Raw genomic sequence first — 72089 nt, 5'->3', positions numbered from 1 at the left:
TTCTGCGTATGCCGTTGATGGTCCATAGCGCTTTCAAAACGCATCCAAAACTCCACTAACGCACCGACTTCGCTCAAACTTCTTAAAAAAACTATTAATGCTCTCGATCTCCGGGTTGTCCTCATTACACCACCCATGTTCAAGTCCCTGCAATGCGCCATCACCCATTGGCTCCTTTTATCGTACGCTTCTGTAAACCACTCTTCGTTCACAAGACCATGCGCTTCCATTATTTCTGCCCGCCTAGCTTCAAAGTCGTCTGCTTCTAGGTTGTCGTCCCATATAATGTTGTTCAATTTCTGAAGGAACTCCTTATAATCCTCCCTTGTCACCCCGAACTTCGATGGCACCTTGTTCATTATATGCCACATGCAAAATCGGTGGCGTGCAGTCTTGAAGGCAAGGGGTATGGCCTTAATAATGCCCGCATCCCGATCGTGATAATGTACTTGGGTTCCTTTCCACCCATAGCATTCAAAAACCTGTTGAAAACCCACTGGAAGGATTCATGGTCTTCATGGGCAATCAATGCCCCACAGAATGTTACCGATCGCTTATGGTGATCTATGCCAGTGAATGGCGTGAAAATCATATCGTACTTGTTTGTTGAGTATGTTGGTCGTAAACGACACTGCATCTCCAAAACGGAGTAGTTCCTTCTAGCGGTTCTGCATGATTGCCCTTGAAGGCTATTATCCTTGTCAACTTCATAATCAAAATAAAACCCCTGCCTATTTTGTGCCATATTCTTGAACCGGTCTATGAACAATTGACCGTCCCGTTTATGGATGAAGCATTTCACATCTCGGTGGAAGTTCTTAAAATCAGTTAAGGATGCACCAATGTTCTCGAACCCGTTTATGAGTTCCTTAGACATGTTGTACGTCCTAGTTGCTCCTATCCTCAACTGCAGTGGACAACAAATCCTGATCAGTGCTGATTAATAATCAAGAATTCCTCAACTATAACTCTTACACCCTTTCATATAACTTCATGAAACATATGTATAACTCCATTGATTGATTGTGCAACTTATTATTATTTATAAATCTTACATCTGAAAGTATAACCTTCACTGCGAATATGTATAACTCTAACAACTTTCTATATAACTCTAAGGTTGTTATAAATTATTCTAGAATTTTAAAAAATATTTAGAAGTTTCACAATCAATTACTCGAGGTTTACATAACTCTAAGATCTCGGTGTATAACTTTAGAAGTTTGCCATTCAATTAGTGGAGGTTTGATTAATAGTAAACTAACCCTTGAGTTATACATTATCAAGTACTTGTGAAAATCTTCTATGTTCCGCGACATCTTTTGAAACTGACGATCCTCACTAGATACAAGCTCGTGATTATGCCCCATGTGGAATCGGTCAATTACTAATACTCCATTCTTCATAAATAGCCTGACATGTGCTTTACACCCTACCCTCTTGACTGTATATTTCCTCTGTTTTGCAGTTGTTAATGCCCATTGCATTTCTTCTTCCCTAATCCCGGTCTCATTTTTTTTAATTACTGCCTCGCCTTTTGGGACATATGTGAATCCCTCTTTGTTGCAAACCAGCAACTTTGACTTGATTTCACCGTCGCGCCATTTTTTCGTCGTATACTTCCGAACATCAAACCCGGACGCCAATGCATAAATTTATAGAATGTCACTGCCTCGTCGATTTCAAAAAATTGTTGTCCTACACAAGGTGTAAACTCCGCTGCCAAATGCTTACAATATTCAGTTTCCGCTTCCTTACGACCATCTGAATAGAATCAAACATCCATGAAATGATTAAGAAATATATAACTCCAAGCTACTTAGCATTTACCCTGTAACACCAAGCATAGAATGTATAATTCTAGGCACAGACTTTATAACTCTAGGCATATACTGTATAACTCTAGGGCGCAGACCGTATAACTCTAGGCATATACTGTATAACTCTAAACACAGACTGTATAACTCTAGACATATAATGTATAACTCTGTGTCTAGAGTTATACATTTGTTTATATATTTTCATTATATGCTAAGAGTTGTACATTATATGCCTAGAGTTATAAATTGTAGACTATATTACTTTAGTTTTCAGAATGTATAACTCTAGTCATACAATGTATAACTCTAGACAAAGACTGTATAACTCTAGGCATATAATGTATAACTCTTAGCATATAATGTATAGCTCTAGACACAGTCTGTATAACTCTAGTCATACAATGTATAACTCTAGGCACAGACTGTATAACTCTATGCATATAATGTATAACTCTTAACATATAATGTATAACTCTAGACACGGTCTGTATAACTCTAGATACAGACTGTATAACTCTAGGCATATAATGTATAACTCTAGTCATAAAATGTATAACTCTAGGCACAGACTGTATAACTCTAGGCATATAATGTATAACTCTGTGTCTAGAGTTATACATTATATGCTTATATATTTTCATTATATGCTAAGAGTTATACATTATATGCCTAGAGTTACACGTTGTTGACTGTATTACTTTATTTTTCAGAATGTATAACTCTAGTCATACAATGTATAACTCTTAGCATATAATGAAGAACTCTACAACCTATAATGTACAACTCTAGACACAGACTGTATAACTCTAATCATATAATGTACAACTAAGTAGAGAATGTATAACCCTCCACATCCTATAACTTCACTTAATGAATGTATAACTTAAGCTATAACATGAATAACTATATCAAAATTGGTTGTTTAGTAATATTTTTTAGACAAAATTTAGGGTTAGAATTACAGGAGTTATGTACTCTGTTACCTGAAGCTGCAGGAAATTGTCAAAGAGTTATACAAAAAACCAGTGGAGTTATAACACGATAAATATAAGAAATACATGAGTAGACAAACTGTATTATTGAAGTTAAAGAGTTTTACTTAAACCCACTGAAGTTATAATTCGTTCTTTATCAAGCTTTTAAATTTCCATCATTTTTTGCCATGAACAACAAGCTACCAAAATAAAAGAACAAATCTAATGAACACCATGAAAGTACAACACCATTAAGAATAATGAACAAATGAAATAACAACAAGCTACAACAAGCTACAATAATGAACATCAATCAAAAATTACATATAGCACTTTATTCTTGAACATCAAGCTACAACAATAACCAAGACACAAATAAGAAAGCAAATAACTCACCATCGACGACAACTTCAATCTGCATATGATCCATTTCACAAACACTGACTGTCATTTTGAGCGTCTTTCTCTGATGAACAATGACAATTTATTTATTTTCAACAAAGCGAATGAAATTTAACGGCAACATGAAGTAGTTATACAGTTGGAATGAAATTTCTCTTTTTTTTTTTGATGATTTATAATGCATTTTACAGGATTTAGGATGGTTTGTATGGTGATTTTTATGGGTTTTGCTTGTTAAGAGGTTTTGAATGGTGAATGAAGAGGGAAAGCATGCAAAATGAATTATTAGTGTTTGTTTATTCCTTTTGTCCGCGGTATTGTACTGGAAGAAGTACACAAACAGTGATATGTGGACCCTCTCTCATACAACCAGCATTTTTTTTTTTTTTTTTGCTCTAAAAAAATAATAGTGAAATTCAAAGTGCACTATCTCTTCAAATTTCAAACGACAGCAATTAAAACCGTCATTCCACAAAATAATTTGAATTTCACTATTATTTTTGAAATGACGGTTTTAATTTAGGCGCCCTCTCTCCATATCTCATCCATTGAATCCCTTCATCCAAGGGTTCTTATAAAGACTTAGGGCCTTATATGATATAATGGACTTATAAGAACCCTTTAAGTGTATTCTTAATTATTACTCGTATCATTTAATTAATGTTTATGCGAGAGGTTGATTATCTAATTCAGCTGATTTGTGTGTGATTTGTATAATAGTCTCCTAAAGCACCAGACGACAAACAATGCGCCTTTTATGTTTGCCAGTCCATGTGGGAGGTTATCAACAGAAAACTATCTACCATTACGATACGGGTTAGTGTGATTTAAAAACTATTTCAGACGTAAATTGAGTTCAATTCTGTATACTTCCATGTATTATATCTATTTTGATTATGTATATTTTGAATTGTAGTTTCCACTAATACCCAACAAAGCCCCAGAATATTCGCCATTAGACATCAACCAGATGAGAAATATGTGGGCCAGTTATGTTGTTTCATTAGCGGAGTCTCAATAGTTTTCTCATGCTTTATGTACGAGTGTGTATATATAGATCCATTGTGTATTGGTTTCTTTTGTTTTCTCAATAGCAGTTGTGTTTTGGCTGTTGATCATCCTGTTTGTACTATTTTTAAATTGCGTTTAATTAATTGTGGGGTGTAATATTTTGATACAAGATTGAATTTTTGCACTGCACAACTGCTGGAATGCTATTTTTCAGCAGCAGCTGAAAAAATAGCATTTCAGCAGCTGCTAGAATAGGCTAAAATCATTTTCTAAAATAAAAAAATAAAAACGATAACGGTTAAAAACAACATGTTGCCAACAATTATTTGACAACGGTTTTATTTAGATAAATAACCGTTGACATATTTTCCCTCGCATTCAAATCGCCAAAAATATAAGATAACGAACGAGAACCGTTGTCGAGTTCAAAACTTTTACAACGGTTTATTTAAGCAAAATCGTTGTCAAAATTTCATCAATAAAATATATAACGGTTACATACCGTTGTCAACAGATGAATATAACAACGGTTTTGCACGCAATAAAGCCGTTGTTAAATTTTGACATTCAATTAAATAAGATAACAAAATGAGACGTTATCATATATAATCTTTAACAACGGTTTTGGAACGATAAGACGTTGTCAATAGTAAACTACGACAATGGATTTGAACCGTTCGTAAGATTTAATAACGGTTTCTTAAAAGATTTTATAATGGTTCTTGATGTTATATAACGGCCGCGTGTTATTTGTACAACTGTGGTATATATTTAACAAGTGTCGTTGTAATAACGGTCCCGTGTTTCTATTGAAAAACGGTAATTGCATTATTTGACCGTTATTGAAGGTCTTATTTAGCGTAGTGATCACGGCCAGTCTAGGGCTTTTTCTGGAGGGTCTGGGTATGCGGGGGGATCCCGAGCTTGGGGAAGAGGCGGCAGTCGGAGTAACGGTGATAACTCCAACCTGGCATGCTTCAACTGTGGCGGAGTGAGTCACAAGAGGCATGAGTGCACCAAGGCTAGAGGAGGAGGCTTTCCGGGGACTTATCAAGGGAACTTTTCTCAGGCTCCAAGCCAAAGTTTTGCTAGCAACAGGCTATCTGGGTCATAGGGTAATCATGGAGGGCAGAATAACAACAATGGCGGCTTCAACCGCTGCAATGGAGAATCCTATCAGCGCCTGAACAACAGTGTGACTCAGAACTCGGCAGCTAAGCTGACTACTTCGACTACCACGGTTCAAGGTGGAGGTCATAAAAGTAGTGGGAAGCTCTTTATGATGGGCAAGCAGGAGGCAGAGAATGATGCTCATGTGGTTACCGATACCTTTCTTGTTCATAATACACCATATTTCGTTCTGTTTGATTCGGGGGTAAAAGATAGTGTGTTTATACCTTCAGGGAAGTCAGTGTCTTGTTCTAAGCTGTATTGAGATGTGTCCATGTTGGTGGGGGAGGTAGACTTACCAGTCAACTTGTTAGAGTTTCTTATGGATGGGTTTGAGGTCATCGTCGGGATGGATTGGTTCGGCAAGTATGATGCTAAGATGGATTACAAACAAAAGAGAGTGTCTTTAAAGGGTACTAAGGGAGTCAAGGTAGCATATAGGGAGTTTGTGGTGAAACCAAAGTGTAAGTTTATCGCAGTGATGACTTTAAAGTCATGTTTGAGAAAGAAGTGTCCCTTGATTCTTTGCCAAGTGAGGGATATGCGTGTGGAGGAGCCATCAGCGTCAGATATACATGTGGTTGGGGAGTTTCGTGATGTTTTTCCAGATGAGATACCGGACTTACCACCTAAGAGAGATATCGACTTCAATGTTGAGCTCAAACCGGGGACGGGACCTATATCTAAAGCATTGTACCGTATGGAGCCTACAGAGTTGGAAGAGTTGAAGAATCAACTGAATGACCTGTTAGACAAAGGGTATATTCAGCCTAGTGTATCACTGTGGGGAGCACCAGTGTTGTTTGTGAAAAAGAAAGATGGGAGTATGAGGCTATGCATCAACTATAGAGAGCTGAATCATGTCACGATGAAGAACAGGTATCCTTTGCCAAGGATTGATGATATTTTTGACCAGCTGAGGGGCGCGTTAGTGTTTTCTAAGATCGACTTGAGATCGGGTTATCACCAGTTGAGGATAGTAGATGAGGATATTCCTAAGATAGCTTTTCGGTCACGATATGGTCACTATGAGTATGTAGTGATGCCTTTTGGGTTGACGAATGCACCAACAGTTTTCATGGATTTGATGAACCGTATTTTTAGCCCGGCTTTGGACAGGTTTGTGTTCGTCTTCAATGATGACATCTTGGTCTACTCTAAGACTAAGGAGGAGCATGAGGATCATCTGAGGTTAGTTTTGCAGACTTTGCGAGATAATCAACTATATGACAAGCTATCTAAATGCGCGTTTTGGTTAGAGAAAGTGGCTTTTCTAGGCCATGTGATATCTATGGAGGGTGTGTCGGTGGATCCTAGCAAGATTGAGGTAGTGACTAAGTGGGAATCACCAAAGAATGTTGCTGAGATTCGGAGTTTCTTGGGTTTAGCTGGATACTACAAGAGGTTCGTGAAAGTCGTTTCTAAGGTTGCGAGACCTATGACAGCGTTGATGCAGAAAGAGACTAGATTTCGCTGGGATGAGAGTTGTGAGACGGTGTTCCAAACCTTAAAGGAGTGTTTGACCACAACTTCTATTCTAGCTCTACCTGAGGGAAGTGAGAACTTTGAAGTATATACCGATGCTTCAAAGAATGGTTTAGGTTGTGTTCTAATGCAGAATGGGAGAGTTATAGCTTATGCGTCGAGGCAGCTGAAGTCGTATAAGGAGAACTATCCTACTCATGATTTGGAGCTGGGTGTAGTTATTTTTTCTCTTAAAATTTGGAGGCACTACCTTTATGGGACAACCTTTAAGGTGTTTTCAGATCATAAGAGTATGAAGTATATCTACGCACAGAAAGAGCTGAACATGAGACATAGGCGATGGATGAAGTTGATTGGGAACTATGACATGAAGATCATCTATCATGAGGGTAAGGCCAATGTTGTAGCAGATGCTTTGATTAGGAAGAGTGTACATTTGTTATGTGCAGCTATGTCTTTGTTAAAGCTGAGGGATGAGATGTCCAAGATGGGGATTCATATGATTCGAAAGGGGATGACATCGGGGAATTGATGATCGAGCCGGACTTGTATGATGACATAAAGAGGAAACAAGAGCTTGATCCAAAGATTCAAGAGTGGAAGTCAAGGGTAAAGAGTGGTACGATTTCAAGGTTTTCTATCCACACATATGGTAGTGTTCGCTTTGATGGGAGTTGGTGTATTCCTGGTGATGCGGATTTGAAAAGGTTGGTCATGACGGAGGCTCGTTGCATTCCTTATTCAGTTCACCCGGAGGTGACAAGCTTTATAGGGACCTAAATAAAACGTTTTGGTGGCCTAATATGAAGAAGGATGTGGCCGAGTTTGTGGCCAAGTGTCTAACTTGCCAGAGAGTAAAGGGTGAGCAACGTAGACCACAAGGTTAGATTCAGTCACTTGAGGTGCCAGAGTGGAAGTGGGAGTCGATCTCTATGGACTTTACCGTGGGGTTGCCAAGGACTAAGCAAGGTAACAATATGTTTTGGGTGATCGTCAACCGTTTAACAAAGTCAGCTCACTTTATTCCGATGAAGAATACTTGGACCACGATATAGCTAGCTTTGGGTTATAGGAAACACGTGGTTCGGTTACATGGTGTGCCAACGGACATAGTGTCAGATCGAGATGCGAGGTTTATATCACGATTTTTGTAAGAGTTACAGGATTTGATGGGAACGACCCTAAAGATGAGTACAACTTTTCATCTTGCCACAGATGGTCACACTGAGAGGACTATCAAGACCTTGGAGGTCATGTTGAGTGCTTGTGCCATGAAGCTTGGTGGAAGTTGGGGGGATAGGCTGGACTTGATTGAGTTTTCATACAACAACAGCTATCACACTAGCATTGGGATAGCACCATTTGAGGCTTTGTATGGCAGGAAGTATAGGAGTCCAGTTTGTTGGGAAGACAGTGCAGAGACAGTGGTTTTAGGACCACGGATGGTCCAGGATATGATTAAGCAGGTTCGCATGATTCGTCAAAAGATGAGAGCAGCTCAAGATCGCCAAAAGAGTTATGCAGATTTGCACTGCAGGGACATTGAGTTCGCAGTAGGTGATAAGGTCCTTTTGAAAGTGTCACCTATGCGAGGGGTGATGAGGTTTGGCAAGAAAGGGAAGTTGAACCAGAAGTTTATCGGCCCGTATGAGATCTTAGATCGCATAGGTGAAGTAGCCAACTGGCTAGCTTTACCACCATCGTTGGATCGAGTTCACAACGTGTTTCATGTTTCATAACTCCGGAAGTATGTGAGTGATCCATCACATGTGCTTGAGGTTGAGAACATAGAGCTAAATGAGTCTCTAACTTATGCGGAGGTTCCCAAAGAGATCTTAGACCGAAAAGTGCGCAAGACAAGGAATGGTGAGACCATCTTACTAAAGGTACTTTAGACTAATCACAATGTGGAAGAGGCCACATGGGAACCAAAGGAGTCGATGAGAGAGCGTTTTACTTATCTTTTCGATCAGGTATGTTTGGTTACGGGGACGTAACCGTTGTCTTTTTTTTTGGGGGGGGGGGGGGGGTGGGGGTATGAGATGGTCGCGTACTTGTTTTTATTATTTTTGGGTTTAGTGGGGTTAACAAAGCTATGTTTTTTGTCATCTTTCGAGTTTGAGTTGGGTGTTTTGTCATGTATAGTGGGAGTTGTTGTTGTTGTTGTTGTTGTTGTTGTTGTTGTTGTTGTTGAGCTGTTGTGTTGTGTTTGTTGGTTTTGTTTTGAGTATGGTATGAACTTCGGGGATGAAGTTATTTTTAAGGAGGGAAGACTATAATACTACGTTTTTCTATGTCTTGTTACTCGGCCGAATAGGGCTTACTCGGCCGAGTAATGCGTCGTGTGTTTCTGGTCAGGCTATGGCCGAGTATGGTAATACTCGACCGAGTAAGGGATACTCGGCCGAGTATTCCCTATACTTGACCGAGTATCCGGTCTTACGGTAATTATTTTCCGTGGTTTGATTAAAGGGTGTTAGCACACATTGAATTGATGATGCCAAGTCCCTTTGTTATTTGATTGTTTGCTCTTAGTTGAAATAATTAGTGAATGAAGCAATCAAATGGACTTTCAACAATGATTCAAGATGATCAAGCTAATCAAGGAAGTCAAGACAATGATACTTTCCAAAGCCTTAGTCGATATATGTAAGAGTAAGTGTAACATTCTCATTTAAGTCAAGTAATGGCAAAACCATGCAACTGCACGATCTGATCTTGTGGTTTCGATACTATCATACGGAGGAGGAATTTTCGACCAAATGTTTTTAAGTGTCAAAACTTTGCAAACTTTAAACCTTAAACATTTGAATTTTCAAAAGCTTGAAAATAATCTGAAATTTTGGAGTCACAAGCCCACTTGTCTAAGCCTCTAGATTTGTGCAAACACCTTTTACTAAAATGGCAAAAAAGACTTGTCAAACTTCTAAAGTAAGAAAAGTTTTTTGCCATTTTGGTAAATTGTCACATGTTGAGTGTAGAAGCTTAAGTTTTCTGATTTCTTAAGCCCCAAGCCTATAAGTCTAACACTTACCATCACTCAAAGCTATCATTTTAATATTGGATTTAATTTTTCAAAGTGTACTTACCTAAGACTAAGTCCACTATAAATAGAGTGTCTTAGTCACATTTATTTCTTAAGACTTCCAAAGCATTTATTGTAAAAACCTTGCAAATCATTTGTGCATTTAAAGCTTTGTTCTTCAAGTGTTTGCAAAACGTTTTTCTGATTTTAAGTCTTCAAAATTGTTTTCGAAAAAAAGTCAGTAAAACCTCCAAGTATCGGTTCATTTGTCTTTGTGACATGATGAGTTTGTTCCATGATTCTCGTGTTAGATCTTCATTGTAATCTCCATGTTCATTTAAGTGAACTCTTGAGATTCAAGATTCTGTAACACCTTGAGATAGAACCCATAAACTCTTGAAGCGGAGTAGCTTTAAGTTTGAGTGCAACCGGAGTAGGTTGGCGAGTTATTTTCATTGTAAGGGGTTTAGTAAGTTTGAGTAAATTTCTAAACAAGCAATAAAATAACGGTTGGACGTAGGCCTCGGAGTAGAGGCTGAACCAATTTTTAAAATGTCGTTTGTTTGTTCATTTACTTTTTCGTTCTTCCACTTTGCTATTTCTCGCATGTACCTAATCAAGTTCTGTGTCACAGTCACCTATACCGTGACATAGAACTGCTGTACCTTCTTGTGAACTTACATTCAATTAAGTTTCTCAAGTCTTGTACTTCTTTATTCTTAGCTTAAAGTAGTTAATTAACTAAGTTAAGAATAAAATTTTTAAAAAGGTACACCTAATTCACCCCCTCCCCCTCTTAGGTGTTAATCGTTCTTAACTCTTCAATTGGTATCAGAGTCTCGTGCTCTTGATATTGGTTAAATCCAAAGAGTTGATCCTATAGTATGGACGATTCAAAACACACTAAGTATCCCATTTTCAAGGGAGAAAACTATGCCTGGTGGAAACATCGCATGGAGCACTATGTCAAAAGTGCGGACTATGAATGTTGGTTAATCATTCAAAAGGGTCCCCTCAAAATCGAAGTGACTAATGCTGATGGCACTAGCTCCTTGAAAAGTGAGGATAAGTATGTTGAGGCCGACTATAAGAAAATCGAGAAAAACTCTAAGGCCATGTCCATTCTTCAATATGGGATCGGTGACCAAGAGATTAATCGTATATCTGGATGTGCCTCGGCCAAAGAGATTTGGGACACCCTAAACCTTGCCTATGAGGGAACGTCACAAGTCAAGAAATACCGTATTGATCTTCTCATGCAACAATATGAGATGTTCAATATGGAACGAGATGAGTCAATTAATAGTTTGTCTTCACGTTTTTCTAGTATTGTCAATGACCTTAAGAGTTTAGGTAGGAGTTTTCAATCCGAGGATTTAGTCCGTAAAATCCTTCGTAGCCTAACTGAAAAGTGGCAACCGAAGGTTACAGCTATTGAGGAAGCTAAGGACCTTTCATTGCTCACCCTTGATGAACTTATGGGCTCACTTATGGTTCATGAGTTAACTCTCATGAAGCGTTCTAGTGAAAGCTCTAAAGGGAAAGGACTCGCTCTTAATGCTCTCTCAAGTGATGAGGAGGATGAAGATGATGAGTTTGCAATGTTCACTAAAAACATTGTTGGCATGATCAATGGTCGAAATTCTCAAAGGTATAGCAACAACTCTAGTAAACGCCGTTTTCCTAAGAGAAGATCTAACTCCACTGTTGGTTGCTTTAAATGTGGTGACAAAGGTCATCAAATCAAAGAATGCCCAAAGTGGAACGATATCAAATCTAAGGAAAAACGTGACTTTGCAAAACATGATTACAAAAACAAGGTAATGACTGCTATTTGGAGCATGTCTGATTCTGAAGAGGACGATGTCCTTGAGGATGAATTAGACGTCAAACTTAGCATCTCGTCTAGTTCTTCAAAAAATGCTTCCAAATCATCAAAGAAAGAACTACACTTAATATTCTTTAACCGCCACTTAATTTCACCATTAGTTAAACTTAAGATTTTATCTGCCACTTTCACGATTCTTAAAGACATAGTAATAAGAAAGTAAAGTACTTACTTGATGGGGAGTTGATCCATAAGATGAGACAAGCTAAGTGAAACAAAGGGCCATTAGAAGATGAAGAACAAGAAGAAGAAGCATCTTCCATGAAATCTGATGATGATAAGCTACTACTAGATGAATTTGAATCTTCCTTGGATGAAGAAGAATCAAATGATTTAAAGTCACTCATTTGTGCAATATTCCAACAACTCATTTTTATGTAATTTTTCTGATAATTGTTATTACTACTTGGAAGTATTTTTGAACAAACATTCTACATGCTGTGTGTGTATATATAGTAGGTCACATATTGATAGATATAACATGAAAAAATAAATAATATTAAATGGATAGGTATAAACATCATGTCATAAATTGAGGGGTAATGCCATGTTTCTTTTTGATAATGCTCAGGTGGTGTCCTTTTTTTTTAATTAATTAATTTAATTAATTGTTAATTTTAAATTGTTTTTATCTTTAGCCATGTCTTTATCACTTATCAAGTACATATGGTTCGAAATTTGTGTGGTATTTCCCATGTTACAAGAAAATGGATAAGGTCAAATTATGGAGCCACTCAGCAGCTGACTCATCCTTTTTTTTTAAAATCTTTTATTTTTCTTTTGGGATTTACTTTCCATAGTTTTTTGCCTCATAAAGTGATAACAAGTTACCCAATTTTCAGTATTGGGTAATGATCAAATTGAGCATTAGTAGAAAATCCCACCTTTTTTTAACAAAAGTGCACGCTAATTTGGAAATTTGATGTTACCACAAATGGTAAACATCTTTGTTACTACTTCAAGAGGGAAAGGCATAAATACCCGGCTGAAATGTACGGGGCCACGGATATGTTTACAAGCTTGCCCTTATATTTAGCCCACCATGTTGACAAGTTTCATAGAAAAAAGGGTTTTCTTAGGCATAATGCATGAAAAACCAGTGGCCGAATACATTTGGTCCGTGTATAAATAGCTACCCTCAAGAAATGGAAGTGAGCCGTGCCGCCGTGCCGGTCCATATCTGAGGAAAAAATGGAACGAGCACACTAATGTGGGTTTTGTGTCGTGCCATTGAAATAAAATGGCGGCCCATAAGGCCCTGTTCTTTTGGACTGAAACTTATCTGATCTGAACTGAACTTAACTTATAGGATCTGAACTGAACTTAACTTAACTTATAGGATCTGAACTGAACTTATTGGATCTCGAATCGAATCGAATTTATAGGATCTCGAATCGAATCGAACTTATAGGATTCGAACTAAATCGAATCGAACTTATATGATCTCGAACTAAACCGAATCGAACTTATAGGATCTCGAATCGAACTTAAATTAAGTGAGGTATAGGATCGAATCGAACTTATAGGATCTCGAATCGAATCGAATCGAACTTATAGGATCGAATCGAACTTATAAGATCTCGAATCGAATCGAACTTATAGGATCGAATCGAATCGAACTTATAGAATCTCGAATCGAACTTATAGGATCTCGAATCGAATCGAATCGAACTTATAGGATCTGAAGTGAACTTATATTAAGTGACTTGAAGTCCAAAAGAACAGGGCCTAACAGCTCACGATCCATAGCATATTAGCGTGGCATCAATTCCTCTACTTAAGTTTTATACTATGTATTTGTATTTTGGGCGTGTCCTAGCGTACGGTGTCCAGGTGGATCGTGTTTTGCATGGGCTAGACAAGGTCTTATTACTCAAGCTTCGGCCCAGGTACGGCCCATGGCGTGTCATGCCCCTGTTGGGCAGTGCTCAGCCCAACAGCTAGCGTGCCCACTTACATCTCTAACTATTTCTCATCCACTAAAATCATGTTCTTTTGGATTTATTTTTTCTTAACTTTGCGAAAATAAGCTTAGGTCTTAGTTTTTCTTAACTGAAATTATATAATTTGAACCTAACTAAAATTATTAGATATAAACGGAATATTAGAACCTATATTTTTTAAACTGAGCCTCATTAACATTACACCCTCCGATCCAGTCATTTGTTGTCCTAATTCATTTTTCGGGGTGTCAATTGTTATCATTTCTATTTTAAGAATGCATTTGATGAGCAATTTAACCATTCACACTCAATTTGATCAACTTATCATTTAATAATGTGTTCTCTCTTCTTTTCTTGATTTTTGTGACGAAACTAAAGGATAACAATTGTCCTGAACGGAGGGAGTATTTGTCTTGGCAACTCCTCCTTTAGACCTTTACCAAAGAAAATGTAATAAAGCATAGCATCTATGGTCCTAAACTTGTCACTCTCATCAAAAGAGAGTTGAAGAAGACATTTTGGACTTAAGCTGCGGGCTAATCGCCAAACATTAATTATAATTAATTATAATTTGTTATTAGCAAAACTTAATTGTCAAAAGAATTGATTATAAATAAATATAGGGTAAACCTCCACGTTGACAATCTCAAATACTAAGCTAAGCCCCACACACACATAGCAAAACTTATCCATAAAAATAAGAACTTTTGAAAATTATGTGGTGTGTGTTTAATTCTTCAATGTCTAACCAAAATGAGACTTGTCTCCTACCTAACTAATCTTATGACATTGCGTTTCCTCATCTTTTGTTGTTCTACTAATTGGTCCAAGTGTTACTAGATTGCATGGTCTATAAAATGTGTATATGTCTTCTAGATCATTTATGCATGACCCAAAATGTTTTAAATGCTCAAATAATAACAAGCTTGGTTTGGTTGTTTTTTAAAATTTCAACCAAAATGTATTTTAAGTTGATAATATGTATGTGCTTTGTCGACGGTTGTTAAAAGTTAGAACTCGCAATTTTGAAAAATAGAAGGATATAAGGTTGTGAGCAATATAGGTACCTAAATAGGCAAATATCATATATTTTTGAAATAAAATTAAAGGATCTTAATTCGAGTCGTCGGGCTGATAGAGTATTACCATTTTGGTATAAGGTTACATTGAATGGCAAGGCTATCATTATCGTAACAAACGACGTGTAATGCACAATATAAAATCACTTTCAAAGGTGTACAAGTAGTGTACAACATTTTACCACAGTACCTCAAGGGCCTTTGCAAATTATGGGGTAAGGGGGGTCAAGCAGCCTTACCCTTGTGCTAGGAATACAAAGAGGCCATTTCCAAATGACTCGAGACGAATATTGAGTCAAAAAATGCATTAACTGATATTTCACAATACAAAGCACAACCAGTTTAGTGAACCACTTTGCTTTATTCCATCATAATCAAGAATCAAAGTGCAACGACTCTTTGATTCCAATGGAATGGGAATGAATCACTTGTAAAGGTGTACTGAGGGGAAAAACAAGCACTGTTAACTTCAGAGTGTAGAAACGGGCACTGTCCTCGGAATGATCACATTAAAATGATCACTATGACTTAAAATTCTCACTTGCTCTTTAAATAACCTTGCGATATTAGAAGTCCTGATGGTAGTACATTTTACAATGTTACATGTGGACCGAAAGGAAACTATCTTGAAAAATTTACCGGAGGTTCTAAGCTGCCTACCAAAATTCCCAGATCAATATCCTTGTCCTCGAATTTTTTGATGAATGGATGAGTCTGCAGCCAATAGAGTACTAAGTAAAGACAATGATATCAACTTATAACGGAAACTAAAGCAATATCAACTTTTAATAAATATACAAACCAGGAGGTCTGATGATGTACATCTCTCACTCGGATTCTTCTGTATGCTGGAGAAGATACCACATGTTAAGCTAAAACAAGTAACTTCAATCTGCGCTGTCTTTTGCGAATTTTAGGCATGACACATAACAGGTAACAGCATTCAGCAAGCAGTGAGGGGTCTTAGAGCATAACATAGGAGGTCAAGATATGAACCCTTGACCTCATGTTTTATATTCAACACTCAACAATTGAAACCCAGGGGTTATGTACTACGAAGTATATTAAGATAAAAATAATAGGGGGCCCTAGCCCTCTCTGTGTCCTGAAAAGATCCAACAGTAGAGACATAATTGAAACGAACAGATGCATGTTTTGACAGAGCTATCGTTGGTATGTTGATTATCAGAGGCCCATATTTAAATATTTCGCAACTGTTTAAAAAAAAAAACTGTTACACAGTTGTTCTCTCATGCTACATATCTTGACAGAATAATTGGCAACCACCGATTTAAAGAGGATCTCAAACAACTCAAAATTTGCCCAGAATGACTCAAGACTAAAAGAAAGCAGCTCAACTTGTAACAAAAATGTCAAGGGAATAAACATATTCTTTATTATCTACTTTCTTGCTCACAATCTAAATCTTTTCAGGAAAGCTTAGTCTAAAATTTGTTTATAAGGTGTTCCATCGTGACTGTCCAACCCTTAAATGGGCAAAATTAATAGTGGATGTTGTTGTGATGCCAAGGCATGCTATCATTGTTACTTTAGATGTTCATAGTACCCTGCCTACCATAGGCTAGGCAATCTGTGCAGAAGGGGGGTTTGTGTTGTAAGCAGGTGTGAACTATGGAAACTGATCTGCCCTCTATTCTCTAAGCCTTTTTTTTTCCTAGTGGTCTGCTGCAGAACATTTAATATTTAGCCATAAATTAAATAACGATCTCTTGGTTTGAAGTATCACTACAAATCATCCAGATACAAGGGGAAGGGATGGAGAGCGTCCTGCTCAATTTCTGCTGTAGTTTATATGATATGGAAAGAGAGGAAGGCTAGAACTTTAATAAACAAAACGCGTACGCTGGACCAAGTAATCTTTCTGGTTAAATTCAATGTATGCATTAGATTATACTTGGTTTAAAGGGGGTGTAATTGTGTAAATGAAGAGATAATTGAGATTTTAGTAAGATAGATTTAATGGGTTGTAGGGGTCTTCTTTGAAAGAATTTGTTTCCTCTTGTTTATAATGAGAATACAGATTTCTTACAAAAACCTAGACCCGTAACATTGGCCCAACCCACCCTAGCACACACATTGGGCTGTTTTATTCTTGGCTCTGAGGAACCTGGCCGTTAATTCTATATTACAAATGCATAACATATGAGTTCATCAGTTGCATGGAGTTTGTCTGCCCAGAAAGTAGTTGATAGTTAAAGGTTCTTACCAAGCAGATATAAAGGAACAGAACTCAGGAGAAAACTGATCTGACGGGGCAGTAGGAGCAGGACTTTCCACAATTGCCGCCAAAAGCTCAAAATAGCTTGGCCCACTTTGTTGATCTTCGGAATGCAGATAAGGAAACCGTCCAATTGCACACTCTAACATCACCATACCCAAGCTCCATATATCACAGCTATAATCATATGAACTACCGCTAATTCTCTCTGGCTGAAATGACAACAACAGCCGTCAATTCATGTTGTAAAGTTGAAACACATGGCAATAAAGCTGTTACAAGCATTTATAATAGAACGTCTATCAAGAAATTGCTTAAACCCATGAAAAGAAATTACTGCTAACTTACCGACATGTAATTATAGGTTCCGACAAATGTATCACGTTGGCCCATAGAGCTAGCTAACATGGCACTAACTCCGAAATCGGTAATCTTCACCTCACCTTTGTGGTTTACCAAGAGATTTGAAGGCTTTAGGTCTCTGTGTATGACATGCCTCTCGTTATGCAGATATACAAGGCCTTGCAACACCTATGCATAGGAAACAAAGTGAGAACTTCACCAAGAAACAGGAAAGCAAAAGGTCTTGGATTGATGTGTCAAAATGAAGGACGCTTAATTGTACCTGCTTGCATAGAACTGCAAGGTAAGGTTCAAGGATAGTCTTGACTTGTTTAATTACATCTACAAGAGATCCGCGATCCATGTACTCCAGAACAAGGGAAAACGCACCATTATGATAAAATGAATGGTAGCATATAACAACATGAGGACATTGAGATGATTGGTTGATTTTCAACTCCTGTACAATTTGTTTACGGACCTCCTCTTGTATGTTCATTTGGATAACCTACAACATGTCAAACCAGTCCCTTAGAGATCCAAATGGCCTAAATCATGTTCAAAGATAAAATGCGACAGAAGCTACACAATTTTTCTCGAGTTTTGAAGTTTGCAACACTGAATTGAGCCATGGCTATCAGTAGTAATTTGTTATGCAAAAAACTAGAAGGGTTACAAAAATGACAAATTGTTAATTCTTACTAACAAACACAGTAAAGATGAACAAAAAATATCCTATGAATGACACACTGAAAATAACTACAAAGAATCTCAACTCACACATTTGTAAGGCAACTAGATTAACCTCATTCGTTGCAGCAACGTTTATTTTCAACTCATAATACTTATAGCTACAAACACAATTACCTTTAAAGCAAACAACTTTCCGACCCACTTATGACGAACAAGTTGCACTACTCCACCACTTCCTTTGCCAATGACCTTGACTGTCTCCAGGTCTTCCAATGAAACTTGAAAGTCAAGTTCCCTAGAATCTGAATGCTTTAAAAGAAGTTGAACAAAGCTTATTCAGAAATTATGAAGGGGAACATTCAAACAATTGCCTACAATATTAATATTGAACTACATAAACACTAGCTAACTAAAGTTGCTGACTTACACAGCCAAAAATCGGCATAACAGTTTCCGGTCATGAATAAGTTGTACAAGTAATAAAGGCAAATCACATTGACACATAATACGTTAAATTGAATTTTAGATATTTAAAAACGTGATACTCGTCAAAAATCCTCCAAGGCAGCTAAGAAAAATGTCATGAAAATACCACAAAGCTTTTCTATTTATAGTCACTAATACACACAATTCCTAACTTGGTCAAACACGAATAAACACACTTCCATTATCCATGCTCGAATTGAACTTATTCACTTATCTAACTAGCAGCAAACTTGTAACATTTGTCCCATCAAAACTATCACAAATCAGTGACCTTTCTAATTCTTTTGACAGAAAAGCTCTGGTATGTCCTTACCGCTCGGATAAAAATAAGCCGATAAGAATCAAGATACACGGCAATGCTAGCAAAATGATAATTAAAATTGAAGTAACAGCTTACTCCTACTTGGGTTTCTCTTACTCTATCACATAATTGCTATACACAGCAGAAAACAATTTGGTTCAGAACTCAAAAAATTAACTTGTTAACTGATTAAATAAGTAACTACAAATATAATTGAAATTGAATGAGGCAACACTTACAGAAGAATCATTATCTTGAGACACAAGCCGCGATCCTTTATGATTAAGCATCAAATCACCGTCTTGAAAAGTTCCGCTTGCAGTCCTAAATTAAAACTCAAACAGAGAGCATCGATTGAGTAACACACTTTTGCTTAAAACATGAAATTAGGGTTTGAATAAAAAGGAGATAGGAGCTTACAGGAAACTGGTGATTGGAGATTGTTGAGCAGGAACAGAAAGCTTGAGCTGCTTCAATGGCGATTTCATCTTCATGATTTGATTGATTTACGTTTTGAAATTGATCGAATTTTGTTAGGGTTTGAAAGAGGGGAATGTGAGAGTATGGAAGTAGGGAGAGTGACGAGTGTTCAAATAAGGACGAGCGCCAAAAGGAATATACACTTCATTCTACACTTTCTTTATACACTTTCTAGGGGTGTTCACCGAACCGGTTTTTTAAAACCGGTTAACCGCTAAAACGGTTCGCCAAAAAACAAACCTTAACCGAACCGTTTAAAGCGGTTATTTTCGGTACAGTGAACCGGTTCAACCGGTTCGGTTTATCGGTTAACCGGCTGAACCGAAAGAAAACCTGCAAGTCGGTAACAGTCCTACCTAAATCTGTTGCCTTTCCAACCAAAAGAAAATCTGCCCAACTCAGCCCAAATGCACATAACAGTTTGTCTCAAATATTACAAAACAACCATAAATCTTGTTTTTTCTATTAAAATTGAAAATTCAACCAAAAAACAAAGGACTTGCTAATGAAACAGGAAATCGTTGGTGGATTGAATTTAATGCCTTTGCTTTTCAATAATATCAACCTTGTTCATTTGTTTATTCAAAAGCAAGTGGAGATTGTAGTAATAAACGAAAAGGTAAAGTCTTGCTTCAAGAGGGAGTGAAAAATGAAAAAAAATCCAAAAACAACGAAATTAACCAAAAACTAATCGATCGTCATAGCTTCAACTACCGTCAATGGCAGTAGATCGGAGCCGCTGATGTATGAAAAACAGTGAGGCGACGACGGAAGACAATAATGATGATGAGAGTGAAGATTTGAGAGGATGAGGACGAGGATTTCAGAGGATAAGAAGAGAAATGAGAGATTTTAGGGTGACTTGTTGAGAGTAGTGAGTTTGTGACTGCGTTGTGAATTAGATTAGGAAAATTTAGGATTTTTTTTGCTTAAATACTTGGCAGGTTATTAGCTACTTTCACTAATCGGTTCGGTTCGGTGCGGTGAACCGCGGTTCTAAAAGTGTGAACCGAAACTGAACCGCTTTTTTGTCAATTGAATCGGTTACCATTCTTCTATTTCGGTTCATTGGACTTAAAAAAATTGGCGGTTTCGGTTTTTTCGGTTCGGTTAACCATGACCGCCCCTTGTCACTTTCCATTAAAAAAAATTCGAAATTTGTAGATTGAAAATAAACGAAAATTCTTATTTTACGGTCATTTTTTGTCATATTTGGCTTCAGATGGACATATGTGAGTATTTTATGATAACCACATTGATACAGTTAGGCCATGTTCTTTCTGGTTTTTTTCAGCTCACTTCAGTTCAGCAGAGGCCCAGCTCTATTCAGTACAGCCCAGTTCAGCTTCATTCAGTTCAGCTCCACTAAATTCAACTCATTTCAATTTTGCTCATCTTAAACGATGCCTCACATTTTTTTTTTTGAGGAAACTATGCCTCGCATTTTCATATTAATCCATACAAACGTTTAAGTGAGAAAAATCTAAATTACGCCTACATTTATCTTTCATTGAACTTGGCTTAATTTTGACATGTTAGAACAAGTAAGGGTTCAGGTCATCATAAGATAGTGGGGCCCATCTTTTTTGTTGTAAAACCCAAAATCCTAAGTAAATTGTAACTTACCCGAAATAAAAATAAAATACGCGGGGCTTCCATTGATTATCAATCGATGGCAAGCCCCAAAATTATTTCATATTTCAATCAATAGTATGCAGATCTATTTTTTATTCAATAAAAGTCTCCCTTTCGGTGAGAATCGTTTTTCTGTCCCTTATTTCGGGGTTTTTCCATTTATTCGTGGGTTTAGTCTCATCAGTAAAAAAGTTAAGAGTATTTCGTTGATGGTTCGTAGCGTGTTCTTTCAAATGGTACAACTGTACAAGTGATATGTCAACGATTTTTGGACCAGTCAGAGGTAAATTTTATCTCATAAATCAAAGGAAGGATCCCCACAAAGCTACATGAAGATAACGATAATACGACGAGCCGAATTGTCAGATGCTGTTTTGAGATCCCTAGTTTATAAGAAAATTATTTTTCTTTGGTTTCCATTAAATTTGTTTTCGATTATACATATTCTTTGTAAGTGTCGTATGTCGTTCTAATAATGAATTATTCTATTGGGTCAAAAAAATAAAATCCAAAAATCCCAATTTAATTTTTACATGCTCTTCTTCATGAATCTATAACTTCCCCAAATTAATTAATATTAATCAAAACCTAAAAACCAATCAAATTCGAATAAGACGTTGTAATTCATCTTGTAAAAGTAAGGGATCATGCCATAAGATGAACAATTACTGAGCAATGATCTGTAACACCCCCTTCTTACCCAACCAAGGTATTTGGAAGATGTTACCATCTCGATTTTCCGAGGCGGTGAAATTGGAGTTGCAATTAAGAAACAATTCATATAAATAAAATATTTAGTGGATTACATAACCATAAATGAATAAATGAAATAAATGATACAACTCATGACTACTATAATATTCTAATGAGGTGACACTCGATTGCAAGTTCAAGGTTCGTCATGTCTCCCACGTGACACCAACTCAACCTGCTCCTCATATGATCAGAAATATCATATGGATCGACATAGATCACCCGGAAAATAGGTGACAATTACACAGACACACAACAGGTCAGTTTCAATAATTTAATGTGAGACACAACATAATAAATAGATATGCAATATGCCAAAATGTAAATGAGGTAACAAATACCATGTCGGTACCGGGACATGCCCAGACATACCCATAACCATCGATGTCAGGGACACGCCCACGACACCACCTCTCACCATAAGGTACTGGGACACGCCCAGACGTACCGGGTCCGAAAGCCACCCGGATCCCCTGACAGACATTGAATCTCACCCACACGAGTCTTTCCTATATCAAGCCATTAATGTGCACATCCCTCTTGAAATGGGAAGCTCCAAGAGGCGACCCGAGCGTAAGACAGACTCCCAACCGTCTTACGTCTCTTCAACAATCAAGTATCACCACCAATGACCTCCCATACAATACAACAATAACCACACATGGAAAATGGAGTACAACACCAAATATATGACTCATCAAGAACTCAATCCCAACATGTTATGGATAACTATTCCTCAAATACCAACATGATGTACAAATCAACTCACACATGCATTGATGATGAAAGACATACAAATATGTACACTAAATAATGAAACCGAGTAGGATAAACCCACTTTTTCGCATTCTTCACAAGCTACTCGAATCTGGCTTGATTCCGTCTCATAAAACCGTCTCATCCTAAACAAATCATACAACACTATCACAATGTATTCTATACTACAATACAGCATGAAACCCCTTATTATTAGTCACCAATTACTCATATTAGACATGTCAATTACTAATTAATCTTACTGGCTCACACATGTCTTCACCCCACAAATGCACCAAATAATACATGTCATTCATGTAAACATGAACGCCACAGTCAGTGGGGAGTAACTCAAGGTTATCCCAACTGTAACCACCCGGATTATAAAACAAAGGAAAAACCTTATATAAATTAAATATCAGAGTACGATATTGACAAAAGGGTCAAGGTGGCGGAAACACCTGACCAATCCGGTTCGCTATTAAATCCAAAACAACTAATACATTATTCGAAGGTTCTTAAAACATAAGGCAAACTCCTAATTTATTATTAAGCTCGCTTCGCACATTCCCCAAGCAAGCATCAACAAGCGTTCAACCTGATCAACCTGAGAAGGGGGTCGACAATCAGTCGGGAGTAACTAGATGCTCTCCTAGTCATGTTTACAACAATTGAATATAACCAACAATTAATAACAATTGAAATGCATAAACAGTAAACATGTGAGATCATCTATACTCATGAAAATCAAACTTTGACTTACTACTCATGATACTCATAACACTAGACGAATGAGACTATATGAACTTAGACCATAAGCAAGAACTAGACCATGGACACCTACAAAACCCAAGTAGACACGATCCACACCACATAAGGCACAAAGCTAGCAATAAAGCATAGCGAAAAGAGCGAACGCCGCTAGAACATTTAACTGATGAACTAGCAGATGGAACGTTTAACTGACGAACCATCGGTTGTGAAGTATTTAACTGATACTCCATGGTACTATGTATAGCGTATCACCACTGTCTATATGCCTAAGACTGGCGGACCTCTCGATGCATTAATCTGACACCGAACGACACTCGGGACCCGAGTAACGTTTAAGCGATTTAATCTGCCACCCCGAACATAGACCAATAAACCTCCGAAGAGCAGCTCTTGATTCATTCCGATAGTATTTAACTGATACTACCGTCATCTATTCGACCAGCCAACAAATAAAATGCACAGTTTAACTGACTGCACACGACATTCATGGACCACATCACGACTCAACTCAGAAGAACAGTTTAACTGACTGTCCAACTCATGCAAATGCACAGTTTAACTGACTGTACAACTCATGCGTGAATAACATCACGACTCAACACAGTAGAACAGTTTAACTGACTGTCCTACCAACATATGAATAAGAGTAACCAAGGACATATGCAACAAAAGGATATAACACGTTGAACACAACACAACATGTGAAGCAAGCATACGCAACCAATGTTATAGTAACTTCAACTATAACTTTAGCATTAACCATTCAATGTTATAGTAACCCTAACCATAACATGAACTCTGAATGCGAGGTTATAGTAACCTTGACTATAACTTCAGGATATATAACTTGAAGTTATACTTACCTCAACCATAACCTTGACACGAAACTCAAAGTTATACTAGTTCCAACCATAACCTTGAGCCATAATCTCAGGGTATGTTAGTTACAGCTATAACCTTAATTCGTACTTCAATGTTATAGTAGTTCCAGCCATAACTAGAGTAACTACCCAAAGTTGTACTAACTTCATCTATAACACTTGAATCGTCATCAATGTTATACTAGCTTTAGCTATAACTTTGGAGAGAACCCTTGGCCGCCTATCATGCCGCAACTAGGGTTTATTCGTAAACCCTAATTGCGCTCATGACACCCATAATAAACACGTAAACAATATACGAGATATGATTAAAGCATTAAAACATATACAAGCATGCGAAAACATAATTAACATGATAATAAACAATCAAAGACGTACCAATTACACAAATCAATTATTAAATCATGTAAATTACATCAATTGGCATAAACACAATTAAAGGAAAACACATAGTTACCTTATTAAGCAAATAATCCTAAAGATCGTCTTCAACGATATAAACGTCTTCTCCAGGAGCAACTTCCACGCCTTTATGAAAATCATCCACGTGCCAAAGATAACGAAACTAATAAATATACTAACTATATATAAAAACTATAAAAACTACGCGAAAAACATAAAACTTATGAAGAAGATAGATAAATCCAAGAAGTAGGATCGATCTAAGCACGAAAGATGATGAAGGGAGGAGGAAGAGGCGCGGCACGAAACCCTAGGAAGGGTGGAGGCACACGGCACAAGGGAGGAGGGAGGAAGAGAGAAATTAGGTTTAGGGTTTTGAGAATTATGAGAAAAGAAAAGTAAGGGTTTGGTTTCCCCTTATATTTATAGAGAAGCTCATGGGTTTATTCTAGGTTTAGGCCCAAAACTCACCCATCTACACCAAGAAACACGTGAGACCCAAGGAAGGAGCGGGTCTTCACCGTTTTCGAGCCCAAAAGACATGAGACGGATATTTTCCCGGAAAATAAAATATAAAATATGGGAAAATAAAATTAAAGAATTATATTATGGAAATTAGGGGTGTTACAATCCAACCCCCTAAAAAGAAGTTTCGTCCTCGAAACTTGATAAGAGAACTACCTCACTCGAAAAGATGTGGATGCTTCTCTCGCATAGACGCTTCGGTTTCCCAAGTCTCTTGCTCAAACTTCTGACTCCTCCACAGAACCCGAACCAAAGGTACAACCTTATTCCTTAACCTCTTCTCCTGACGTTCCAAAATGCGAACATGACGTTCCTCATAAGTCAGGTTTGGTTCAACCTCGATAACATCAGCCTGTAGAACATGAGAAGGATCACTGCGATAACGGCGCAACTGCGACACATGGAACACATCGTGAACCTTCGACAAGTTCGGAGGTAAAGCCAACCTATAGTCTACCTCGCCAACTCTCTCGAATACCTCATACGGTCCAATGTACTTAGGACTAAGCTTGCCCTTAAGCCCAAATCTTTTAACACCTTTTATCGGCGAGACCTTAAGAAAAACCTTGTCGCCAACCTCAAACTCGATCGGCCTACGCCGCAAGTCTGCATACGTCTTCTGTCGATCCTGGGCTGCCTTAAGCTTCTCGCGGATCAACCTCACTTGCTCAATCGATTCTTGAACCAACTCTGGACCAAGAACGACAGCCTCACAAGAATCGTCCCAACACAAAGGACTACGACACTTCATTCCATAAAGTGCCTCAAACGGAGCCATCTGAATACTCGCTTGGTAACTGTTGTTGTAGGAGAACTCCACAAGCGGTAAACTCTTCTCCCAACTAACATGAAACTCCAAAGCACAAGCTCGCAACATGTCCTTAAGCGTCTGAATCTTACGCTCAGTCTGACCATCAGTTGCAGCATGAAAAGCCGTACTCATCTTAAGCTCACTACCCAAAGCCAACTGAAGCTTTTTCCAAAACTGAGAACAAAATCTCGGATCACGGTCGGAGATGATATCCTTAGGAACTCCATGAAGACGAATGATCTCACGCTGATAAGCATTCGCTAGTTCCTCGAGACTCTAAGTTTCCTTCATTGGAATGAAATTCGCGACCTTAGTCAAACGATCAACCACGACCCAAATCGCATTCATTCCTCTCGGCGACCTCGGCAAACCCATAACGAAGTCCATGGAAATTGAATCCCATTTCCATGTGGGAATCTCCAAAGGTTGCAGTAGACCACCAGGTCTCTGATGTTCGAACTTAACCTTCTGACAAACCAAGCAACGGCTCACAAACTTGGCGATCTCTTTCTTCATACCCGGCCACCAAAACTTTAGCTTCAGATCCTTATACATCTTATCACTACCAGGATGAACCGAATAGGGAGTACTATGAGCCTCTTTGAGAATCTTACATTTTAAGACCTCACAGCTAGGCACACACCAACGACCATGGAATCGTAGACCATCATCAGGTCCAACGTCGAAGTCTTTGGCACGTCCTTCGCTTATGGCGACTCGAACTCCTTCTAAGTATTCATCCTCTCTTTGCTTAACTCGGATCTCATGAAGGATCTCGGGTTCAGCAATCATCGCACTCAAATCTAAAGTACCCGGAAGAACTACCTCAAGGCTCATCTTCTGTAACTCTCGACTCAAGTCATCAGGTAACACCAACACGGATCTCATAGTGGCCATACCTCGAACGAAAGGCAGTCTTCAGAATATCCTCATTCCTAACTGGAATCTGATGGTAACCTGACCTCAGATCGATCTTCGAGAACACACTAGCACCACGGAGCTGATCAAACAAATCCTCGATCCTCGGCAAAGTATACTTATTCTTGATAGTAACCTTGTTCAGCTCACGGTAGTCAATGCACAACCGCATACTACCATCCTTCTTCTTGACGAACAAAACAGGAGCACTCCACGGCGAAGCACTCGGTCGGATAAAACCCTTATCGATCATCTCCTCAAGCTGCTTCTTGAGTTCTTGTAACTCAGCTGGTGCCATACGATATGGAGCTTTCGAAATGGGACCAGTTCCAGGTAACAACTCAATCGAGAACTCCACATCTCGCTCAGGAGGAATACCAGGTAGATCCTCAGGAAAGACATCGGAAAACTCCCTAACCACAGAGATATCCTCTAACTTAGGCTCAACTGAAACACCATGGACACTGCACAGATAGATCTGATAGCCCTTTCTACCCAAGCTAACCATCTTCATCGCAGAAACCCACTTGACCGTAGGTGTAACCCTAACACCCTGATAAGAAACTCTCGAACCTGTGGGACTCTTAAGCACGATCTTCTGATCACGACATAGGAACCTAGCGTCATAGCGAGATAACCAATCCATACCCAAAATCACATCGAACTCTCCGAGTTTGAATTGGACGAGATCGGCAGGAAGGATCGCCCCTGCGATACTGACAGGTACGTCCTTGAAAAGAACGGAGCAAGAAACAATCTCGCCCGTAGGAAGGGATATAGAGGTATGAACGGATGAAGAAGAAGAAGAGAGTCCAGCACGGACGGAAAAGGATTCGGATACGAAAGACATCGATGCACCCGTATCAAAAAGAACAAAAGCAGATGAAGAATGAACGAGAAAGGTACCCGTAACCACATCTGGATTAGCATCTGCCTCAGCAAGACTCATAACGAACACTCGTCCAGTCTTCGCAGCATCAGCCTTAGGCTTCTGGGCACAATCAACCGACTTGTGTCCCGGCATCTTGCAAGTGAAGCAAGTGATCGGATCGCCAGTAGTGCAGTACTTACCAGGGTGGTAAGCCTTTCTACACTTGAAGCAAACCATATCCTTCTTAGCTTGACCTTGATCACGCGGAGCATACGAACGAGCCTCATACTTCTGTTTCTTCTGGGAAGAACTGGGAGCAACATAAGGCCTCTTCATGAACTTATTCTTCACACTCTCCTCAGCCTCGGTAGCAAGGACAGAATCATAGATGCTAAGAGCACGATCATAAGCCTGTTGGAAAGAAGTTGAAGGAATGCCAGACATAGCCGTCCGGACCTTAGGAGCTAAATTCTTCTCATAGCAACGAGTCCTCGAAACCTCGTCCATAGCTACAGAAGTAACGAAACGTGACAGCTTCACGAACTTGTTGGTGTACTCCTCAACGGTCGTGGAACCTTGCTGTAGACGAAGGAACTCCTGCTCCTTCTGCCAGCGCATCTCCTCAGGATAAAACCTCTTCTTTAGAGCCTTAGAGAAAAGAGCCCAACCGTATCCTGGTTGAACTTCCAGACCAGCTCTAGCAAGAGCCCACCAGTTGTCGGCCTCGTCCTTCAGATAATAGGTGGCGATATCCACCATTTGATCCTCAGGACATCCAGTAGCAAGAAACAACTTCTCGATCTCTCGAATCCACGCCTCTAAAGCAGTAGGATCATTCGCACCATCGTAGGTAGGGGGACGGTGACGAGCAAAGCGATCAAACACGGTCGGTTGCGGATGGTTGTTGTTGTTATTGTTGTTGTTGTTGTTGTTGAGGTGATTAGTGAAACCTTCGGCCATAGTTGCCAAAGCGGCCTCAAGTCTCCTGATGCGATCTGCATCAGACTCACCATTTCCGTTACGCACCATCTGCAAGAACGAAATCTCGTTATAAGTGGTAGAACCTAAGTACCACTTCCAAACAACTACTCATACACTTTACAAACATAAGAAAACCAACCAATCCTATTGGTTTCTACCCCCATTTACTCTCACTCATTTACTAGGTCATTTATTTTAGTCGTCAACTAAGCGAGAGTTGGGAGCGTGTTCGCTCTGATACCAACTGTAACAACCCGGATTATAAAACAAAGGAAAAACCTTATATAAATTAAATATCAGAGTACGATACTGACAAAAGGGTCAAGGTGGCGGAAACACCTGACCAATCCGGTTCGCTACTAAATCCAAAACAACTAATACATTATTCGAAGGTTCTTAAAACATAAGGCAAACTCCTAATTTATTATTAAGCTCGCTTCGCACATTCCCCAAGCAAGCATCAACAAGTCAGCAACAAGCGTTCAACCTGAACAACCTGAGAAGGTGGTCGACAATCAGTCGGGAGTAACTAGATGCTCTCCTAGTCATGTTTACAACAATTGAATATAACCAATAATTAATAACAATTGAAATGCATAAACAGTAAACATGTGAGATCATCTATACTCATGAAAATCAAACTTTGACTTACTACTCATGATACTCATAACACTAGACGAATGAGACTATATGAACTTAGACCATAAGCAAGAACTAGACCATGGACACCAAGTAGACACGATCCACACCACATAAGGCACAAAGCTAGCAACAAAGCATAGCGAATAGAGCGAACGCCGCTAGAACATTTAACTGATGAACTAGCAGATGGAACGTTTAACTGACGAACCATCGGTTGTGAAGTATTTAACTGATACTCCACGGTACTATGTATAGCGTATCACCATTGCCTATATGCCTAAGACCTGGCCAGACCTCTCGATGCATTAATCGACACCGAACGACACTCGGGACCCGTAACGCGTTTAATCGATTTAATCTGGCCACCCCCGAACATTGACCAATAAACCTCCGAAGAGCAGCTCTTGATTCATTCCGATTGTATTTAACTGATACTACCGTCATCTATTCGACCTGCCAACAAATAAAATGTACAGTTTAAATGACTGCACACGACATGCATGGACCACATCACGACTCAACTAAAAAGAACAGTTTAACTGACTGTCCAACTCATGCAAATGCACAGTTTAACTGACTGTACAACTCATCCGTGAATAACATCACGACTCAACACAGTAGAGCAGTTTAACTGACTGTCCTACCAACATATGAATAAGAGTAACCAAGGACATATGCAACAAAAGGAAATAACACGTTGAACAGAACACAACATGTGAAGCAAGCATACGCAACCAATGTTATAGTAACTTCAACTATAACTTTAGCATTAACCATTTAATGTTATAGTAACCCTAACCATAACATGAACTCTGAATGCGAGGTTATAGTAACCTTGACTATAACTTCAGGATATATAACTTGAAGTTATACTTACCTCAACCATAACCTTGACACGAAACTCAAAGTTATACTAGTTCCAACCATAACCTTGAGCCATAATCTCAGGGTATGTTAGTTACAGCTATAACCTTAATTCGTACTTCAATGTTATAGTAGTTCCAGCCATAACTAGAGTAACTACCCAAAGTTGTACTAACTTCAGCTATAACACTTGAATCATCATCAATGTTATACTAACTTTAGCTATAACTTTGTAGAGAACCCTTGGCCGCCTATCATGCCGCCACTAGGGTTTATTCGTAAACCCTAATTGCGCTCATGACACCCATAATAAAAACGTAAACAATATACGAGATATGATTAAAGCATTAAAACATATACAAGCATGCGAAAACATAATTAACATGATAATAAACAATCAAAGACGTACCAATTACACAAATCAATTATTAAATCATGTAAATTACATCAATTGGCATAAACACAATTAAAGGAAAACACCTAGTTACCTTGTTAAGCAAATAATCCTAAAGATCGTCTTCAACGATATAAACGTCTTCTCCCGGAGCAACTTCCACGCCTTTATGAAAATCATCCACGTGCCAAAAATAACGAAACTAATAAATATACTAACTATATATAAAAACTATAAAAACTACGCGAAAAACATAAAACTTATGAAGAAGATAGATAAATCCAAGAAGTAGGATCGATCTAAGCACGAAAGATGATGAAGGGAGGAGGAAGAGGCGCGGCACGAAACCCTAGGAAGGGTGGAGGCACACGGCACAAGGGAGGAGGGAGGAAGAGAGAAATTAGGTTTAGAGTTTTGAGAATTATGAGAAAAGAAAAGTAAGGGTTTGGTTTCCCCTTATATTTATAGAGAAGCTCATGGGTTTATTCTAGGTTTAGGCCCAAAACTCACCCATCTACACCAAGAAACACGTGAGACCCAAGGAAGGAGCGGGTCTTCACCATTTTCGAGCCCAACGAGCCCAAAAGACATGAGACAGATATTTTCCTGGAAAATAAAATATAAAATATGGGAAAATAAAATTAAAGAATTATATTATGGAAATTAGGGGTGTTACACCAACCACATTTTATATCAAAATGAACATAACAAATAACTCAAATAAGACAAGGCATAACAATTACGGGATACAATTCACTTGAACAAATAAGCATGGGATCATTCATGTTAGAATAATAAGAGAAAGCAAGATAGAATAGCAAATGATCATGTCATAGGCATTTTTAAATAAGTGAAGTAAAGGAAAGAACATTATACAATTAGTTAATCAGAAGCACGAATTCCAATGAAACGTGACATATGCAACTATCCAAATTACACAAAACTAGTGTTTAAGTCACATGAAATAGATAAACGAATAGTCAATCATCGAAATACATAAAGGTTAAAACCATGGCCATTACTTTGGAAATCTTCTAACAAACGTTGCACGTGACATGGCTATTATCGTCACATGCGCACTCATGGCTTGCATCTCACCATAAGAACGGATGAGAGCATCAATCCCCGCGATCATATCACAACTAGAAGGCTTGCATCTCACCTCTAGTGTCCGATAGGACCAAGACTCTTATATTCAACCACATAAGACGTAAACTCTCGTGTAGAAAGACATATGCCAATTACCATAATCAAGCAAGACATTTACTTCTCTAAGACTCAATTCCTCCTGGTAAGACGACGACAATATATACAATCATAGTCTAAACCTGGCCAGACTCTCGGGAAGGGCATATTCCGATTCGACATGCCGCAGAACAGTCCGCATCCAAGACTCGATCGACAGAACGGAAGTCGAGTACCTAAAATTCGGCAGAACGACATGAAAGAGGTGGAAAAAGCATGAGTTAACCAACACTTGGCACAACAACACAAGTAAGGCGTAAATATAAGTCAAGCAAGAAGGCAAGTATTATGGCATTTTCACAAGAATATGACTCATTACAAGTAGTCACTCAAGATGGTATCTCACCTTTCACAATTAATAAAGAATCGATAATGAATAAGTAAGAACTTGAATATGAATTATACACTGTCGTTTCATACTTTTATGACTTGAGCAAACATTACATTTCATATTTACATGTTACTTAAGCATAGTATAAACAACCGATAACAAATGAATTAAGTACTAAGAAACACGAGGCAAAACGTAAACAAACCCAAACCGACATTTAACATGTGAATGGGACATCACAAAATCTCATTCATCTACCATCCGATTTTATTAATTTTTATATTCTTAAAATATATATTATAATCGCTCTATCCCTGTCAATTTTTAGCTATTTTCATTTTGGAGTTTATCATCCAATTACAATTGGACATGTCATATGGCAAAAATGCTATTATACAACTGGTTGTATAAGAGCATTATACAACCATAACCAATTTAACTGAGTTTATGTGTATTTTTTTCGAGTTTTTATAATTTTTTATTTTTATTTTAATTTTTTAATGTCAAAAATTAAAATCTAATTGAGCCCATATATATTATTTTTGAGTTCATTATAATTTTTTAAGTTCAGTATTTTTATAATGGAGCTTAGATTCTTTCAAATAAAGCTTGTGGAATTTGCTTTCTTTGATACTTTACCAGTTTTGAAGAAGTGGAAAACAGCCTTGCAAAAATCCTCCTTAATAATGGCAAGGAATGAAAGCTTTATAAAATCCAGATGAAAACTCATCTGATCCCAGAATTTTGTTAAAATCAATACCGAAAAGTGATGCTTTTATTTCAGCCTTGCTAATAGAAGCCTTTAATTTGGGTCTGTTAGAGCTGCTAATAACTGCATCAGTTAGAGCTGCTAATAACTGCACCTTGAGCAATGTACTCCCTACGATTCCTTATGTAGATACCTCGTTTATACACCTTCCGCGCGCCAACCACCCAATGATGATTGAGCCGCATGTTTGTCACGCGGAGCAATTTATGACATTTCGTAAGTTCGTCGACAAGTGATATATCAAAAAGTCGTGCCAACCTCATGGTCGTCATCTACGCGCCGATACAGTCGTTTTGACAGTAATTAGAGTACATTTGTAGTCCGGGTCAAAAACCATTTCCATTTTCTAAAAGTTGTCTTAAGCCCAGTCAGAATATTCTAGAATGTTCTACAATTTTATTCCTAAATATTTATTGTTTATGATTAAATCTCGGAAAATATCTTCTTTACGGAATAAGGAAGCATACATCTTCCCTAATTCCTAATTTAAACCACGGAAATATTTCTTGCCGAGGAGGAAACCACCCAAGAGAAAACGCAGCAGGAGCCGCGCTTCTTGGAAAGGTCGTAGGTCCTGCCACGCCTCTTCTTGGGCTGCTTTTTTCCCAGTTTCCAAAATATTTTCGGATTTCTTTCCTAATCCGACTTTTTCCTAAATTTCTTCTCGTGATTAGTATAAATAGAAGCCTCCGCCTCACATATTTCTCACACTAGTGTCTGCCCTTCTCTTCTGCCTTTGTATTCTAAGACCGCGTTCTTTCTTTTCGATGCCTATGTACTTGCTCTACGCGGCCACGTAAGCTCAGATCATTCTGAGTACCAATCACTAAACGACAACTTAGTCAATCTCGTTTCATTAAAGAGGGTGTAAAACCTATTTAATCTTGTATTTTATTTTCTGTATTAAATAAATGTACGAACTTATATCATAGATATGCTCAACCCGTTTTCAAAACTTAAGCTTTAAACCGTTTTGATGAAAACAACAGCGATACGACGTCGAGAAGAAACGCATCAACTGATGCGCCTTCTGGAATAGTCGCAGCATCTGTCGCGCCTCTTCCAGGGGATGCTTATCAGCTGTGGCTCTTCTTCTTCTTATTCCTCGGGTCTCTATTGTTTCGTCTTTTCCTCTTTTCGTTTTTTCTTTATTTCTCCAAACCTTTTCGAGTTTCTGTTTCTATTTATTTTATAAAATCCTTTTTCAGTCACATGCGACTTAAATCCCTTATAACTAATATTTGCGGGTTTTCGTCATCTTGTTCAAGCCCGGATTTTACAGGTTCGATTCTTCCATATCGAGTCCGTATAATTCGTCTTTTGTACATGATTTTCTTTATTTTCTAGTTTCAGCAATCTAACTCCGTTTTCGTTTGTTTTAAGATTCAAAGTTTCAATCTTTGTAAACCCGACATCGTATAATTGTAACCATTTAAACCCCACTGTAATATCTTGTTTAACTCGTTCTTTAATCTGACTTATGACGATCTTCAGTACATAAATATGCAAATATGCTAAATCACTTCTACCCGAGTCGTATATCAATAATCAATGTAAATTAACCAACGAACAATAACTAATCTGCGGATCTGACTTTCACAGTCAGAACCCAACTCAAGAACAAACGCAAGGTTTGAGGCGCCTCTTCCAGAGGACGCACTTGTTGTTGCCCCTGTTCTGCGTTGGTTTCTTTCTCTGAGCTCTTTCTCGTCTTGACATAGACTTTTTAATTAGGATCCTAAACAATTATTATCTTTATTATCACCCTTAATTCGACATATTTTCGAATTTCCTTTTTCTTCTTCTATTTTCTTTTCTTTTCAAATCCTTCCTTTTGAGCGTATTTATGGCGTAAATTCAAGTTAATCTATTGTAATTATTTATTTCATATCATTCTTGCATGATTTACTTACTTGGTATTCACATGTAATCCACCTAAATTCTTACTTTGATCCAATTGAATGCTAAATTATTTGTCCACCAATATAGTCCAAATTCACATGCTAGGATTAATCTATGTTTGCTGCATTGCATGCATCAATTGACAGCATATCGAGTATAAATAACTTCCCTGATCATTAGTAGGCCACTATCGAGGCCTGCGAGATTAGGTGTTCAAATAAATAGCTTCCTAATACGTACCTCACTCCTTACTCAAGAGCTCCGTGAACACCCGTGTTCATTGGCGTCGCGAGAGTCATTCTAGACATAAGATGCTAAGGGTAACGAACTTCTTAGTGTTCATGTCACTACTTTGTGTCTTGACATGACATGAAGTATTCGAACGGTTCCAATTTTCCATAAAAATTGGTGGCGGCTCCACAAATGCAGGCTTGTCAAATCTTTCACCCGTTTCAATGCCTTTCAAATCGGTAACGACCCATGACGTGCTTTGGCCTTTCGCCAGGATTCCGTGGAATAAGTGCCGTCGCCTCGATTCCAATGCGCAGGATGTCGCGCGGCGTGGGTGGCTGTGTCCACACATTATCAGTTCCCTTTCCTAACAAAATTGATTACTTCCTCAATCCCATTTTTATTGTCCTATTTCCATTTTGAGATGATATAAGAAAAAAATAATGAAATATCAATCTTAGCCCTTGAATTAAAGGGAGTGGAGACAATATCATTAGGATGAAAATGGTAGTATCTAAATTATCTATCGGCAATATTGAAGGTTTACAACTTTTCTTACTAAATTTAGAAAAAGGGACATAATTGTGGGATAAATTGTGAGGGAAATGATAAATGATGTTGTTGAGGTAGTATCCTCAGATTGCCAAGAAACTTCCTATGGCTGTTAGAAGGCAGAACCTTAGTAAAGACATCAATCAATTGGGAATGAGTAAGTAAATATTTCAGTTGAAGGAGACCCTCAAGGACCTTATCCCTTTTCAAATAATAGTCAAGTTCGATGTGTTTGGTACTGTAATACCCTTATCTATCAAAGTGTCTCACCAAGGCCTACCTTAGCAAACGAGAGTGTTACCATCTCGGTTACCCGAGGTAGTATGCATCAAAGATAGCATAATGAAATAATAATGTAAATAAATAAAGTTTAAACCGAAATTACATGATCCAAAATTCTCAACTGAAAGTAAAGCACAACTAAAACCACTGGCTATGTAATGTCTACTAGATGACAGTGGAAGCTAAACATGTGGTAAACTCATCGACGCCCATCCAATCCCGCAAACAAGGTCACATATCAACACCTGCTAGATTCATTGCACCCCATTTGCTTTAGTAAAATTAAATTTTATTTATCATATACTCCCTCCAATTTCATTTATTGTTCCTCTTCCCCTTTCCATTCATTTTCCTTATTGTTCTCTCTTTCATTTTTTGGACAATTTTGTGTGGTCCAAAATCAATTTGATGTGGATCATGTGTATTGTGTGGTCCAAATTGATTCTCTTATTTCTTATGCCAAAAAGTAAGGGGAGGAATAAATGAAATTGGAGGGAGTACTAAATTTGATCCATTCCGGTCGAAGATCAAACCAGACAGAAAAATAAAGTTTTGGTCCGGTCCATGACCAAACCTTTTAGGCCTGGTCTTCAGCCCATCAAAATATTATTTTCGGTCTTTGATCTTAGTCTGATTTGATCCGATCCGACCCAATTTTGGACCGATACTTATCCCTAAATTTTAACGGGTCTAAATTCCTACTTGAGTAGAGACATACATGCTTGAACAAATAAATATTCGATAATTTTTTTTTATAAATTTTACTTTTTCACCAGAATCTACTCCTTGCCCTGTCTCACTCACTCAGTCGCTCTCACCCTGTCTTTCTCTCTCCTTTATTTATCCCCTCGAGACATTTCTAGAGAGAATACACTAAGCCTCCAACATTAAAGTTACTACTGTTAAATTTTGTTGGAAGTAATGCAAAGGCTAGTAATGTTGTCTAAATACATTACATCATAGAGAAGCCTTCCATTTTCCTCGTAAGAGAATCTCTACACTTTCTCCACTACTTGCATGATTATAGCCACTAACTCCATGTTTTTTGGCCCATGTTCATGGTGGTGGTTAGGCCACTAATTTTGTGGTTTATGGTGTTAATCAACCACTATAAATAGAGAAGTGTAGTCATTTGAGAAATACACATCTTCATATATCTCTACTACTTCTCTATGATAATTTTGAGCATACCATATGAGTTCCAACTCCTAATGGTTGAGTACACAACTTTTAGGAGTGTTGTGTGACCTTGGGGGACGACGCCTATATCGATTTGTACCGTAGTCGGGGCGATTTCGTTTCTCATTCAGTGGCCTCCATACCACGACACAACAATAAATATTCTCTAATTATATCTTCGCCCCTATAGTGATACTATATTTCCAACAATTGAGAAACGAAATCTTGTCACTATTATTGTTGTTGTATTCTCGTCATTGAGAATCATTTGATTGGAGAAAATATTTATGTTCGTCTAGAAGATTCAGCCCGTATGGAGTGAGACAGCACGTCGGTATTTTGGCCATAACTCGGTCTATAGACCTTTGTTTGAGGCGTGTAATATGGCGTTGGAAAGCTAAGAAGAAGGGCTACAATTTTGTAGTTGAAGCCGGGAGCAGATTCTGTCATTTAGCTTCCTTAAAATAGGCAGCAATGTCACGGTAGTGTGCTGGAAAGTTTATGGAGATTCATAAAAGAATGGTATTATCTATAATTTTATTGCTCAATTCATTCTTGTGATTAAGGTATGTTCCCGTGAATTTGCTTTACAAATATTTTTGATGTAAAATATGAAGGTTTGGTCAAATTATATATGCCTTAATCATTCATATGTTTAAGCTACTACTTTATTTGGTAAGACATGTCTATAATCTTGGTAAAATTATTTTTAATAATTGATTTCGAGATTATGTGAATGAAATTGTTCCAAGATTTTGAATGACAAAGTAGCTAGAATGATTGAGTGACCAAGATATTGTTATGTGTATAATATGTTTATCAAGCAAAATATTTCACACATTTGGATTGTTTTTTTTATTTTAGTTTTGATTATGAGATGAACTAAAATTGATATGTGAGTTATGAACCAAATGTGGGGGCTAAATATTTTGTTTTAAATTTATATAGTATCTTGGATATGTGTGACAAAAATTTGAAATGATTATTTGTCAAAGCTTCATAAAAGCAGATATGAAGAACATAATTTGTCAATGATTATATGATATCTAAAAGTTGAGACGATGAATGAATAAATAATGTGTATATTTTGTTTGAACAATTATGTTTGTCACTAATTTGTGGCGTGACAACATGTGGGGGAAGACGTTCAACTTATTTGATAAATTTATTCATCATGTTTAGAGTTGATATCTTATAATTTGTGAAGAGCATGTATATCTTTGATTGTGGGGGTGAACAGAAAATGATAATCGTATGTTTTATACGTGGCTATTTGAACCAAAATTAGAAGTATTAGTTTGTTGGATAATGGTTATAATCAATAAATAATGGCTGCGTAAGGTTCAATTATTTATGTTACATTTTGCTTACACCGCACTATACGAGATTATGATGATTGATTTTATGTTGGTAAGAAGTCAAATTCTTTTTGTAAAATATTGTGGATTTGCAAAGAGTAAATATAAGTGAAACAATCATCGAGATTCGTTGTTTTCTAATATAAGAATGATGATGTATATAAAGCTTTTAGTAAACAATATGATTTTGGGTGCAAAATCACAAACACTACGTGTATGCTTTATTCTATGTCAATTTATTAGAAAAAGAAAATAATAAAGAAGATTATTTGTTCTTTTAAACGACATGAGAGTACGAGCTCTATATTTAATTAGAACAATGATGCTAATGAGTTATAAGAGAGCATGTTTTGACTATTGTGAGAAGTCTAATATGTATAATTATAGTTGATTCAATGTAGCTTATGCAGCTAAGTACATTTTGTTTGTGTATTCATCACTAAAGTTATCATTCACATTTGGTGAAGTGCCTAAGGTGCAATATTAAGAATTGCATTATGTTGGATATCTAGAAAGATATTGGATCGACCAAATGGTAATGACGATCGACAAGGTGAGATCTATGGTGAGTACTATACATTTCCACCTTTAATGGGGATCTTGTTTTAAGTCTATTGAGAACACTATTATAACCTTGTCTATTGTGTAAGCATATTATATTGCTCTTAATCTTGCTGGGTAAGATGCAGGGTGATTGTGAAGCTATTATTAGCTACTACTTAATTGTGGGGGCATGAAGTTTTGCCAAATGTTTATCTTTAGCATAATGCTAATATCAACTTAATAATGCTAAAATAATGTGTATAATGACTTGCAGATTTACACATTTTATGCAGATTTGAGATTTGAGAAAGTTGATTTAGAATAATATGCTCACAAATTATTATCTTTGTGAAATTTGAGTGGAGCATATTTAAGCGAATGGACTAAGAAAGAAAGAAGTCCTAGAATTGTCGAGGGGAATAGGGCAAAAGCCTATTAGTTGAGGAATTTGTGGTGGACACCGGAACTTGCTATGCAAGGGTGGTCTAACGAAGCCATAGATAACTCATACTTGTGTACACATCCCATTCCTATGACATGTACATATTTTGGAAGGTTGAGCATATAGCTCTTAATGGTCTTATAGCCCAAAATTGGGTGGTCCTTGTGAGACGGACTTGATGAGATCACCGTAATGATGGAGGCTGAGATATTTCTCTTAATGAATCTATATCCCTTTATTTGGGTGGTCTTATTGAGAAGGACTTGATGAATTCGCCGCAATGTTGAAAGGTTGAGCCTTAGAGCTTTTAATGAATCTATATCCCTTTATTTGGGTGGTCTTATTGAGAAGGACCTGATGGATACACCGCTATGTTGAGAGGTTGAGCCTTAGAGCTCTTAATGATTCTATAGCTCATGCTTGAGTGATTTATATGGAGATAGATTTGTTGGAATCACCTACGTGAGTGTGAAGGATTGGCCTCCTTCTATGAGAGACTAGGCTATCTCTCTAGAGCACTCGTGAGAATCCCAAGGTTCATTTGGCCATAAATTTGTTGAATTGTATCGCGGAACTCGTCTGGAACTTAAGGTGAGATATGTGTTTGGAATTTACCCCGGAGTCTAGGAGTTCAAGATTCGTTCACTCTCTAGGTGATGAAAGAATTGTTCCATTTCACTATGTGTTAATTCAAATCGAAAGATATTAATGCTTAAGTATCAATCCTTATTAATATGCTCAGAATTTTGTCTATCATTTGCATTAGTGGGGGATTGTTGGAAGTAATGCAAAGGCTAGTAATGTTGTCTAAATACATTACATCATAGAGAAGCCTTCCATTTTCCTCGTAAGAGAATCTCTACACTTTCTCCACTACTTGCATGATTATAGCCACTAACTCCATGTTTTTTGGCCCATGTTCATGGTGGTGGTTAGGCCACTAATTTTGTGGTTTATGGTGTTAATCAACCACTATAAATAGAGAAGTGTAGTCATTTGAGAAATACACATCTTCATATATCTCTACTACTTCTCTATGATAATTTTGAGCATACCATATGAGTTCCAACTCCTAATGGTTGAGTACACAACTTTTAGGAGTGTTGTGTGACCTTGGGGGACGACGCCTATATCGATTTGTACCGTAGTCGGGGCGATTTCGTTTCTCATTCAGTGGCCTCCATACCACGACACAACAATAAATATTCTCTAATTATATCTTCGCCCCTATAGTGATACTATATTTCCAACAAATTTCAGTTCAAATTCCTCACATTTTAATAAAAAAAACTCACAAATTTAAGTTAAGTTTCGACTGTTTAAACCCTTGACAACAGTCTATATCTTGCATTTTCTGGATAATAAAAAGATCATGGCTTGGAGATTTAACCTCATCTTTTCTGCTTTCTGTTTCCTACCTCTTTTGGGTAAATCTTCTCTTTTAACCTGTTTTTACATACTGGGTTTATTTTAATGTTATGGGTATGTTTTTGTTTCTTAATTAGTTGAGCTAATTAGGATTTTGTTACTGTTTTGTGTGTATTGCATGTGTGTTTTCTGGGTTCTTGTTGCTGTTGTTTGGTGAGCTTTACTTTTGTTTTAAAATGGTCACATTTTCATCTTAAATGGGTCACATTTTACTCCCTTGTGACGAAATGTTACCCATCTTCAAGCAAGACTTATTGTTTAGTTTATGGGTGTGCTGTTGAACCGACAGTTGATTTTTATTTTAACATTTTATTCCATGCTTCATCATTACAATCACATACGAGTAATGTTCTTGTACTCCTTATTAAATTAGGGAAATCAATGCAAACTTAGCTTGTACTTCCTCGTTCCTATCATTTGTTTACCTTTTATATTATTTTTGTGAGGGTATTTTAATCAAAGGTAAACAAATGATTAAGACAAAGGGTGTAGAACAATGGTGGGGCTGAGTTTTTGGTTTGGGGGTAAAATGTTGCTTCCTCTTGTGTCACACCAATAATGTACTTATGTAGGTATTCTGTTTTGGTCCGTCCTAATCGATATTTTAGGTTTTCATTTTAGGCATGTTTTGTGCGACGAGAATGGGGATGAGACACTGAGACTGAGACTCTAGGCCGAACATGTATTTCATGTCCATAGACAAGGGGATTGGCGGGCTGGACGGCCTGAACCTTCGTAAATTATTAAAATGCACATTGTCTCCAAATCTCTAGTGCATACACAAAAAATTGATTTGAAAGAAAATTGAATTGTTGGTGGCAGAGTAACTTAAGTTACATGGGCCAAAATTCGAAAAAAAAAAAAAAATCAAAAGGAGAAAATTTTACAATGTACTCGGTATATTGTCACACCAGTAAGTAATTTTAACTGTCAAGTAGTAGCAACACTCCGTCTCGTGAGAGTACATTTTCCACTTTCCTTGCTTCTCTCTTGAATAGTTGTTATCAGGTATGAGTGCATAAAAATCGCGTCACTTTCAACATGGTGCTTAGGTTGAAAACCAGTACTATGTCTTATTGAACTTCATTGTTGCTAGTATCAGCATTTATTTTGGTTGGTGGATGCATTTATGTGATATTTTAGTGTGTTAATACTTGATTGACAAAATTTACTATAGTTTTAAAATTGTCAATTTAACCCACACATTTGCTGGCATTTTATATGAGATTTTAGTGTGTTAATACATTAGGCCGGTCCAATTTGTCAATTTGTCAATATAGCACAAGTAAAAATCAGTAATTCCAAAATTTATCAACTGGACCATGTGGAAATAAGGGACATTGCCTTTAAGTGGTATCAATGTGTAATAATAACAAAGGAGAGATTAAAAAAAATGGACCATATGGAAGTTTATGATATGAGTAGCATTGAGCTAAAAGCGCATTTTTACACTTCTGAGTATTGTTCTTAACATTTCTCGCAGGAGTGTCAAAGTAATATGTGTAGTTAAAATTTGTCTATCAGCTTTCAGTGCTCTTCTTAAATGGAGTTTTAAAATTGAATGCCAAAGTGAAAAACAGCATTTTGTTAAGCTATACTTGATTGCATGTTCAACTCTAGCTATACGAGAGCAGAAATGGTCCGGTTAGCATATCTTAGAGGATCACGTTCCGTAATGAATCCACGTCATGTGCTATGATAATTTGTCGGACAACATTTCTTTTGCTGTGATCTTTCTTCGTTTGTTGCATTCATGTTTGGATTTTGACCCCTGGTACTTGTAGCCACACTACACTTTCCGACTTGACAGAGGAAGATAGTTCGCATTTGGTTTGTTTCTATATATATCCATATACGTTAAAAAGAAACAGCGACAGAAAGACAAACTTGGCACCATACTTATAATCTTGTTTTGTTAAGATTACATATGAGGCATTGTAAAAGAGAGCGCAAAGACTGCCACAATGAGCTCTTTTTATTATTTCTTTCGTAGTTTTTGGACCCTTTGATAAATGAATCGATTATTCTGTTCGTGTCCATAGACAACTGACAATTCTGTATATAAAATTATGTTAAGCACATTCCTTACTCGATTACGTAATGGTTTTGATGGGTGTTCTATGCCCTATGTGAATGTAGCACTGTTACTGTGGTTTTCTCGACTAAATATCTTCAAAGGAAACTAGTGCGTCAGTCTGCTTTTGTCGTTTTTTGGTATGAGAAAGGGGCTAACATTCTTGGAATGAGGATGGGGCTAAAATGGCTTCCAAGACTTGTGAATATGGATGCATATCTACTATTTTCACGTTAACTGATTATTGTTCTCTTTCCGACAGACCTATGTTTAGGGAGCAGAGCACTATTGGAATTTGCTATGGACGAAATGGAGATGATCTCCCGACTCCTGATAAGGCAGCAGAGCTGGTAAAACAACACAACATCAAATATGTCCGGATTTACGACGCCAACATTCAAGTTCTCAAGGCGTTTGCCAATAGTGGAGTGGAACTCATGATCGGGGTTCCAAACTCCGACTTGCTTGTTTTCTCTCAGTTCCAGTCAAATGCTGACACGTGGCTTAAGAACAACATCCTTCCATACTACCCAACCACAAAGATCACATATATAACAGTTGGTGCTGAGGTGACAGAAGTCCCAACTAACGTCTCAGCCCTTGTTGTGCCAGCAATGCAAAATGTGTTCGCGGCATTGAAGAAAGCTGGTCTCCATAGGAAGATAAAGGTTTCAAGCACCCACTCTCTGGGGATCTTGTCACGTTCGTTCCCGCCTTCAGCGGGGGCTTTTAGTAGTCATTACGCACACTTTTTGAAACCCATGTTGGAGTTTCTTGCCGATAACCAATCACCCTTCATGGTTGATATTTACCCTTACTATGCTTATAGGGACTCCCCCACCAATGTTTCCCTTGACTACGCACTATTCCAATCATCATCCGAGGTCATTGATCCCAACACAGGCTTGCTGTACACAAATATGTTTGATGCTCAGATCGATGCTCTCTACTATGCCCTAATGGCTTTAAATTTCCGAACCATCAAAGTTATGGTGACCGAGACGGGATGGCCATCCAAAGGCTCACCAAAAGAGACGGCTGCCACCCCTGATAATGCCCAAACGTCATTAACAACACGGGAACACCTGCTAAACCGGATGAAGAGCTCGATATCTATATTTTCTCGTTGTTCAATGAAAACAGAAAGCCTGGGATGGAGTCGGAAAGGAATTGGGGTCTGTTCTACCCTGTTGGAACAAGCGTGTATAATTTGGATTTTACTGGGAAAGGTGTCACTGAGATGGCTGCTGGGGGTAATGCAACAAATACTACAGGACTGGTAGAGGAAAAGACTAGGTCGTTAAATGCTAGAATTAACCTACCAAATTAACAATTTATAAGCCAAACTCGACTCTACACTATGCACTAAGAATAGTAGTAAAGGGAAGTAAGGGTCGAACCCAAGAGAAGGACTATTAAACTAAAGACTTGAATTGTAAACTATTGAATACTTAGTTTAGACTCTACTACTAATTTAGACTCTAATGACAAGTTTATAAACAAACAATGGTTATTAACAATGACAAACAATAGATGAACATAGACAAAAGGGGGGTTTTGAGTTGATTGGTAACATGAATACAAAGTAAAGTTGCAATCTTTTTCTAACAAGCAATATAACAAACATTTGGTGGGCAAGATGATTCAATATTTAAGAGGACTTGGTGCAATCCTTCCTTACTAACCAACAATAGTAAAGTTTGACCCTTTTATAGTTCTCCTCTTATTATCCACCCAATACTTTCAAATCAAGATGTTAACATACACAAATGAAATCATCCATGTATGTCCTTCAAGTTTAATCAACAATTCATTAAACCATGAGTGCAAATCAAACATGAGCATTAAGAGTTGTGCCAAGATAAGAAGCTAGGATCAATTCTCACAAGATTAAACCATACAAATGAGAAAAGACATGAAATTTCCTACTTATTGCATGAATCCTTTAAACCAAATCAACATACAATAAGCTTGCTCCAAATAATCCTAGATAGATTAAACCATTTCTCTAGAATTTGCAATAGTTGGGTAAACAAGATGCAAGAGTGATCAATTTTAACATTCATCTACTCAAACATAAGAATTAGGCATAAGGAAAGATCAATAGATAAATAAGAAGAGATTAAAAGAGTCTTACAATACCAAAGTTGGAGACTTTGGATGAATTACACCAAGCAAGGAAAGATTTAGCCTTTCATAATCTTGTTACAACCCACAAATTGAAGAAAGATTAACATAAAATTAGAGAGAGTTCTTGTCTTAATTATTACAAGTTTAAGATTAAAAACAAGCATCTTTTGATGAGAGTAGGAGTCCCCCTCTAAGATCTCATAATGTGGGTATTTATACCCTTGGCTCTTGGCATTAGGTTAAGGCAAAATTGGGTCTTCAAATTAGTGAATCCCGAGACAAAGCGCAGCCTGCGCGTTGGGGCGCAGCCTGCGCGTTTCAGCCTTGCAGCGCGTTTTTGCGAGAGCCATATCTCCCTCGTTTCTTGGACAAATAAGGCGTGTGATATACCGTTGAAAAGCTAAGATCACAAGCTTTCACCTCAACTTGGCCTTGAATCGATACGAAGTCTAGAACTCGAGATATACTCGTTTGAAGTTGACCCTTGTAAAACCGAGTTTTCAATTCTTCATTTTGGCTCTTGTTTGTGCATGTCAAGGCTTCAATTCTTCCTTTTGCTTGCTTCTCTTGATTTTGCACTTATTCCCTTGGCTTTATTTTTACTCTCCTTATTTGCCTTGGTAAGTTAAAAGCTAAGACTCTAAAATTACAATCAAAAGTGGAAACCGGTATATTACAACAAGTCCAACTAAAACCCGGTATCAAGCATGTTTATTGTGATAACATTAACCTATTCACTCGTCACAATTTGACACTATCAAGGACCAACTTGGTGCATTGCTTCTTCAAATGCTACTGAAGCAGATATGAAGAATGCTTTGAATTGGGCCTGTGGGTCTGGGAATGTAGATTGTACCGCAATACAGCCTAGCCAACCTTGTTATGAGCCAAATACGCTGGTTTCTCACGCCTCTTATGCATTCAACAGTTACTACCAGCAAAATGGAGCCACTGATGTTGCTTGTAGTTTTGGAGGGGCCGGTCTTAAAGTCACTAATGATCCAAGTAAGTTTATTCATTTCACTTATGTTATGTAGTTATATGACTCTTGTTACCTGCAAACAGTGAAATATATCTCTCTACAGCTTGACGGCTTGTTTTGTGGTGGTCATAAAAATGGTTGGTAGTGCACCATCCATTGTTTGCCTCGACGGCTTGTTTGGTGGAGTCATATAAATGGAGGAATGGTATTAGTTCAATTTAGGTTTGTGTTATTGGCTTGAATGCTCCATGTCAATTCCCATGATTACTAATACGTCGCCAAAGTCAAATGAGTTTCCTCTCTTGGTTTTCATTATCAAATACTCCGTAATTGATTTGTCATTACGATCTAGAATTGTTCTCTAAGGAATTTACTAATTTACTTGCAGGCTATGACAAGTGCATTTATATGACTGCTGGGTAAGCATTCTTCCAACATCATCTGTTTAGTGTATAAATGAAGTTGTGATGGGACGTGACTGTAATTCAACTTATTGACATTTTCCGACACATGCAATATTCATGCAGGAGTAAGAACACCTCGATTGCAAGCAATGACTCCGCCATTACTTCAATGGCCATCTCCTTTCAGAAGCACACGGGATTCGTGGCATGGGTTCCTGCTAGCCTGCTTATGCATCTTCTCCTGTCATTTGTGTGAACAGACTCGAGTTCCGTTGGTACTAGAGCGGTGATTTTTCCTCCTAAGCTGGAATTGTAAGTAATTAGTGAGGATTTTTTTTTTATGATGGTTAATTGGGTGATTAATTGGAAAATTTATGCCTCCATAAGTTTTGTACTACCAGGTCAGGAGTAATTGGGAGGACATGTATGTTAGCGGCTTATGTAAATTCCATTTTAAAATAGGATGGAAGATTATGAATTGTAATTGCAAACATTGTAGTCCTAGATTTAATTAAATGTGGTATCGGTATGAATCTATTGAGTTTATTGTTAAGATTTCTTTGTTGTAAAAGATAGCCGAAAGACAATTTTACTGCCAATGAGGCGTGAATGCAAGGCCAATGGTCCGATGGGAAGATGAGGATTTGAACGAGGACCAAAATGTGCTACAAAACCCCATCTTAATCCGTAACATTCACCTTTCTTTACGGCTGCCAAAAAAAAAATCCGTAACATTGTGTCATGAGTTGATCATGAGTCATAAACTCATGATGCCTGGTCACAAGAAGCGCAACCCCATGTTACTGACTTACTGTTAACCGTCCCTCACAGATGTTTATGCCGTCTTCTGTTGCTAAATAAACTAGCCCTGGAAACTCCAAAGCCCAAAATTATGGTAAACAAAGGCGCATATTTCGACCCGAGTAAACTGATAGGATCCCATTTGCCATAGTACATTAGTACCTCATAGCTAATAGGCTCCCATTTGCATAGTACATTAGCACCCCACAGCTAATAATTTGGGTTGACCCATTATCCGACAATTATTTAGTTTAATAATGAAGTTTAATAATGAGTAATTTAAACTAGTGTTAATCCCGCGCAAAAGCTCAATATTTTTAAATATAAATGTTAAGAGAATTTAACAATAATGATATTTATTCCATTTTGAAAGGGTAGAGAATTAGCTTTGTTCATGTAAAAGCTAAACAATAATTTATGAAAAAATTGTGACCACAATTGTGATCTAATATTTTTGGTATATAATTAATTAGGAGGTAAAAATTGTATAAGACTAATTATAGATGGTGAGATCAATTCATTAGAAGACATTTTATATTAGAGTATCACTTGGACGGTAAAACTAAGTGGAAAAATTTGAAGCTATGTTAATCTTTTATAAAAAGGGGATTATTTATGCATTTCAAATCAACAGTTCATTCATTTTTCATGCTTCTTATCATTGTATTTTGATTTAAGAAAAATTAAAATAGTAAGAAATCACGAAATGAGTTTTTAATGAAGGTTTTTTTTTTTTTTTTTTTTTTTTTGAGAATTTAGCGATGTTATTTTATAATTTTTTACCAACAATATAGCTGCAACTTCTTATCATGAAAAGTCAAAGAATTTTTTTGTAATTTTTATCATAATGTGTAATATTGGATGATAAATACTTGAATGTAAAAGATTTTTCCCATTTATAACTCGTTATGCATATAGTATATGCTAAAAATACTAACCTCAATTTTAGGAAATATATTTAATCGGGAAAATCTGGAGTTTTTCCTATTCTTTTAGTAGATAGGAGATGATCAAAGGGGTGGTTTCGATAGAGTTTGGATCCTCCCCATACTCTAAACTAAAGCTTTGTTTGGTAAAACGAGCTGATAAAGTGAAAAGGTACCCTAAAATCTGAAAATATACCTAGAGCCTGAAAATAGAGCTGATAAGGTAGCTGAAAATTAGGAGTTGATAAGATAATCGATTATATAAAAAAAATGTTTGGCAAACTGACTGAAAAGATAGCTTATTTGGTGAAATGACGTAAAATAATATAATAGGAATTTAATATTTTATAGATTGAGGGTAAATAAGGAATATAATTTAGAATTAGGTAACTAATCTCAAATGTTGCCTTAGGTAGCATTTCATTTCAAATACATTATTTGGCCAAACAAACTACTTGCCAAATACTTGCAAAACAATAAGCTACCTTAAATTTTCGGTATTGCTCTTTCACATACGCATTTTACTCTTTCACATACACAAAGTACCATTTTACCCCTTTTACTTTTTCAACTTTCTCTCATCCCATCTTTCATACGTTCAAAATAATTAATAAAGCCAACCACCCACTGCCACCGCCTTTATCCTCGTACCTGGCCACCACTAACAACCCACCGACAACCACAGTCGCTTTCCCTAATCAACAACTGGCCCCCACCCATTAGAGTCACCAGACCGTACCATTTTCCTGAATCGCTCTACTCCTGCTCTCCCATGTAGTATGTTATAATTCACTAATTTTTTTTTTAAAAAAAAGAGAAAACAATCAAGTACTCTATAAAGCAAAACAATCAAGTGCTCTGACCAAAAAAGATAATAATGATAATTTGATTGAGATAATTAAACTGGACATTGTCATTCCCTAGCCACTGATTCATTCGAGATGAAGACTTGTGTATAAAGCAAAACAATCAAGTGCACTGACCAAATTACATGCCGAAAGAAGTTTGTGGGAATTTTCGTTTTCGATTTTATAATACAAAAACAATCAAGTCCCATAAATTAATGTAATGTTTTGATAAATTAGACTAATTACTTGTTTGATATGAGAATTAAGTTTTATAATTGAAGAATTTGAATGAAATTAGGTTTTAGGAGGAAGAGAAATGATAAAATTAAGGGGTTTTTTTGTAGAAAGAAGGGTAGTATTTGGAAACATTATGAAAATATGTATGTGAAAGAGTAAAGTTCGTATGTGAAAGAGCAACACCCTAAATTTTTGTCAAAAACCTACTTCAGTAAAAATAAAAATAAAAAAAGAAACCTAAAATGTCATGTTAAACAAAACCTTAATGGAGGGTTTAATTCCCTCTCACAAGATAATGTACTACTTCGTATTACATTATTTTTTTGGTATCAAAAGGGATGGTTAGATGGTTTTTGGATGAAATCTCGAGCTTTGAGAGGAAATGGACCCCTCCATCTCTTTTAGAAGCCGGAGAAGATCCTTATTAATTTGCTACAGTACTAGATAAGTAATACGAGTAATTTGATAATTAGCTGATTTATCCATGACCCGACAATTATTGAGTTTGAAGAGTTAAGAACGATAAACACCTAAGAGGGGGAGGGGGCGAATTAGGTGTACTTTTTAAAAATTTTGTCCTTTACTTGGTTAGAGGCTAACACAAGTAAGAGCTATTGAATACTAACTTGAGAAACTTAATGGCTTGTAAGTTCACAAGAGGTACATCAGATCTATGCAACAGTATGGATGACTGTTGCACAGTACTGGCAGCGAGATTGATAAATAAAAGTGCAATGATAAGAGAACGTAAAGGTAAATAAACAAACAAGACAATGTTTAAAAAATTGGTTCAGCTATCATACTCCGGAGCCTACGTCCAACCGTTATTTTATTGCTTGTTTAGAAATTTACTCAAACTTAACTAAACCATTACAATGAAAATAACTCGCCAACCAACTCCGGTTGCAATTGCTTGAAGCTACTCCGCTTCAAGACTTTCTCTTGCTCAAAGCTACTCCGGTTCAAGACTTAAGTTTTATCTCATAGGTTTACAGAGTCAGAACCTCAGTGGTTCACTTAATAACATAGAGATTACAATTAAGACCTAAACACGAGAATCATTGAACTTACTCTTTATGAAACGGTGAAACGAACTGATACTTGGAGATTTTGTAGCTTTGAAAAACAAACGAAGACTTTTGAAAATAGAAAAACGATTTTGCAAATGATTGAAGAACAAGGCTTTAAATGTTGAAAAGATTTGCAAAGTGTTTTACAATGAATGCTCTTAAAATCCTTGACAATAAATGATGTCTAAGGCTCCTTATTTATAGTGGAAAAAATGACCTAATGTGGGTACCTTGAATAAATTAATTCCTTAATAAATTAAATAGCCTTGATTGATTGTAAGTATTAGGTGTTGCTTAAGCACACAAAAATCAGATTGCTTTAGCCCTTTTCAAGTTTTAAAACCCCAACACACTCGACAAGTGATAACTTACCACAAATGGCAAAAAGATTTAGTACTTGACTACTTCAACTTTCCATTTATGTGAAAGTAGAATGCACAAATATAGAGGAGTTGAATTGTTCAATTTGAGCTCTTTCATTTCTGAAATTATTTCAAAACTTTGTTTTTCAAATTTCAAACCTTTTAGAATATTGCTTTTGAAAAGATTTTGAAAACTTATGAATTTTTCGAAAATTCTCCCTACGGTAGTACCAGAAACCATGATGCAACAATCACAAGAACTATTGCATGGTTTTGCAATCACTTATGCTTTAAAAGATGATATGTTTAACTACCTCGTTTACAACATTTATTCTAGGCAAATGGCTTTCTTCACTTCTCTTTCATCTTGATCATCGTTGGGCTTCTTTGAGCAATCATTGAATGCTTCAATTTGCTAAACAATTTAACTAAGAGGCAAACAATTAAATGACAATGAAACTTGACATTATCAACCAAGTGTGTTATAACAAATTCCCCCTTTGATGATGACCAATTTTAAATATGTGTTAAGTTCCCCCTAAGCCCATGGTAATTCGGTCTTTGCACCAATAAAAGACATCAAATAATTATGATCAAGGTGAATAAGGGTCAACATGCTTTTCCTAAGTAGAACACTAATCATGGTAGCTAAGAGATTTCCACGGTGAACGTTAGCCTAAGAGTCATTGGTCAACACATAAACACATAATTAACTACTTCCCCCTCTTGACATCATCAAGAGAAGGACGAAAACATGTTCAAGTAGTACATAATTAAATAAGCAGCAAAAGTTCGAAACAAAAGCTAAAAATAGTTCACAGTTTGCATAAGATTTAAAACAAAGAGCCAAAAGGGTAGGAAGGGAGGTTAGGCATTCGATGCCTCATTCATCCCCATCGGGAACACTTCCTCCAAGAGCTTGCATACGCTCTATGAGATCTTCATTGATGGTTTTGAGCTCTGCAACTTCCTCCTTAGGGCCTTATTGTCAACGACCAACTTAGACACCATGGTCAAAAGCTTGTCCAACTTAGCATGTTGATGTGTCTAATTTATATATGATTTTATCCTCTATTTTAGCTCATTTTTATTTGATTATTGCACTTTTATAAGTGTATTTGTGAGCTAATTCCGTGTTCTAGGTGTATTCATTATATTTTGTAGGAAATGAAGCATTTGGTAGCTTTTTCCCGTCAAATTTGCAAGCACTCAAGTTCACGAGGCTAAAAGAAACAAGACTTGACCATGGAAGGGCATTTTGGAAAATTTCGAGCAAAGAAATCCGGAGCATGAAGAAAATGACATGGGTTGATGCATAAATAAAGAAACGGAAAATTCACGTGGTACCCCTGAACTATGCCGTTTTGCAGGTGGTACCCAACTTTTTAAGTTTGTGCACAACATACTCTTGAGGTTTGATTTTTAAACATGACGTGCCTTTTTTATCGTTCTTAAAATTTTCAATTGAGCATAAATCATAGACCAGAAATCGGATTTTGGTAATTCTTTTTTTCAAATTGATTAACTTTTCGAGATCTATAATTTGACAAAACGAAAATGGTTATTCGGGAATTTAAGATCGAAATTATGGTTGATTTGAGGTTTTCGCACCAAAAAAACCCGACAAAACGTTAATTGAATTTTTTCCCCTCAAATCATAGAGTATGACGAGATAATCATTTTAGAAAAAAAATTGGGTGATTCTGAATTCCGGTCTAGGAGTTATGCTCAATTGAATTTTTTTATAACGACAAAAAGGGTATGTTATGCATGAAAATCAAACATAAAGGGTATTACGTACATAAAATTAAAATATTGGGTACCATGTGTAAAGTGACAAAGTTCAGGGGTACCACGTGAATTATCCGATAAAGAAATGAAAGTAAAGCCCAAAATAAAGTCCAAATGATCAAGTTGAAGTTGAAGCTTAGGATTCCAAATTGTGCTCTAACTCGAGGAATTAAGGAGCTTTAAGACTGAACTTTGAATACCATTTACCATTTAATCAAGAATTGGAGGCATTTGACCGAGACACCCACGTCCCCCGATCGGGGTCACCTGCATCTAGGACTTTTATGTTTCACCCTTTATTCCTATATAAAGGGTGTTTAATCCGTCATTAGAAAACATCTTTTCATACACTTTTCATACTCTTAAGCAGACAAATACTCTTAGTTTTCACAATAGTTTACATTTCCTTAAGCATTTCCTTTATGTTATAAACAATTTATTTAAGCATTTCAAGTTATAATTCAAGCTTTCCCTCAAGTTTTAGGTTTCTCATTTGTGTTCTTTCTTGTTCAAGTTTTATTTCCTTGTTACGGTAATTTCATTTCTAGTTTTGCTTCGTTAATTTATTCATCGTTATTGTTGTTATATTGTTTTCATAATTATTAGCATTTTCATATTGTCATTAGTTTGTTACATTTTATTGTTGTCATAGTTTATTCATAGCATTTTCATATACTTCATCTTTAGTCATTTTCCTAATCATATGTTATCATCATTCTTAGTTATTTCATTAAGTATTGTTTCTAATTTCTATGTCATTATCATTTAGCATTATCTCTTTTCTCAATTATTCATCTAGTTATAATTCTTTTATCATCATGTTATTCATATCATATCTTATTAGTTTAAATTCCAAGATGAGTTAGTAGTTTACTTTGTCTAGGGAATAGGGAAGCCATGCATAAATAGTTTTTGCAATTGTTGAATTAGGATGCTTTAGTAATCGTATAATCGCTTTTATCACATGCTTGTTTTATTTGTTAGTCTTTGATAATTGATCATTATCTTTGATTAAATTTGTTAATTCACTTTTATAAGTCGATATGCACGAAATTGAATTAGACTAAGCATGTTTTAGTAGACCGATCTAGTCATAGCAAGACCTCAGTAGAACCTGTTCTACGGTTGACAATAAGGCCGAGAGGTGGTTGTTATTAGACCTAAACAATTAACGTTATTATATATTCCTAGTTTAACATGAGCATTAAAATGATGTAAAAACAATTATGATAAAAGAGTCTAGGGGAGTCGGGTCACACATGCAAAAATTCACTTTAATACATTCATTTGTTAGCCAAGTTTAGGGTATTTTTGTTAGGTGTGCGATAGCTTATCACATGTACTGCACTCATTTCAATAGTTGAAGCAACTGTTGCACCAGACTTACCCTTTCCAGAAAACTTGTGAACCAACTTCTCATTGCTAATAGCCAAAGTCATTTTAGAAAGTAAACCCCATAGTCATTTCATCACTCAACTTTTCAATACCGGAGCTACCTTTTATGACTCGTTTCCTCTTCATAAAGATAAGGGACAACCACATACCATAGGGAATCACGGTTTTCTTGTCAAATTTTTCCTTTTGAAGGTCGGAGGCTATCTCATTTATGCGATGAAGGATCAGTTGGGGAAGGTTGATTAGGCGGCGCTTGAGGATATGGTGGAGGATAAGCATCTCAAGAAGAGAGCATCTTCCCCTACTATTGTTACTTGGTAAGATGGCTCGGTGAACAAGGTTAAAGGTGAAACGGTTGGGGGCACGAAGTTCATGAGCATATATGTTGGTTGGTCTATTGTCATTATCGGGTCGAAAGGTTCTCACAACCTCACTAGCCATAGCTTCATCAATATCATCCCAAGTAATTTTAGGAAAGGTGGTAAGGCCAACGACTTCAACCTCAAGGTAAGAGGCTAGTTGGTCAATGGTCAAGACAAAGGGCTTTTGGTTTATGAATGTAGAGAGAGTTCCTGATGCAACATCAACCTTGACTGTTGCATAGAACTGAAGCACCTCAGACAAATACACAGGGCATTATTTGTCGAGGAGATCAAACCAACCTTGACCAAAAACAATAGCTTTGAAGAATGCAAAAGCCGGAGAAGAATCATACCATGATTTTTTGTATCGCCTCCACTATGGAAGCAACATGCAAGCATTCTATGACATAGCTTGAGAGTATCATCCGTACGATCAATGGTGTTGAGATGAGAAAGGACATCGTTTTTGAAGGCATCATCATGAATTGTTACCATCAACTCCATGCAAGTATTAAGAGGGATTTTCTTCTCAATAATATCCTTATCATCCGGTTCCTCCACCACCTCCTTCTTCCTCGGGTATCTCGGCTTCTAGGCCGCTTTGGGATTCGTTCCCCTCTTTCTCTTTCTCTTGGTAATAGGCTTAAGTTTTGTTTTGGTTTTGGTAGGGATTTCGATGATGATTTCATCATCATCATCACCAAATAGTTCAGTGAGTTTCCCTTTGGATTTGGTTTTGGAGGTTTCGGTGGAGAGAGGGTCAACATTATCATCAAAAACCTTGTCTTCATTCTTGAGTTTACCATTTTAGTCATCATTGGGGATGAATTTATCTTCATGCACGACCTCCTTTTCCGGATTTTCAACCGGAGTACAAATTTTTTCAGCATCATCATCAGTTTCCTTTTCCTTTGCAACATTCTCATCTTCCTTTTCTTTTTCCTCATATTTTTCACTCAGTTTTTCTTTCTCATTCACACCATCATCCTCGATTTCCTTTTCCAGTTCAAATACAATTTCTTTTGCAACTTCCTTTTCTGATTCTTTTTCTTTTTCAATTTCATCATCACCATCCTCTTTTTCTTTTTCTTTTTCAACAACAACCTCCTCTTCAACAACATCTTCTACAACCACCTTCTCTTTGATTATTTCACTTGCCATTTGATTAAGTGTGAGCTCATCTTCTTTGGAAATCAACATCAACATTGGAGTCCAACATCATAGAGATTGGAGGACTTCTTTTCAGTCCACCTCGACCTCATCTACCATGGCCTCTTGCTTTGGAAGCCATGGATTTATTTCTTGCAACATTGGGCTTAATTGTTGAAAGCTTGGTAGGGGACGGTTTGGGTGTGTTGGATTTTTCGACATTGGCAGCGGATTAGGTGCCCATTTTTTTGCTTGACAATGAATTTTAGGTTGGAAGAGTTTTGAAGATTTTTAACTTCCCTGTTGAATGATTTTTTGGGAGCCATTTGAGGAGTTTTGGTTTTGACGGTTTTGGGAGGTGATGGAAGTTAAGGTGATTTGAGTTTTGAATGAAGTGTGTGGGTAAGTGGGAAGGTGGGTTAATACATGGGGGGTTTAATGAGAGATGGTTGGATTAAAGAGGGTAGTGGTTAATAGGTGAGGTTGAGTGTAAATGTGGGTGAATGATGACATAGGGAACGGCTAAAGGTAGGATTAGGTTGATGGGACATAAAGTAACTAAAATGCTCAATGCAATAATTCAAATGCAAATGTAACATTTTAATGCAATTTTTCGGTTCATTTGCATGTAGTAAATTTTAACATTTAAACTTAAAACAAGTACATCCCTTCCTCTAGTTACTCATATAGGAAAATAATTTAATTAGTGTTACATATCACCCAACAAACCAATTTCCAACCGAAGTTTTACAAATTGTTCCCTTTCCAACGGTTTTGTAAAAATGTCCGCAATTTGATTTTCCATTCTACAAAAGGTTAGACATATATTTCCTTTCTCGACTTGATTACGTAAAAAATGATGCGTTATATCAATCTGCTTTGTTCTAAAATATTGTATTGAATTTTTCGAGATGTTAATTGTGATTGTATTATCACAAAATATGGCAGTGGTTTCGAAAATAAGACTGTAATCACGCAATTGCTGTCGCACCCAAAGGATTTGAGCACAAAAAAGAGCGACAATTACATACTCACTTTCGGTCTTGGATAGAGCAACGGTATTTTGCTTCTTGGATGCCCATGAAATGAGACACGACCCTAAGAACATAACAATACCCGATGTGTTTTTTCTATCCAACGAGCTCCCCGCATAATCCGCATCCGAAAATCCATTTTCGTCTGTGTTAAGACTAAGCTTGGAGATCATTGGTGTACCATAGGTTTCGAGTTAGTCAACCCAAACTTACTTATCATTTCCTTTAAGTACTTTTGTTGATGGATCATGCTTCCTTTCTCACTTTGTTTGATTTGAAGACCAAGGAAGAATCCAAGCTCTCCCATAATACTCATTTCAAACTCGGAAGTCATTAGATCTGAAAAGTACTTATAAAGGACATTACTTGTTGCACCAAAAATAATGTTATCAACATACACTTGCACAAGCAACCGTTCCTGTGACTGTGACTTGATAAACAATGTTTTATCAACCAAACCACGTATAAAACCGTTTTCTAACAAAAACTTTGAAAGCCTATCATACCAAGCTCTGGATGCCTATTTTAAATCATAAAGTGCTTTATCAAGTTTGAAAACGTGGTTAGGGAACTCATTGTTTATAAAGCCCGGAGGTTGTTCGACAAAAACTTCTTCCTCAAGTTAGCCATTTAGGAAAGCGGTTTTAACATCCATTTGAAAAGTTTTATGCCAAGGTGAGACGCAAAAGCTATAAGCATTCATACGGCTACAAGCCTAGCTACCGCTGCAAAGGTTTCATCATAATCAATTCCTTCTTGTTGATTAAACCCTTGTACCACTAGTCTAGCTTTATTCCTTACGATTTCTCAAACATCACCGAGCTTATTGCGAAAGACCCATTTCGTACCAATTACAGTACATTGAGAGGGCGTAGGGACAAGATGCCATACCTTATTCCTTTCAAATTGCTCCAATTCTTCTTGCATAGCCGTCACCCAATATTCATCGGTGGTTAGTGCCATTGTGATATTATTGGGTTCAATTTGTGATATGAATGCATCAAAAGCACAAAAGTTTTGGAGCGAGGATCTGGTTTTAATTCCAGAGGTTAGGTCACTGGTTAGGTTTGATAGAGGGTGGGAACTTTGATGTTTCCATTTCTTTGGAACGAGTGTGTTGAAGGCCTCGTTTGTTTCATTTGGTTCTGATGCAACAATTGATGTGACTGTTGCATGGGGAATGTTTGTGAGGGGTATTTGTGGATCAGTTTCTGTTTGAGTAGTGAATGGTTCACTACCATCCTTATTCCTCCTGGATGAGCTAGCTCCATCTTGAGATGGGGGAGGGTTAGTTCCCCCTGAATTTTGGCCAGCTTCCTTAAGCAACAGTGGCTCTAACTGTTGCTCAACTTCTTCCACCACTTGATCCATGTCATGTCGCATCATTCTAATTTCAAAGTCATCGTCTTCATCATCCTCTTCATCATCAACCTGTGTATTTGAAACAAAGAGACTGGATTCATCAAATATTACATGAACGCTCTCCTCCATTTTTATAGTTCTCTTGTTATACACTTTGTAAGCTTTACTATGATCGGAATAACCAACAAAAACTCCTTTATCACTACGAGCAACAAATTTGCCTAGGTTGTCTTTTTCATTATTGTGCACAAAGCATTTACTACCAAAGCATTTTAAATGTGAGATGTTAGGTGTAACACCCAGGATTTTTAGGAACGTTGTTGACCGATCTTGTCGACCAAACAGACCTTAGGGATGAATGGGTGAGGGATCAGACTTGTAATAGGAGACGTATAGGTTAGTTACTTGACCTAGCTGAGACCACTCGACCGAGTATCACCAGTACTCGACCGAGTGGAGTCTACTCGGCCGAGTATTCCTATACTCGACCGAGTATGGCCGCTGTCGACACGTTATTATAAATGCGAGTTCGCGAGATTCATTTCTATTTTCTCATTTCCTCGACATTTTCTCTTTCTCTAACCCTAGACCCTCTCCCACCTCTATCACTCCATAGCTTCCTACCTTAATGAAATTAGCCTAAACCTCTACCATGGGAATATCGGGATTCACGGAGCAAGGACGATGTGGGTGGTGGTTGTCTATGTCGTCACCAACGTGTAAGGTTAGGTAAGTTTCTGCCCTGTGTCCTTTTGAATGATTTTCTGAGTATAGTCGTGTAATAGGATACGGTTATCATTGTTAGGATGCTTATTGGAGTCGTGCGTATTTGTAAATGGAAATCCTCCATGCTTTGCGATGAGGTAGGGTTTCCCTACTCGATCTCTTTGTTAATTGATTTGAGATTATGATTGTATTGTAATTTGTGATTATCTGCTGATCATCGGAGTATGGTTGTTGGGGTGATGATGTCGTTGTGGTGTGACAGCTGTGATGCTGTGGGTGTGATTGTGGTGGAGTCACTTGCGGGAGTGGCTTCACACCCTAGTTCGCCCTCCGTGGAACCCGTCACGGGAGGGGATGTGCACATTAAGGGACAGGGAATGTTAGTCGCTCGATGATGAGCTGGACTAGGTGGGAATGGACTGCGGTCACCCACTGGCGGCGAGGGTTACCTGTTGCGATGGGTAATCTGGCAGGGCTACACCCTTCGCGGTGTATTCGGTTATGGTACGATGTGGTAAGGTTGAGATAGTGGATGATCAGCTGTTTACTTTATTGTCTTGTCTTATATTTGATTAGTCAGTACTGACCCCGTTGTTTTGTGGTATCTGCGGTGATCCATTCGGGGATGGTGAGCAGTTGGTTTAGCAGGTATTGTTGATTACTGCTGCTGGGATTGGAGGGATCGAGTCATCACGCCACTGGTCTAAAGATGTAGAATCACAAGTGTTGTAATTGAACATTCTTTTTAGAGACTTTGAATAGAAAGACATTGTGATAGATATTCTAATATTATATTATTGTTCTTGTATTGTCTAATTTGATCTACTTCCTCGGGAAACCGGGATGGTGACACCGTCATACACTGGAATGGTCCTTGGTAAGGCGTTCTGGTGTGCGGGGGTGTTACAAAGTGGTATCAGAGCCGACGATTTTGGAACCTGAACTAACAAAATTAATGAACATAGAGTGTCAATTAAAATGAACCTAGTGTATGTACGTTGGGAGCCCCAGCTGATGCTAGATTTTGGGTGAGTAGGCGCCCTCATTTCAAAATCATGGCCCCATCGGACTTAAGCCAGACACGGGAAAAAGGGTAGCTAGTGTGGGTCGTTGATTGCTTGGTGATGTATGTTGTGTGCATCTATTATGTGTGTATCTATTATTAGAGTGGTATGTGTTGGATATATGTGTGGAAAAGTGGAAGTGAATATGGAACTATTGCAATGTGCGATCAGTGACAAATTAATCATATGGCTTTACGATGAATGTGTTGTGTACTGAACTGCTACGTTGCAAATGTGATTTTGGTGTGTTTCTGGTGTTGAGCGGAATTAAAGGCGACGTGACATAAGAATTTAACCTTGCAAGTACTGTAGTTAGTTGCGAGTATGCTATAAGGATAGAATTAGATAATTTGTGGTAAAGGGAGGAATAAAGGTAGGAATGATGGTTGTTCCGATGATAGGGTTATGTGATATGTGTTTATGTGGTAGAAGTAAGCGTTAATAGTGACGAGCCGGATGTCCGGAACTCCGAACGATATTGTTTAATCTTGCAGGAATAATGAAAAGTTACTACTCCCTATTCGTTTTCAGAAAACTCGACCGAGTAGATCATACTCGGCCGAGTACCAAGTCCCAACACCGAGTGTCCGTAATATGGAAGTAATAATCGCTTCTGTTCTCCAAAACTCGATCGAGTAAGAAAGGTACTCGACCGAGCAATGTCCACTCGGCCGAGTATCCTAAACACTCGACCGAGTAGTGAACACTCGGCCGAGTATTCCCAACACTCGACCGAGTATTCTTTGCGTAGTGAGCCATTTGCGGGTTATACAAAAACCCTAATTTCGTGCTTTTCTTTCTTATTTCCACCTCCCATCTTCATCTTTCCTTCTCTCTAAAACTCCATACTCTTCCTTTCTCAAGCTCTTGGGTAAAATCTTGGTGTCACACTTCTTCTTATTTGCCCTAAATCAGTTTAAGGTAAGATTTAAACTCAAATTCCTTAATTGTTTTCAAAGACATTGTGTATTAGCATGCTATATTTCAATTTCTTGTTAAAAACAATCGAAATTCTGTCTTAAACTTATTGATTTTCGAATTCGACTACATATAGACCTTGTGTACATTTTGGTTGATTATTTTATGAGGTAAAATCCAATTTCTGAATTCTAGGGTTAGCAAAAACGAAATTCCCCTTATTGTTGATGAGTATCCTTTGATTTGAAGTAATTTGAAAACTTGGAACCATATGAATTGTAAGGTAGTTGGTGATTTTCTGATAGTTATCTTAAAAACCTCATTCTAAAATCGAGATACAAGTAAAACAGTCCGTCTTTTGTGCTAAGAACTTTCAAATGTCAATCCTTTGTTAAAAATGATTTTCTTGCAGTATGGTGAAAATTAGAGGTTTACCCAACAAGAGACCTCGCGCGAATGTCCAACTCGAGGCTGGGCAATGTAGCAGTGGACCGATTGTACCGCCGGTGGAGGCACATCCATCGGTAATTTTTGCTAACTTCGATCATCGTAAGGCTTTCGTGGCTCTTATGCGCCGTCCTTTTCGCCCCACCCGTTGTGTCAACCCTAGTATCCTTGAGACTTTGGGGATTAAGGAGGACATAGTTCACATTTTCAAGATTTTGGGATGGAGGGGTTGTATCACTTGAGAAATAAATCCTACCCCCACTTGACCTTAGAGTTTTTGAGCTCTTTTGTTTATGATAGGAAGGGCAAGACCGTCTCTTTTCGTCTCATGAATGAGGATCATGAGCTTACCCTTGACGAGTTGGCTGACCATTTGGGTTTAGAGGCGAGGTGGATGACTACCTTAGTGACGTGGCCAAGAACAGTGGCGCACCTCAGTACCTTCCGTATTTGACTGGCAGACCCGCCCCTAGCGTCAGTGCCATGTTGATTAATGACATCCAGCACGTGTCCCTTCGTATGTTTCTAAGGATGATGACCTGTTTGCTGTACTCGAGAGAGGACGTGAGCAAGCTCAATTCTCACGAAGTCATGCTCCTTATGTCTTACCTTAACCTCCACCGCCGGAAACCGTTTCACTATAGTGCTCCTGGTATAGTGTGCTCTAGTCTGGAGCGCATGGCACAGTCTGAGACCCGATTCATTGCTTGCGGGGCCATAGTGACCCGCCTAGCTCAGCGACTGACCGACTTTGAGGCCCCACCTCCTGAGGGGAATCAGTATGTTGAGGTTGTACCCACCATGGACGCCTTGATGCGGCGTCGAAGCCGATGGTTGAGGAAGATGGATGATGGGTCGTATGCTTGGAGAGTGAGAGGAACTATGTGGATGGTGCTTCCGGACCCAACTCATCTTCCTGTTGTTGATCATTTGGCCGAGTGGGAGCCTTGTGGCATTCCTAGACCTGAGCCCCAGTCTTACCTGATTGACCCACGGATTCTCCTGGACTTACCTGAGCCTGTCACCGTACACGAGGGACAGCAGCAGGCACCTCCCCCACCTAGGGAGCGTCGTGGAGTTAGGCAGCCTAGGGTAGACCCGGTTGTGTCTGAGCCCTCTTACTCTGCCCCCGACTCCTACCCTTACCATCCTTATCAGTACTCGCCGTACCCTACGGTGCATGACCCTAGGATGCAGCCTCATGAGCTGGCTGAGCGGATCTCTTCTACTTTGGTGCTCCGCAACCTACATGAGATGACTCTTAATTAGGGCATCGGGACTCAGTTGGCACAGCCTGTCTGGTGGAGAGGACCGGGAGTGGATACGGGAGTGTTCCACAGCTATGGGGTGGACCCGAGTTTCTGGAGACCTCCAGAGGAGACTGAGTTTGGCTACCTCGCGGGACCGTGGGGAGCCAACTCCGGCAGTCAACTAGGAGGGGACTACTCAACAGCAGGAGGCTTCCCAGGAGCAGGGAGTTCAGGTGCAGGTACCTCGGGCACAGGTGGAGATGATGGCATGGAGGAGGGTCCTCGTTAGTGATCGTATGTCGTTAGATTACTTACTTTGAGTTCTTTGATGTCGGATTTATTTGGTTGTGATGGATTTACTTTGTTGGTTGGAGTATTATTTCTTCTTTGGATGTTATTACCGGTATTTGGTATCTTTTGTTGGATGACTGTATTTGGCCATAAGGCCGTTACTTGGTTATCGTATGGTGAAGTGTTGAATGTCCCTTAATGTAGGAATTAGTTATATTTTAAAATATTGTGAAGAATTGATGCAGGTTGTTAGTGACAGCTAGGTGATATCGGCAAAACGCTCTCTGGCGGATATAACTCGACCGAGTATAGTTTACTACTCGACCGAGTAGAGCTTACTCGGCCGAGTATTCCCATACTCGACCGAGTATAACTTACTCGACCGAGTAGCCTTTCATACTCGGCCGATTGTTGCGGGTTCAGAGGTATAATGGAAATTCGTTATGAGAATTTCATAGTTACGTTATAATTGTATGACAAAGCTTGTTAGCTCCTTGTTTTACTATGTTACACTAGATGACGTCCCACAGATGGATCATTATGATATCATGGATTTGTGATTGTTGGTATCGGCTATAAATCTATGAATGTTTTGTTGTGTAACACAGGTTAGTTATTTAAGGGTGGAATACCCTAGACATTAAAGTACCTGAAGGTAACACTTTACTCATATCACGTGGTCACTGTAAGAAGTTTTATACGTATGTATATGTTTGGTTACAATGATAACTATTTCAATGAAGTTACGTATAGACCTGTTCTTTTTCAATTATTCTATATGTTAATTGTCGCTATAAGAATATATATGTTGGTTGCTGAGGTATTTGGTCTTTATAAGTCACAAGAGTGTAATGTCGTAGAACAAGTTGGGCTACAAGAGTTTATGAGTAATGTCGCCGTCATGTAGTACGTTTTAGCGTGGGGTTTAGGGAAGTGATTAGTGGTGAACTTCGGGGACGAAGTCCTTTTAAGAGGGGAAGAGTAATGTCGCGAAACCAAGTATTTGATTTTATGAAATATGTATTTTATTTATGTGTAAGTATTTAATTTTATGAAATATTGGGAATCATATGTATGTTAGGTGTGTCCACATTAGGAATTACTGGACTACAATTATGTTTTCTTTAAGCCGCATCTAGGTTGTATTCAATTAATATGAAAATTATATGGCGCACGGGTGTCAAGTAATATGAAGATTCGATTCAATTGATGATAATTGGTATACGTGTTCGGAATGTAGTGATTGTGTACTTATGTACTTTATAATGGTGTATCGCTTTGCATTTGTATATTTAATATAAGCGTACGGAACGTGGTAGTTTACATTTGTGTATGGTTTTCTTACATTGTGTAAAGTGTTGCAATTGCATACTTGTGTAAGTATATGGTTGAATACTGTTTGGAGAATGGGTTTGCATACGTGTTTTAGGGTCAATAGTGGTGGTGCCATGTTTGGCAAAATAAGGCATAGGAATTTCGCTAATCTCCGTATGTATATGTGTAAGTTAGCGAGTAACATTGTTTGGAAAGGTAGCTGTGATAAGTGATTGTTGTTGAGTAAGATGGCGGATGGTAATGTATGGATAGTGTGAACTTGTGTACCTTTGTGAAGGTGGTTAAGGTCATGGTACGTAATCTTGCGGGGAGTGTCGTACAGGCTGAACTTCGGGGACGAAGTTCTTTTGAGGGGGGAAGATTGTAACACCCAGGATTTTTAGGAACGTTGTTGACCGATCTTGTCGACCAAACAGACCTTAGGGATGAATGGGTGAGGGATCAGACTTGTAATAGGAGACGTATAGGTTAGTTACTCGACCTAGCTGAGACCACTCGGCCGAGTATCACCAGTACTCGACCGAGTGGAGTCTACTCGGCCGAGTATTCCTATACTCGACCGAGTATGGCCGCTGTCGACACGTTATTATAAATGCGAGTTCGCGAGATTCATTTCTATTTTCTCATTTCCTCGACATTTTCTCTTTCTCTAACCCTAGACCCTCTCCCTCCTCTATCACTCCATAGCTTCCTACCTTAATGAAATTAGCCTAAACCTCTACCATGGGAATATCGGGATTCGCGGAGCAAGGACGATGTGGGTGGTGGTTGTCTATGTCGTCACCAACGTGTAAGGTTAGGTAAGTTTCTGCCCTGTGTCCTTTTGAATGATTTTCTGAGTATAGTCGTGTAATAGGATACGGTTATCATTGTTAGGATGCTTATTGGAGTCGTGCGTGGCTGTAAATGGAAATCCTCCATGCTTTGCGATGAGGTAGGGTTTCCCTACTCAGTCTATTGTTAATTGATTTGAGATTATGATTGTATTGTAATTTGTGATTATCTGCTGATCATCGGAGTATGGTTGTTGGGGTGATGATGTCGTTGTGGTGTGACAGCTGTGATGCTGTGAGTGTGATTGTGGTGGAGTCACTTGCGGGAGTGGCTTCACACCCTAGTTCGCCCTCCGTGGAACCCGTCACGGGAGGGGATGTGCACATTAAGGGACAGGGAATGTTAGTCGCTCGATGATGAGCTGGACTAGGTGGGAATGGACTGCGGTCACCCACTGGCGGCGAGGGTTACCTGTTGCGATGGGTAATCTGGTAGGGCTACACCCTTCGCGGTGTAGTCGGTTATGGTACGATGTGGTAAGGTTGAGATAGTGGATGATCAGCTGTTTACTTTATTGTCTTGTCTTATATTTGATTAGTCAGTACTGACCCCGTTGTTTTGTGGTATCTGCGATGATCCATTCGGGGATGGTGAGCAGTTGGTTTAGCAGGTATTGTTGATTACTGCTGCTGGGATTGGAGGGATCGAGTCATCACGCCACTGGTGTAAAGATGTAGAATCACAAGTGTTGTAATTGAACCTTCTTTTTAGAGACTTTGAATAGAAAGACATTGTGATAGATATTCTAATATTATATTATTGTTCTTGTATTGTCTAATTTGATCTACTTCCTCGGGAAACCGGGATGGTGACACCGTCATACACTGGAATGGTCCTTGGTAAGGCGTTCTGGTGTGCGGGGGTGTTACATTAGGTTTTCTTCCTCGTAGTAATTCATAAGGGGTTTTCTTTATGATTTTTCGATTCATGACACGAGTATAGATATAACAAGATGTGTTAACGGCTTCGGCCCAAATGTTCCTTCGCACGTTAGAGCTAATGAGCATGGTCCCAATAATATTTTTAAGAGTTCGGTTCATTCGTTACACAATCCCATTTTGTTGAAGGGTTCTTATGGCCGAAAAATTATGGCTAATACCATTCTCATTACAATAAGCTTCAAATGACAAATTCTCAAATTCAGTTCCATGGTCGGATCTCAAGGATACAAGTTTACAACCAAATTTGTTTTGGACCTTTTTAACCCAAATTAAGAATTCATCAAAAGTTTGATCTTTAGAACTTAAGAAAAGAAGCCAAATATATCTTGTATAGTCATCTAAAATAACACAAATGTAGCGACTTCCACATTTACTAGCAATACGCATGGGTCCTGTAGATACCTCATTTCTGTACCTCCCGCCAACCACCCAGTGATGATTGGGCCGCATGTTTGATACGCGGAACGATTTTATGACAGTTCGTAAGTTCATAGACAAGTGATAGCTCAAACACTCGAGTCAACCTCATGGTCATCATCTACGCGCCGATCTGGTCGTTTTGACAGTAATTAGTGTTCATTTGAAGTCCGGGTCAAAAACCGCTTCATTTTCTAAAAACCGTTTAAATACCAAGTCAGAATATTCCGGAGTGTTCTAGAATTCTTTGGATATTTACTCCTAATTAAATCTAATATTTTTAAGGAAATATCTTCCGTATATTGTGTTTCACGGAATAAGAAAGTGTATAACTACCGCAATTCCATAAAAAAACGCGGAAATCTTTCTTGTTGAGGAGGAAACCTTTGGGGAAATGACGCAGCAGGTGCTGCGCCTTTTCCAAGGGTCGCAGTGGCTGCTGCCCCTCTTCTCCAGCCCTCTTTTCACACTTTACGGAATATTGTCGTGATTTGTTTCCGTATCCGTGCCATACCTAAACTCCTTTGTGTGTTTAGTATAAATAGAGACCGTCGGTCTCCAAGGTCTCCATATTTGGCACGTGAGTGTCCGCCCTTCTCTTCTATCTTTGCATTCTAGACCACACTTTTGCTTTCGACGCCTACGTGCTTGATCAATCGACCACGTAAGCTCAGATCATTCTGAATCTCAGTCACGTTGCATAGACCGATCAATTTGACCAACTCCACTTAATCAATCTTTTAAATCCTTTAACAAGTGCACTTTTCACGCATATTCGAGTCGAGCAATCACTAAACGATAACTTTAGTCAATCTCGTTTCGTCAAACATGTAAGTCTGAGGGTGTAAAATCCTGTTTTATTTATTGTACTTTTATTTTGTATCATTAATGTAAGGTCTACTTCAGACGCACGTTCAAAACCGTCTCAAAAACTATCATTTAAAACCGTATTTATAAAACAGCAAAGATCTGACGTCGAGGAGAAACGCAGCAGCAACTGCGCCTCTTTGAAGAATCGCAGCATATGTTGCGCTTCTTCCTAAGGCTGTCGCTGCTCCTACTTTTCTTCTTCATCCTTGACCTTCTGCAACTTTCTTATTTCTATTATTTCTCTTATTTCTTTTGTTCGTATCAGTACATAAATCATGTCTTTATTAATCCTTTTCAAATTATAATGATTAATTCGACTTAAATCCCTTATAATTCAATGTTTGCGGGTTTTCGTCATCTTATTCAAAACTGGGTTTCAGAGGCTCGATTCGTTCATATCGATTCTCTGGAATTCGTCTTTTGTACATAGTTTATTTAATTTCAGTTTAGCAAACCAATTTCGTTTTCCAGTTCAAAGTTTGTTCCTTTCGTATTTCCGACACGAATTCGTCGTATAATTATGTAAATCGCTGTAAATTCTCATCTTTAATTTATTTTGTGACGGTTCCAGATGCATGTAATTAATTAAATCACTTCCACTTGAGTCTAATATCAATAATCGACCTTAAATTCACCAACGAACATTAACAATCTGCGGTTCTGACTTCACAGATAGAGCCCAACTGGAGAACAGACGCAGGAAGTGCTGCGCCTTCCTGTTCTGGGTTGGCCTCTGTCCCTGAACTCTTTCTCGCTTTGACGTAGTTCCTAATTACGTATTAAATCAACTATTAATCGTATTACCACTTCTAATTTGTCATATTTTCATACTTTTATTCTTTCTTTTATTTTCTTCTTCAAAATCCCGTTTTGAGCGTGCTTTTGACGTAGATCAAATAAGCTTTGTAATTCTTGTAATCTTAATTATTGTAATTTATTTATCGTTTTTGTTATTTATTTATGTATGATTTATTTACTTGGTTTTCACATGTAATTTAATCTAACTTTCTACTTCGACCCAATTGAGTGCTAAATTGTTTGTTCACCGACATAGTCTAATCTCACATGCTAGGATTAATCTATTGTTTGTTGCATTGCATCAATTACATCGACAACATATCAAATATGAACGATTTCCCTAATCATTAGTAGAGGCCGCTAACAAGTTCTTAGTGTTCATGTCATTACTTTGTGTCTTGACATGACACGAGGTATTCAAACGGTTTCCAATTTTTCCACAATAAATTGGTGGCGACTCCACAGATGCATGCTTATTCAACCTTTCACCGGTTTCAATGCCTCACCAATCGGTAAAGGCCCATGACGTGCTTTGGCAAACCCAAGGCTCCGTGGGAGAAGTGCCGCCGCCTCGAGACCAATGCGCGGGTGCGCGCGGCATGGGTGGTCCATGTCCACAGGTCCACATAAGTCTATGTGAATGAGTTCAAGAGGTAAGGAACTGCTAACAACATTTTTGGATTTAAAGGACCATTTTACTTGTTTACCTTTAACACAATCGTCACAAAGTGATTCAAATTCAAAAATGATGTTAGGAATGTCATCTACCAGATCAAGTCTCTTGAGGGTATTAAGTGTTTTAGAATTAACATGACCAAGTCGTTTATGACAAAGCCAAAGGTCATTCTTTTGAATACTGATGCATGATAATGTTTAACCCGGCAATGAGTATAAGTTAGTCATGTAGACATCTTTGACACGTTTACCTTCAAAAATGAGCTCTCTAGCCTTTCCATCAATTATTCGACATTCACTAACATGAAATTCAACGATGTTACCTCAATCACACAATTGTGAGATGCTTAAAAGATTGTGTTTCAAACATTTGACAAGCAACACTTTGTCGACACATAGTGACTTTGACTTACCAACTTTTCCAATACCAATGATTTCACCTTGTTTGTTGTCACCAAAATTCACCATGCCACCATCGTAGGCTTCTAGCGAGAGGAATTGGCTTTCATCCCCCGTCATATGATGAGAGCATCCACTGTCTAAGTACCAATTGCTATTGCCCCTCACTAATGCCTATAAGAAATCAAACGTTTAGTTTAGGAACATTTCTTGACAGCAACTTTCTTGACCTCTTAATTTTCAGTCCAAACTTGTTTAACCACTTTAGTGTTTCTTTCTTAGTCAAGAACTCTCTTTTCTCAACCATTAAATTCATGAGCTTTTTTACCACAGTAGTTTCAAATGATGTATTCGGGAAGGCCATCATACTTTCTTCTTCGAAAATCAGTTTTGCTTGGGTCCTGGTTTCGAGTGCAACAATGCGTGTTAATGTTGCATTTGAAACCAAGTCCAGCATTCTTTACAAGCTTTTAGTATTCTTGAGACTATTTTAAAAGAAATTCCAAAACATTCTGACTTCCTTCTGTGGACATGGGCCACATGCCGATCTGTAGATTTGGGCCACCTACCGATCTGCGATCACGGGCCACCTGCATGCCAAGCCAAATTGTGGACTTGCAGCGGTCTTTTGAAAGCCACGCTCGGCGCGTAAAAATGCTTTCGACCGGATCGCTTTAGATCGGTCGGTTTCGTCTTGGTAAAGGTCTCGAAACGATTAGAGATGTTCGGAGTCGTCACCAAGCATTTGTGGGATGCTTGGAACCCGTTCGAATCCACTTTATACCTAGGTCAATCAAGGCAAAAAGCGGTGTTTGACATAGGTACTAAAGATAAGGAGTCGTCCCCCTTTTAGCATTCTATGCCTAAAATGACTCTCGTACGCCCTGGATAAGGTCATCCATTATCCAAAGGTTTTGAATAAGGGGTGAGGGTACGTATCGGAAAGCCCTTTAATCGGACACCCAATCCCGCCCGCGTTAGCGGCCTCTACTGATCGATCGTGGTTGTTTAAGTGCAAGAGTTGATAAAACGGTGTAAATGCATGAATGCACATCCAAAAGTTTTAACCTAACATGTGAGCTTTCTAAGTCGGTTTGTTAATCCAAATATCAAGCATAAGATGTCAAGTTGGATTTATGGTTGATTTCCATGTGAGAACAGAAATTAAACATCCATTTACCAAATTCGGGTTATGATGCTTAACACAATCCATTTATTGAAAAAGGGTGTCAAATGACAAAGTGTAAAAACGTAAGCTTGTCAATCTGATCCGTCATGTATTCGGATTAATCGTAATCGGGATCGTCCTAGACAAGTGCTAAAAATGAGGCAGAACCGTGCCAGACAGCCCCATTGGGGCGCGAGCCTATTGGCGAGGTAAGGGGCTCTGCCCAAGTTTTGAAATATGAAAGCAGAGGGCCTCTTGGGGCGCGAGCCATGGGGCGAACCAAGGGGCGTCTCCTGGTTGTTAAAAAGGTTGTTTAAAACCGTTTTTTGTGATTAATGATTTGCAAGTATGATTTGCATGACTCAGAATAATTACTATTATATTAGTAATATTCGTTGTCGGACTTGCATGTTTGAAAAGCATGGTTTACAAATAAAAATGTAAAATGTTTGATTTGAACTAAATATGTTTAATTCAATTATTTGTAATTAGTCAAGTTTGTCATCGTACTCGGATTAGACCGACATGGTATAAAGAACCAAGGATGATTATGAATTATGACTAATATATTTACAAATGTAAACAAATGAGAAAAATGGTAAATAAAATAAAAGGGTGTTAAAATACCCACTAAAATGTAATTAACCATAAAATCATCGAGTCACGGAATAAACCGTCATGATATAAAGAACCAAGGATGATTTTTGTAATGGTCAAAATATGTTTATCATAAAAATGAATTAAAATGGTAAATAAAAGAAAAGAATTTCTTTTAAAATGTAATTAACCAATTAATATCACCGAGACACGGATTTAACCGTCATGGTATATTGAACCAAGAGCGATTATAATTTATGGCTAAAAAGTTTGTCATAAAAATGAATCAAAACATTTGAAATGGTAAAAACCGATTACAAATATGAAAATAGATTAAAGAGGAAAGACGAGAGCAAACACGGTTGAGTCTGACTTGGACACCCTATTGAGGCGCGAGCCTCTGTGCATAACAAGGGGCTTCTATCTTAGGCTAAAACTCAGTTTTGGCTCGTCTATCCTATGTTTTGGATCGTGTTATGCATTGTTCATGTTTATAAAGGTATGAAAACAGTAACGACATGAAATAAATGAGATATTTACACCCTCAAACTTACGTATTTTGATGTTTGCGTGGTAGACGACTTTAGAGACGGTTTTCTCGTTGTGACTACTTGCGATCAAAGAAGTTTAAAAAGAGTGCCTTAAAAAAGGATTTTGTTTTGAAAATGAGTTGAAAATATGTTAATTAAAACATGTTGATTGATGAATTGAGTTGGTCAAATGGGTCGGTCGAATGCACGACGACGGTACCAAACAAAATGTGTAAGGCTTGTGTTTACGATCGGTAGGTCGTAAACACGTGTCGATTTTGTGACTTAGGAAGTCGGGTCTAGAAGTTTAAGGGAGAAGGATGGGGCGGACTCTCGCGTGAAGTTTATGGTGTGTGATGGTGGGTATTTATAGAGAAATGTGGGATGGTAGGTCGGTTGTGTTTGCTTGAAGGTTAAGTAGACACCCCGATGCGTGTCCTAAATATGTTGTTTTACATCACATTTTACACGCATTTCAGAGCTCATTCATGTAGTTTATGCTACATTTCTCCCTATTTCCGTCTACTTCCGTATTTTTGTACATTATTGCAGAAATGTGAAGAATCCAGCGGAAATCGAGCTAAATTCGTCCCCCGAGTATCCTGCATTGCATATGACATGAAGTATTCACCCGAGGAACGAGCTTGGTGCGCAATTCAAGGCCCAAAAGACAAGTCCACGAGTTTATAGAAGTCAAATAGCAGCTAGAGCAGTCGATCGACTACCCACATCAGTCGATCGACCAACCATCGGGTTCCAGAAGCTACTGTTTGCTGAAGACCAGTCGATCGACCAGTCCTATCAGTCGATCGACCCAACTGCTATTCCAGAGGAGAATTAAAAGACCGTGAAGCGTGAAGCCCATTAAGTTTTAGGTTTTTGATAATAATGTTACGTTATTTGCTATATAACGTAACCTAGAAAACCAAGTTTATCATCCAGTTTTTATCTAAGTTTCACATTCAGTTTTTACATCTAGTTTTATTAAGTTTCACATTGAATTTGAGAAGATCATAATTTAGGGTTTGGATTATTGTTGAGCATTGGATTTTCAGTTCTTATTCCTAAGCTTTCCTCTGCAATCTCGGTATTCTA

At 37.9% G+C, this 72089-nt stretch overlaps 2 protein-coding genes across 4 annotated transcripts; one reads left to right on the top strand and one right to left on the bottom strand.

Moving 5' to 3' along the window:
* Positions 1-15087: 15087 nt before the first annotated feature.
* LOC141605886 (mitogen-activated protein kinase kinase 6) lies at positions 15088-19473 on the bottom strand. Of its 3 annotated transcripts, XM_074424804.1 has the most exons (8): positions 19279-19473; positions 19098-19182; positions 18246-18380; positions 17662-17886; positions 17385-17567; positions 17025-17248; positions 15600-15645; positions 15088-15511 (listed from the first exon to the last, which is right to left on the bottom strand). In XM_074424804.1, exons 1-8 carry the CDS (start codon positions 19350-19352, stop codon positions 15419-15421), a joined length of 1065 nt encoding a protein of 354 aa, XP_074280905.1. In that variant the 5' UTR covers positions 19353-19473; the 3' UTR covers positions 15088-15418. The 3 variants fall into 3 exon arrangements, with proteins under 3 accessions (XP_074280905.1, XP_074280906.1, XP_074280907.1); XM_074424805.1 differs by lacking the exon at positions 18246-18380 and having other exon boundaries at positions 19279-19472; XM_074424806.1 differs by lacking the exons at positions 15088-15511; positions 15600-15645 and adding an exon at positions 15681-15698 and having other exon boundaries at positions 19279-19472.
* Positions 19474-40636: 21163 nt separating this feature from the next.
* Positions 40637-46943, top strand: LOC141605885 (glucan endo-1,3-beta-glucosidase 13). The gene is given in 6 exon segments (XM_074424803.1): positions 40637-40806; positions 43144-43940; positions 43943-44153; positions 45772-46016; positions 46382-46412; positions 46521-46943. Coding segments are annotated over 5 exon segments (1413 nt in total). The 5' UTR covers positions 40637-40806; positions 43144-43147; the 3' UTR covers positions 46654-46943.
* The last annotated feature ends 25146 nt before the right edge of the window (positions 46944-72089 follow it).

The sequence above is a fragment of the Silene latifolia genome, chromosome 10 (genome assembly GCF_048544455.1).
Source record: "Silene latifolia isolate original U9 population chromosome 10, ASM4854445v1, whole genome shotgun sequence".
Classification (NCBI taxonomy): domain Eukaryota; kingdom Viridiplantae; phylum Streptophyta; class Magnoliopsida; order Caryophyllales; family Caryophyllaceae; genus Silene; species Silene latifolia.
The sequence above is the reverse complement of the archived record's forward strand: the minus strand, read 5'-3'. Positions and strand labels throughout refer to the sequence as shown.

Excerpts from the sequence above, each read along its gene's own strand:
- LOC141605886 (XM_074424804.1), bottom strand. The coding sequence starts at position 19,352 with ATGAAGATGAAATCGCCATTGAAGCAGCTCAAGCTTTCTGTTCCTGCT. Across the intron at positions 17,568-17,661 it reads TTGCAGTTCTATGCAAGCAG|GTGTTGCAAGGCCTTGTATA; the intron begins GTACAATTAAGC and ends TCCTATGCATAG. Across the intron at positions 15,646-17,024 it reads TGTTCCTTTATATCTGCTTG|CATACAGAAGAATCCGAGTG; the intron begins GTAAGAACCTTT and ends TATCTTCTCCAG.